Here is a 72,089-nt window from a genome sequence, read left to right as displayed (position 1 = left end):
CAAAAATATTTCTTCCATTGAAATATATTTCTAAGCAAAGTTTGTAAAACTCTGATACAATACTATGTATCACAATTACACTATAATATATTAATTTGCTCTTAGTAGCAACACATAAGTTTTATATGGTGTAATGTTAACAAATTATTATATTTCATTCATGATACATAGACATGATGTTTTGACTCACAATGTTTTAACTTTACAGTGGTGTGGAAGTAATATGCAGTCTTGGACAAACCATATTTTACGTGCCATTCTGTGTTTTACTTTGAGTATAGTATTCAATAAACAAATTATATATAGTTAACACTGTATTATAAAATGGGCTGGACAGATAATTTTGCCCAACTGTAGGCTAGTGTAAGTATTCCATGCATGTATAAGGTAAGCTAGGCTAAACCATAGGTTAGGTATATTAAATGCAATATCTCCTTAATAATATTTTCAGTGTACAATGTGTATACTGGGACACAATCCCATAGTAAGTGAGAAGCATCTGTACTTGCTATAACATTTTTGAAGTGTAGTTCATAAAAAATTTTCTGATTTTTTTGTGTGTGGCCTGACATACCTCTCAATTCATGGAAGCCATAATTTACCATTTGAAAGAAAATTAGTAACCATGACATGAGTTTTTATGTTTCAGTATTATAAAATGGAAGTGAAATTCAAATCCTATAAACACATATGCTTAAAAGATATGAAAAGTTTTATTCAAAGAACCAGTTTTCTAAGAGATGTACATCTCATAGGCCAATAGTTTATACCCAGAACCTAAATTCTAGGTCTGGTTTTGGAATCAAGTAGAAAAAATGAAAACTACTACTTCTGTAAACCACATCAAGTCCTTTTTGAACAAAAAGAAGTGTACATTTTCAAACGTACATGTTGCCCACTGACACACAAGGAACACACTAGATATTTAGTGCTTTGCAAACACAGGACACAGATTTCTTCCTGTAAGGAAGTTAAAACCTGGACAAATCAGCTGGTAGCACATTGTCTTTTGACTTTGAACCATCCACTTTGTGTGCTAAGGTTAAAAAAGTATGCTTGCCATTCTATAACCTTTACCAAAGGCTTTGTTTTCTAGTGGATTTTTTTATTGTGGTAAGAACACTTGAGATCTAACTGCTTAAAATGTTTAGGTGTTGAATACGATATTAAATATAGGCACAATGTTGTACCGAAGGTCTACGGAACTGACTTATCTTTCAGAATTGAAAGTTTGTGCCCATTTGAGCCGCAACTGCCCCTATTTCCCTTTTTCCTTTCCCTTGGCAACTACCGTTTTACTCTCTATTTTCACAACTTTGAATATTTTAGATGCTTCATATAAGTGGAATCATCTGCCTCTGTGCTCTTATGCTGGCTTATATCACTAGAGGAGGTTTTAAGAGTGACCTCATCAAAAGGAAAACTACTTTTTAGAAATTTCTCTAAGTAGAACTTTATAGAAATTTCTCTGAGCAGGAATTTATCACTCAAAGGTTTTATCTTGGCTAGAAAAGTGACAGCCAATTATGTTTTATTGGTCCATTTATATACTATGCATGGGAACAGATATAGCATAATTGCAATGGAGATTATATATATTGTCTGTATATGAAGAACATTTTTCAATCATAATTCCATTTTCCATTTTCTTCTGTATTATGCCATTGTCTTTGCTGTGCAGTTCAGTACCACATTATTTTTCATTTCAACCACAGCTGCATCATCACTGCTGCCAGAATCTCTGTTTTTTGGAGAAAATATACAATTTAAAATTGTTTTTTTTTCTTTTTTTTATCAGAAAGGAAAGTCATCAAGAATTAGATTTTATTTTAGGAACAAAGTAAGGTTTCATGGGAGAAAAAAACAAAGCCTTGGTGTAGAGAAGGTTTGTTCATTTTCTATAGCATTACTGAAGTGTCCGTATGCCTTGATAATCCTATCAATGTTTGGATCATCTCAGTGGGGGAAATGACTTAATTTAATTCTATGTTGGTGTCTCCGCAAAGGTAAGTTATCTATTTTGAGAGCCCCGATTTTTCTTTAACTGGGGAGTTTTATACTATTGTATTTGTGAATGAAATCCCAAAGTCTGTCTAACTAACTTGTACCTCAGTTTCCCCAAATAGAAAAGTTGGGTGGCCAGCGGGTGGAGGAGGAGGTGATGGGAACTGGCCAATTGTGACAGAGCTTCCTTCAGGTCAATATCTTGTGTTCATAAAAACCTAGGCAAGAGGCAGGTCAACCCACATGAGATGGGTTTGATTAAGCTGATGGTCTGTATCTCATGTTTCTTAGTGTCTCTCTTTCAACGCCATCATGGAAGAACTGGGAATCTCACTGAAGAATCAGAAAAAAATAAAGAAAAAGTCAAGAACTAAGGGGAAATCTTCCTTCACGAGTATCCTTACTTGTCATCAAAGACGAACTCAGAGAAAAGAGACTGTGGCGTGATCCAAGGAAACACCTGTAGGAAGGAAAAGGAAACACTCCCTATGGATTTTTGGAGAAAGGATTTCTGATGAGTGTGTGATGTGTTTCCATATATCTATATCCATAACTCTGATTATGTATACAGATATAAGAAATACAAAAGTTTAAAAAGCTCACATAGATATGACTTGGGAAGTGACACCAGTTCTTTTAAAATGAATTTGTGTGCTCACTTATTTTGCATTTTTTTTCTTTTGCCCCAAAAAATCGCTGCGTGTGCTTTCTAAATAATAATAAAACAACAGGGTTTTTTCCAAAACAAGTTGAGCTTGGTTTGTTCCCCATTTGTTGCTCCCATTGGCAAATGTATGTTTGCCATGTGTTGGCAGTTCTGCAGTTTGTATTTTGAAAACTCTTCTTACCAGTTTAGATAGACAGTCATTTTGGGTTGAGTTTTAAAAATTACTTTTAGTTCATACCAAGTTACCTAGTTACTATGGTAAAGTGAACCCATTTATCTTTGTGTTCTAAAGTCTAATTTTATAAATAGTTTAAATGATACTCAGAATATTAGTGAGGTGTGCCAGAAAAGGATACTAAAAAGTAAAAATACAAAAAGTAAAAGTGTTCACCACATGATGGGGATCATTCTGGGTTCTTGGGATCCCATGGTGAAGAAAACAGATATGGTCCCTGTATGTATACATACCTGAGACTGGGTAATTTATAAAGAAAAAGAGGTTTAATGGACTCACTGTTCCACATGGCTGGGAAGGCCTCACAATCATGACAGAAGGCGAAAGGCACATCTTATATGGCAGCAGCCAGGAGAGAATGAGAGCCAAGCAAAAGGGGAAACCCCTTATAAAACCATTAGATCTCATGATAATTATTCACTACCACAAGAGCAGTATGGGGGAAACCACCCCTGTGATTCACTTATCTCCCACCAGTCCCTCCCACAACACATGGGAATTATGGGAGCAAAAATTAAAGATGAGATTTAGGTGGGGACACAGCCAGACCATATCAGTCCCTGTTCTCACATGATTAATTAGAAAATGAAGGGGAAAAAAAAAACAGTATATTACTCAAAGCAGAATTAGAATCTCCTCAGAGGAAGTCCAAAGCTGAAGAAGCCCTCAGAAGTATTTAACTGGGGCTGGGTCAAGAAGGGCTTCCTGGAGAAGAGAATAGCTCAATAAGATTTGAGGGATGACTCAGACATTATCAGGTAAAGGGAGCCAGGCTGAAGAAGCAGCATATTAGAAGACATGGAAAAAGAAAGAATAGGGCTATAATGTTAGAGGGAAAATGAGTTTGGGGTTGCTAAAATATAAGATGCAAGAAGGTGCAATAGGCCTGATAGGTATCAGTCACTCTGGTATAGAGTAGAGAAAGAATTGAAGAAAAGAAGACCAGAAGGGAGAAGAGGGGGAAGTCACCCCAAAGATTCTTTCAGCAACTGCCCCAGAGCAGAAGAAGAGAGACCAGATGAAGGAGGTAATTTTGAAACACAATCCAAACAGCCAGGGATTCAGAAAGTGGTCTCAAAAAAGACCAGGGTCAAGGAAAACTCCAGGATTCAGGGAGGTGGGAGGAGGGCTTGACTGGAAAATTGAGGTGGCATTCATCGTGTTGTTAAATAATGGAAAGAACTAGGTATTAATCAATATTTCATATAACTGGTTGGTTTCTTCAGGATTATTCTAAATTCCAGAAAACTTTTAATCTAGTCCTTCGGAGTACAAAAATACTTTGAGGCATCCAAGGGAAAAAGAATAACCTTTAAAGTGGCAACAACAATAACAGATATCAGACAAAGCTTTTGCTTGATTATAATCAATATTCAGATTTCAAATCAGTCAGAATTGAAATTGACAACAAACAGAAGAAAACTGTTCATAAAAATGCATTAGGAGGCTTAAATTAAACATTTACAAACTGGAGCATGATGATGCTGACTAGCTAAAGATGGTTTAGAATGGTAACATATTAGAAGGAGGAAATACAAAGTTTATTCATTTCACTAAAAATTACATCTGAGGCATTCGGTTCTACATTTTCTAATATTTTTCCCATTTTTACACTTTTCTCTTAATTTAGAAAATATTACTGTATCTTTCCACATACTATTACAGAAATGTGTGAGAAAAGAAGTATATCAACCTCTAATGCCTAAAATATATGGTGTATCAATCTGGTTTCTGGATATTTTAAGATCCATCAGCCACTTTCCTCCTCACTTATATATAACTAAATTTTTATTCAATATATATAATACCTGAATAAACAACTCTGTTAAAATTATATTGAAAAACTGTAGAACAGGACTTTTTTATGGCAACTATTAAATGCAGTATATAATCGCCTTCCTTTTTCCCTGATATTTTCATTCTGAAAGTACATATGGCACATATAAATGTGCCCACATTTGTGTGTGCATTTTTGTGTTTTAGGGTGAAGAATAGAGTAAGCTAATCGGTTCAGAGTGAAGAAAGTGTAGAGTATCTGGAATCCCGTCCAGAAAAATTCCTGGTAACAACAATTAATCTTGGAGGTTTTCATCCCATTCACTAAAGAACAGTGACTCACGCAGAGTTATGTAGAAATCAATGGCGAAGTTAATTAAAAACTAGATCTAACGTTTCTTCCTTCAGCAATTTCTTGGTGCTAAAAGAAAAAGATCACACGGGTGAGATATTAAGGGAAACAAATGGAGGTCAGTGTTTTGAAAGATTATGTTCACAGTTAAGATTTAGTTTCCTTTCAGATTTCAAATTTGGACTTCATCTTTATTGTAGGAGAAAAGGGAAGACCCCACAGAGTTGGAGATCTATTGTGGTGCTCAAAGTTTTTTATTCTTAGCCTAAAAGAAGCTGCAAGAAGACAGATATAAGGAGAAAGCAGCTTAAAGAAAACTAGATGAAGATAAAATAGGACTAGCTTTTCTTTCCCCTCTATCTCAGCAGCTATGGCTTTACTTTAACCCTTTGTTTTAAACAAAAGGACTACATGGGTTCTCAGTCAAGAATCTCCGAAAATTGTTGTTTCATAGAAGGAATAATGTAAAAGGTAACAATGTTGGCTCAGGGAAAGGTATCTCTAGGAGCTATCCTTGTAGCATGATTTTTAAAGAAACATAAAATCTACCCTTTCTAAAATGTATGGCCCACCAGATGCCCTCCAACATCAGAGTCTCATGGCTGCATAAAAACTGGAGCACTGGCTGAAGGAAGTCGAAGTAACAATTGACTTAGTTGATGCCTTCAGCCTAGAAGAATGAGAAGAAGACAAGCATTAACTGGTCAAGCATGTCCAAAGGAAAAAGAAACAAATGTACGCAGGCCTAGAGCAAGCAAAGTAATGGAATGTCCACCTAAAGGGACCTAGGGGCATGGGGAAGAGGCAATGAAAGGAGAGGCTGGGACCTCAAAGGTACACTAAGTTCTCAGTTTTATTCAGCTCTAGTTCTGTATAGGAAGGGAAACTTTTTCTGGTTAGACTGTATTTTTTAAATAATAGCAATGTGGAAGAAAGAAACAGGGGGAAACAGGAACAGTAAATCCACCAGAGTGGAGGCAGACCTCCTATGTTTACGAGTAATAACTCAAAGTCCCATAAGCCTTGGGAGTAAAATGACGAGCATTAAACCATCCTGACGTGTGAGCATCTAGAAGTCCAGAAACAAGCAGGCTGGCTTTGTTGGTGAATACACTCCTAGTCATATAACAGGTACACTGGAGAGACTCGTGTTTAAGCTTTACCCATAAAATATCCAATTAGAGAAGCTTCTTCCAGTTCAGACAGCCTGCTTTGTGAATGGAGACTTTAAAAAAGAATCTGTGAGCAGGTGTTGTCTGGTATGTTTGTTTGTTTACATTTAGATCCTCTTCCTCCCTTTCCCTCACCATTTACCATTTTTTTTCTTTATTGGGAGAGTGAGCAGACATTCTAGGTTGCCCTAAACAGTTCTGCATTAAGCCTAAAATCAAGACGTTCTATAGGTTAAACATTATTGTCTCTCTCAAAAGTGTCCCGATTTGGACAATAAATCATAAGACATTTTATTCATTAGTCCTCTAGCTTTCTCTTCCTGGCAGCCACAGTCTGGTTCTACTAATAAAGTTGAAACCTTCACTAATGAAGATTTCCAGAGGAGTCAACAGAAAACAAGGAAAACCCACACTACATCGCAGTCATCCAGGAGACCCTGAGGAGTCAGGCCAACCTTGACATTTCATCTGCACTTTATGAGAAATACACACATATATAAAAATGCATATGTACCTTCTACATAAAAAAAAGAAAATACATTGTGTTAGTCTCATTTGGTATATGCTCTCAACAGATTATCAAGGTCACATCATCAAGTAATACTAACTGTAATTTCAGCTATCATTTAACAAAGATGTACTAAATCCGAGTGCTTTGCATGTCCTTCACATTTTCCCACGTAATGCTCATAGAAACCCTAAGGTAAATATTATATTTTTTAAAACTGAGATTCCAAGAGGTTAGACAGCTTGCCCAAGATCACTTTACTATAAAGTGGCAAAGGGTACAACACTACCCTCCACCTCCCCACAAACCAGCATCAAAACCAGACCCCACTCCCTACTAAGCCTTAGAGACCAAGTACTATTGACCAAACCTGTATAGACCCTGGTCATACGTGATCTCAAGTGTCCTCTCAGCCTCAGTTTATGAAGCTGGAACTCTGCATCATCATTTGCGCTAAACAAAAATAAACTGCAAGAAAAGACATTAGTAGCTGATCCAAGGATGGACTGCCTGTTCATTAAAGAACCAAAATATGACTTCAATCTGTCAGAGTCCAGAGCACAGGCTCTTAACCAAGCATGTTACAATATTACTATTTTTGTTTTAATGTAAATTTTGACTCAATTTTGAAAGAACTATCCATGGCAAAATTAGTTGCCTACCACCATCACTTAATAAAATAGATGGAGAGATAGCTATCAGTGTTTCCTGGATATAATATTTAAGCATACCAGTGCATTGCCAAGGCACTTAGGTAGGAAAATGTCATTTCTAACCTTAATATTTAATAAAACAAAGTGTCCACCATTTAGTCTGCAGACTAGATGTGTTACTGATTCACTGCTTCTCATTCCTAAGGCAAGTCATTCAAATCATACTAAAAACATATGGAAGTCATGTTGTGATATTTCCTGTGAGCGTCTCAAATTTCATTGTGTTTCCAACAGTCTCATAGGAGACCATTATATTGTAAACTTCCAGCTGATTATAAACTTCTAGAGAGATTAATCTGCGTATTTCTTTTAAATTCCAATCACTCTATATAAATTGCTCCTCCTCTTGCATACAGTAGGTAATAAACAAAGACTTACTGAATAAAGAATGGACAATCTCTTGAGCACACGCCACATAGACACCTGCCATCGATTTTGAACAAGATATAGTCCCTGCCTTTGATAATATTAGAATTACTCAATTATAATTATTAATAATTATTCAATTATTCAGGTCACATTTCAAATCTGAAGGTTTGTGGAGAAACTTGATTTTTATAAATCATGATTGTGGATGCCACTGAGTTTTCCTCATATTTGCATCTCCATCTGCCCACAAGAAATACATACTGGTAAATTCTCCAGTCAGAGACCAGGAAAGTCTAGCAATTTCAGGAAAAGAAAGCACATATGTACAAGATAAAGATTTTCAGGTAACCAACATTAGAGAGAATTTTGAATGCATTCATAATGTCTTCAGTACTTGTGGATTTCTCATTAAGCTACCTCCAGAACATCTCTGAGGGGGCAGCTGTTTTTCTTGTCTTCATGATGAATTCTGTACCTAGAGCAGCAAATTAAAATGAGGCCATTTTTAATAAAGCCATGCCAAGATTTAAAAGCAATTTGGTAGTATTAAGCCTAATAAAGCAAATTACAATGATAAAAGAAACATTTTCATTGAAGTTCTAAAAAAAATGACACTCAAAACTCCAGTGTAGAAACAGAACTATGTCTACATTGTCTCAAGGGAACCAAAATAACAAATGACAGCTAGAATGTTCAGCTAATCATAACAAATATATAATTAGTTTTGACCTTTCCATAATATCCCAACAAATATAGTGATTCATAAGCATGCATGTTGCAAATGAAATTAATTGCAAGGGTATTTTTCACTGAAATGTTTAACAGTCTCATCATACAGATTTCCTGGATGATTTCCTTCTAACTTCTTCTGAAAATTAGAAGCCATGCAACAGGTTGATTTTAGTGAACCAGAACAATCTAACATCTCCATGGGTACCTGGCTCATGTTTTCCCATGTTAACCTTTATCCTTCCTCCTCTCCCTTCCCGGCTCCATCTCTCCAGATCCAAACTTCACTTAAAGACCCAATGTCAAATGCCACTGACTGCATGAAACTTTCCCTGGTTTTTTTTTCCCCATGTCTCTTCAATGATCTTTATCTGACTTTAGATGGTTTGATATTAAAGTTATTTGGTTCACGTTGGCAACTGGTATAAGCATTTTGTTTCACATCCTAATCAGCCTTTCTACCACCACTCCCAAGTGGCTGGCTAACACAATGCAAGACGAATCCAACCAAGGTCATTAAATTACCTCCCAAATTCTCCTGAAGACAACTTGGATTTATATTTTCCCTCTCTATCTCCCTTTTTATATTTTGCAAATCTTATTTTCTTCCAAAACAAATAACAAACTTTGCAAGTTCTCGGAAACTCACAAACACATAAGATCTTCCAATCAAGCATCTATGTCTGAGGAGATTCTGTTAACATGGAAGTGTCTGCATTTGCCTTGGAAATCTCAGAAGTTATTTGCAAAATAAAAGATAGAAGCCTAACCCATACCCTAAGATCATACAATATGTTAGCAGAGATACCTATGCGCCCACAAAATGCATTTCCTCAAACATTCAGGACTAACAAACTAAAAAAAAAGAAAAGAAAAGAAAGGAAGAAGGAATGGAGAGAAGGGAAGAAGAGTAGGATCCTAGGATCAGTTAAGGAGCAAATAGCTCCATATTTATAAGCGTGATAGACTGGCATATAGACATGGGTAGATCCATTTCTCCACTGAGAAGGAAAAAGGAGGGGCTTTTGCTGTATCCTGAAGGAAATAGATGGGCACTGTGTTGGATCCTCCTTATAGTAATGATAAAATGCTAACATCAGTTATCAAAGGTTGCTAATGCTGCCTCCATGAAAGAGTTACAGGGGTTCTAATTTGTCTGAGATGGTTTAAATATTGTGCCTCTTTAATACAGAAAGATGAGCTGTGAGATCCACCAAGCACCTAGCCATCTTTATTGTAAGGTAGCTTCGAGTAAGGTAGCTTTCTAAACAATGCACAAAACACACAGCCAGGTCCAGCTTTCAGGTCTACATCACTGCAACCATTCTCTTGCTGCCTTTTCCTGCTCCACAACCCGTAAAAGCAGAGATTTACCAAGGGCCAAGAATGAGAGTCCTTCTACATTATCCACCTATCAGAGAGTGGTGCCTTTTCTCTATAGAAGAGGGAAGGATGTGTCCCAACCACTATCACCAATCACATTAAGGTAGCTCCGAGCAAATTTGTCTGAGAGAATAGGAGACTTTCAAGCAGGAAAGATGAAGATTTTACTTCCCCATCAGATGCTTCTGTCACAAACTAGCTGAGATGACCCCATGCCCATGCTGAGCATGAGGACACATGGGAACAGTTTTGTTATGTGCATAGAATGAACAGCTTAATCAGAAGAAAGAGCTAGAGTTTGTCATGAATATCTTCTTTCAAACTACCATTTTTACAAATGCATTATTCTTCACTTCAGATCTTCCAAATGACACATTATTACCCTTAATCACAGGATTGATAGAAGCCACAGTGGCATTTTCCACCTCACATGTATTCTGAAGATGAGATTATGGCCCTAAGGCAATGGGTTTTCCACTCCTGAGCTGTGCTCTAAAAATCTTCAATCCAAATCACATTGCCTTTATGGTTAAAAATTATTTATGCAGCTATGAATCATGAAAGGGTGGTCATTTTGCTAAGCTAAGAATAAATAGATTCTTTCTTTTACTGAGAGTATAACTAGAATGTTGAAGAGTTTTAGTGAGAACAGGGGAAATCGATTTGTGATCAAAGTAGTATTAAAGCTCTGTTTTTCTATGTGTACGATTTGCTGTCAACTCTATAGATGACTGTCTAAAAGAGGTCCAAGATCATCAGCTCAGCTTACTTCAGTGGTTTTCTGAGACTTTTAAAGGAACTCAACAGGAGATACTTCAGAAGCTGGCTGGAGTGCTGTACAATGTTTATTGGTCTCCAGGGGAGATTTTTGCCTTTATTTCTCCCAATGAGATCCTTTCATTAAGCTTGGATAGACTACTTCAGTCTTTCTTTCAAAAGCCAAAAGTAATTCTGAAATCTGGATTTTATTCTTTCATTAACACATTTTTTACATTTAGCCAAATCATACAATTTTCTCACCTGAGCATCATGTCAAGAACCCAGTATCACAGTCAATGGGACAATGGAGACAGTGTTATGAAGACCTGTTCCCTGAGTGGGGGGTAGGCCCAAGGGTAGCAACAATGGGAATCTGTCACTAGCCCTAAGCTTGAAAAAGCAAGGGGAAGGGGCAAATACCAGAATCTTCCGGCTCCCTTAAAAGAGGACCACCCAACAGGAGCTATGGCCTGAAGTAGAGAAATGCATCCATTGGAAACATGAGGTCTTGATGAGATGAAGCTCATAAAAACATGAATTTCACTTGATATAGCTTGGCTCTGTGTCCTCACCCAAATCTCATGTCAAATTGTAATCACCAGTATTGGGGAAGAAACCTGGGGGAGGTTATTGGATCATTGGGGCAGAGTTCCCTTTTGCTGTTCTCATGATAGTGAGTCAATTTTCACAAAATCTGTTTGTTTAAAAGTGTTTAAGCCTGGGTGTGGTGGCTCACACCTGTAACCCCAGCATTTTGGGGGGCCAAGGTGGGCAAATCACCTAACGTCAGGAGTGTGAGACCAGCCTGGCCAACATGGCAAAATCCTGTCTCTACTAAAAATACAAAAATTAGCCAAGTGTGGTGGTGTGTGCCTGTAGTGTCAGCTACTCGGGGGGAGCTGAGGCACAAGAATCGCTTGAACCCGGGAGGCAGAAGCTGTAGTGAGCCAAGATTCTGCCACTCCACTCTAGCCTGGGCAACAGAGTGAGACTCTGTCTCATAAAACAAAAACAAAAACAAAAAAACAAAAAAAAGTGTGTAGCACTTACTCTTTCACTGTCTCTCTCCTGCTCCCTCATGTGAAGAAGGTTCTTGCTTCCCCTCCACCTTTCCACCATGATTGTAAGTTTCCTGAAGCTTCCCCAACCATGCGTTCTGTACTACTTCTGGAACTGTGAGTCAATGGGACCTCTTTTCTTCATGGATTACCCAGTCTTGGGTGGTTCCTTGCAGTAATGTGAGAATAAACTAATATAGAAAATTGGTACCAGAGAAGTGGGGCATTGCTAAAAGATATCTGAATACATAGAACCAACTTTAGAACTGGGTAATGGGCAGAGATTGGTACAGTTTGCAAGGATCAGAAGAAGACAGGAAAATGAGGGAAAGTTTGGAACTTCCTAGAGGCTTGTTGAATGGTTTTGATCAAAGTACTGATAGTGATATGAACAATGAAGTACAGGCTGAGGAGTTCTCAGAGGAAGAAGAGGAACTTATTGGGAATTGGAGTAAAGGTCAGTCTTGCTGTGCTTTAAGAAAGAGATGTGGCATTGTGCCCCTGCTCTAGGGATCTGTTAAACTTTGAGCTTGAGAGAGATGATTTAGGGTAACTGGCAGAAAAAATTTCTAAGCAGCAGTGTTCAGGATGTGGCCTGGCTACCTCTAAAAGCCTAGCTCATCTGTATAAAAAAAGAAAACGTATATTTAAAAGGGAAGCACAGTATAAAAAATTTGAAATATTAGCAGCCTAGCTATGTGGTAGACAAGAAAAGCTTATTTTCTAGGAAGGAGTTCAAGCTGGCTGCAGAAATTTGCATAATTAAAAGGGAGCTGAATGTTAATAGCCAAGAAAATGGGGGAAATACCTTCAGGACATTTCAGAGACATTTGCTACAGCCCCTCCCATCACAGGCCTGGAGACCCAGAAGGGAAAAATAATTATGTGGGCCAGGCCTAGGGGCCCCCTGCTCTGTGCAGCCTCAAGATATGGTGTCCTGCATCTCAGCTACTCCAGTTACAGCTATGGCTAAAAGGTGCCAAGGTCCATCTCAGGCTATGTACTTCAGAGGGTGCAAGCCTCAAGCCTTTATGACTTCCATGTGGTGTTGGGCCTGCAGGTGCACAGAAGGCAAGAGATGAAGTTTGAGAGCCTCTGCCTAGATTTCAGAGGATGTATGGAAATGCTTGGATGTCAAGGCAGAAGTCTACTACAAGGGTTGAGCCTTCACAGAGAACCTATACTAGGGTAGTGTAGAGGGAAAATGTGGGTTTGGATCCTTCACACAGAGTCTCCACTGGGGCACTGCCTAGTGGAGCTGTGACAAGAGGGCCACCATCCTCCAGACTCCAGAATGGTAGATTCATCAACGGCTTGCACTTGTGCCTGGAAAAGCCACAGACACTCAACACCAGCCTGTGAAAGCAGCCATGGGGGCTGTACACTGCAGAACAACAGGGGTGGAGCTTCCCAAGGTCTTGGGAGCCCACCCCTTTCACAAGTCTGACTTGGAGGTCAGACATGGAGTCAAATGAGATTATTTTGGAGCCTTAACGACTGCTCTACTGGACTTCAGACTTGCATGGGGCCTGTTTTGTTTTGGCCAATTTTTCCCTTTTGGAATGGAAGCATTTACCCAATATCTGTACCCCCATTTTACCTTGAAATTAACTAATTTGCTCTTATTTTACAGGCTCATAGGCAGAAAGAACTTGCCTTGTCTCAGATGAGATTTTGGACTTGGACTTTGGAGTTAATGCTGGAATGAGTTAAGACTTTGGGAGACTGTTGGAAAGGCAAGATTGATTTTGAAATGTGAGAAAGACATGAGATTTGGGAGGGGGAAGGGGCAAAATGACATAGATTTGGCTCTGTGTCCCCACCCAAATTTCATGGTGATTTGTAATCCTCAGTGTTGAGGGAGGGACCTGGTGGGAGGTGATTGGATCATGGGGGTGGATTTCTCCTTTGCTCTCTCATGATAGTGAGTTCTCATGAGATCTGACTTCTTAAAAGTATGTTGCATTTACCCCTTCACACTCTCCTGCTTTGCCATGTGAAAAAGGTGCCTGCTTCCCCTCTGCCCTTCTGCCATGATTGTATGTTTCCTGAGACTTTTTAAGTCATGCTTCCTGAACAGGCGGTAGTAATATGAGTCAATTAAACCTCTCTTGTTTATAAATTACCCAGTCTTAAGTAGTTCTTTATAGCAGTGTGAAAATGAACTAACACATCACTCTTTTCCAAGGCTCTGACCCCAGTACAGGGTCATGCCTCGTATTGGCTCAACCTAACCAGAACCCATATTTGGTTCACTAGTCAAGGGAGTCCAGTGATTCTAACCCTAACTGTCAACCTCCTAGAACAAACTGTAAAACTGATATGGTGGTGCAAACAGAGAACTAAAATTCTTCTTTTCTATTAGGATTTATGTGGTTCCATCAGTATTAAGTACTATTTAAAGCTACAATATCATCAAAGTAAAATTCAATATGTCTTCTGAAATCTACTTTAATGCATATAGAGTCCCTGATGTTATAATTTGCTTCTGGGAGAGAAAAGTGGAGTAAAATAAAATCAAGAGGGAATTCTAGAAGTGGAAGGAGAAGGAACTATGTTCAAGGTTCAGAATTTGAAGCTAGGTAGAACTGGGATATTTATTAAATAAATAAAGAAATGTATTCAAGCTCACATGTGTAGTGAGCTGCTGAACTTACTACACATGTGAGCTTGAATACATGCCTTTACTTCTCTCTGGACCTCAGTTTTCTCATATCATCAGTGAGACTACTAAGGGAACATATGTCATGCCTGACATGTTTTTAATTATTACTATTATTTTTAAGTTAGAAGTTAACACAAAGTGAAAGAAACACCTTCATGGAATCTCTATCTTGTTTCAAAATAAAATCATAGAGGAACAATGAGCATCCATGAGGTTCCCTTGTGTTACTCACTGTTAAAATACAGTATTCAGTGGCCAAAAGACCTGCACGCTACAGAATCATATAAAATGATGTTTCTCCAAGCTCTCATAAAGACATCTCACGTTCAGTGTCATCCTCAAATTGCAACACCCCTTTTTGGAGGACATCAAAGCCAAATAAGCTGTGATCTGGCTCCAAAGAGCAAGAAGTTCTTATCCTATAAATATACCAATATATGGAGCATATCTGGTCCTTTCAGCAAATTTCTCATCTAGGGTTTGGCCATAAAACAGATGACATACTAAGGAATTAATAAAGAGGGTTTATTAAAGTAACTATTGACAGAAGTAAAAGCAAGATTTAGGAAAACCAGTAAGGGCTGGCATTAACATCCATAAGCCAGAATGGGTAGCTAGAATGAATGATGTTTCCATAAAAGAGACCAAATAGGAGTTGTGTCTATCACTAGAGGAACATAGCTTCTGTTGACACCACTTTAATATGGGAAGGAGAAGTGGTATATAATATTATACAATTGGGCTTCCCATTGGACAAACCTAACTAGAAGCCACAGAGCCAGAGAATGTGAGTGAATTGGAACAGTCTGAGAGGTCAGGTTTCTTCCAATATGCAAGGAGCAGGGCAAGAAAAAAACACAAAATAAATCTGAAGGGATTATAAAGAATCACTAGCACGAGCTCTGCAATATCCAATTAAAACTAAGACCACATGCAAAATTATTCATAAGAAGATTTTAGCCACATTCAGACCCAGAGGATTATTACCATTCTTGAGAGAACACCAATGAATAAAAGATGCCCATCACGTTTTAATAGGACTTGTTGAATCACTTGGTCAAAATGCAGAAAGGACTTTATAATGTTCTGCCTCTTTAGCAAATATTCCAAAATATTCTGGCCTGGGTTTCAATGCCATTCCAGAGCCCAAGCTCACACCAGGTCTTAGGTCTTACAGCTGATCCATGTCTTTTTTATTCTCTACTGAAGTATTTGAGAGATATATGACTTGAAACTGAGCCCAAACTTTCTTCAGCCAGTTGGCACCATAACTGGAAAAACTACTCTTTTGTGGAACTTCAGCAAATAGTCCCTGAAAGTGCTGACAGTGGAGAGTCCATCACCGTAGTATTGGTCTCTGGCTTATTTTTCCTATTCAGCCCACCTGGCATCCAAATACAGTTTTTCTGGAAAAGCATCTCATTGTTGTAGCTATCTGAACTAAAATGTTAGTAAGCCTTTCTTTTCATAACAGTAATTTGGGTGATTTCTTCTCCTCTTCTTACTTCTCTGAATGTTTCAACGTTTTCATTATTTAAAAATGAAACAATAACTTCAATAAAAAACTGAGGCTCAATGTTTCAAAATCTTGCAAAAGTAATTTATGTAAGTACCTAGAAACTTTTTATGGAGAGAGATGGAGGATAAAACAGAAGATTTAAATTAGTCATGGGCCTTTTTCTGTAGGCCTAATTTTCAGTGGTCCTGCATTCAGTGGCAAGAACACTTGCATTATCTTTGAGGGTCATAATACATTATACACAATCAGAGTTTATCCCAGGAATGCAAGGAGTTTTCACATGTAAAGTAGGCTAGTGTAACAACACACATGCAGACTTAAGAAAAAAAGATATATTGTTATCTCAAGCAAAATAAAAGCACTGAATAAAGTCCTGTTTCTATTATAATATTTTGAAAGTCTCTGATATGAGAAAAATCAGAAGAAATTCCCTTAACATAATTCTATAATCTAAAGACACCAAACATTATGTATATGAAAATTTTAATTGTATTTTCATAGGAAGGAGAACAAAACAAGGATGTTCATTAGTAAAGCTAATGCTTAGTCTAGTATCAGAGAGAAGAAATTATAAGAAAAAAGAGAGCATGCATAAGGATTATGAAAAGAGATTAAATGCTATGCTTTGCCTGTGTTGTGATAATCTACCCAGATAAAACAACAGTCTTAATAGACTATTAAAACTAGTAATAGTTTATCATGGCTTCCAGATATGCAGCCAACCAAACTACAAAAATCAATAGCATTGTTCTATACCAGCAATAACTACTTATAATGTATAATATAAACAGGACCTTATTCATCATAACGATAAAAACTATGAATGGTCTTAAAACTAAATTAACCAAAAACTCACAAGAACGTAATTAATCCTATTTTAAAATGCTAATAAAGAACATAGAAGGTGAGTTGACTAAATGGAAACATAGTCCAAGCTCCTGGGTGAAATGTCTCTATTATAAAGATCCAGTGGTCTCCAAATTAGTCTACAAATCTGACAGCAACCAAATCAAAATTATAGTGGTATTTCTTTTAACACTGGATCAACATGCTCCAATATTTACCTAAAAGAACAAAGACCACATGTAGCTAAACCAGCCATCTCAGTCATTTTAGTGTTGCTATAACAGAATACCCGAGGCTGGGTAATTTATTTAAAAAAAATAAAAAGGAGGTTTATTTGGCACATGATTCTGGTGGCTGGAAGGCCCAAAGGCATGGGACTGGCACCCAGTATCTGGATGAAGCTTCAGGTGAAGGCCTTGTACTGAACCAAGTGGAAAGGTGAGCAGGCATGGGCAAAAAGGTCAAATACAAGGAGCAGCCTTGCTTTATAACAACCTGTTCTTGTGGAACGAATCCATTCCTGCAAGAACAAGAACTCGTTGACTCCTGAGAGATGACAATAATCTATTCATGAGGGTTCCACCCCCGTTACACAAACAGCTCACACTAGGCCCCACTTCCCAACACTGCTGCACTGAGGACTAAGCCTCAATGTGAGTTTTGGTGAGAACAACCATATTCAAACCATAGCACCAGCCTTTCAAAAGAAGAAGAAAGAGGAAACCTCATGCACCTGATATTGACATACCTCATAGCCACAAAAAGATAAATCAGAATAGTATTGGTTAAAAAAAAGAAAAAGACAGACAAATTAACCAATAGGAAAGAACAGAGCTCAGAGACAGATGTACAAATATGTGGGAAGTTAATATTTGAAAAGGCTAGAACCATAAGTTGGTGAATGAATAAAGGACATATTGCTCAACAGATGATGCACTCATAAATGTTCTAACCACAAAAATGATAACTTTGTGAGGTAATGCATATGTTAATTAGCTAAATTTAGCCATTCCACAATGTACATGTTTTAAAACACCATTTTGTATATGATAAATATTTCTTTATCTGTTACCTTTTTAAAAATATTTTAAAACACACAAAAATAGATGGTGTGGTCGAAAATGACTTTTTATATGGAGAAAATAAAATTGACTCCCTTCTCAACAATACTGCAAGAACAGACTCACCTGAACCCAACAGTTTGAGGCCAGCCTGGGTAACATAATGAGATTCTGTCTATAAACAAACAAATAAACAAAAGAAGTAGACTCTCAATGTCAAAGGTGTGACCTATGGGGCTGGAAGTGGTTTTAATAAGCATTTAGAATGAGCATAAATAGATCAGTTCAATTTTACCAGTATTCTTCAAATCAAGGAAAGGACAAGAACTACAATGAAAAAGTGAGCAAAGAATATTGCTAGGCAATTTACAGAAGTGAAAACCCAAGGGTATATAAGAAAATGTGAAAAGATGTTCAAAATCAATAGCCATTAAAAAAAATGTAAATTACAATAGCAATGATCTATTTCTTTACACACCTTAGTTTTCCAAAAACAGAAACTGAAGCATGAAGTATAGACAAAGATGTGAGGATACAGGCATCTTCATACAGACAGTTTTACCAATCCAGAGCACAACTAGGTTTGCTTAGTCTGTGCTTGTCCTGTGGCACAGAAATTCCACCCCTGGGTTTAGAAACTAAAGACATTGTCACACAGATCCACAGAGTATAAAAAAGGGGATGTTCCCTGAAGCATTATTTTTGATGGAGCGAGCTAGAGGCAATATGGCTATCAATTTTTGACACAGGACATACATATGGAAGAAACTGCTGGCTTCTCATCAAGCCGTTTTCCTCTTCCTCCAGGATATACACACCAAAAGCATATTTCTCAGCATCCCCTTGAGATTAGGTGTAAATCCATGACTACATTCCAAAAAAAAAAGAATATTTGGCTGGAAGGCAATAAACCATTTACAGTCTTTGCCAAAAAAAAAAAAAAAAAAAAAGCCTCTCCAGTGCAAATGTCCCTGCTCTTTCCTCCTGCTCACTGGCTTGAAAGGAGATAGCGCTGGAGCAGCCTTGGGATGCATGTGATGAAACTGCAGTACCACAGATGGAAGGAGCCTGGGTCCCTAAATTACAGGGTGGAGGGGAACTCCATGTTCTGAACTACAAATTTTGTTTCAACTTTATTAACTGATTAGATGGTTTGGTAAGCCCCTAAAATTCATAAGGTTTAGCAATTACGTATTTAGCCTTAACTAACATAAGAGATACAATATGGTGGATAAAAACCATAAAATATTATGAAGCAATTACAGGCAATAAATTTTATATAAAATATGTAAATTTTACTTTATACATATATATAAATCATGTATGGATCTTAAATATAAAGTACTTAGTGGAAAAAAGTGATATATATTAATTTAAAAATATACACATACCACCCTGTTCTTTCCCGTTTCTCCTTCATATGGTTTGGAATGCAAACGTGAAGACTAGGGTATGAGCTGCTCTCTTGGACTTTGGGAATGAAAACCAAGACTGGAGATGGTAGTGTATATCCTGATCATAAGTTCCTCACGACATGATGGAATCATCAGACCAACTGGAAATTATTTTACAAGAAAAAAGAACTACGTTGTTTGGTAAATTATCTTCTCATAAAAAAATACACATTTTTCAGGAAGGCACACAAGAAAAGGTTACACATTAAACATGGTATAGTGCTGGCCTATAGAGGGATAAAGAGGAGGAGAATGATGGTGAGTTTAGGATAGAAGGAAATCAATAAATGTGCTATGGAATGACGGACTAGATCTATAAAGTGGCATGCATAGACCAATAGTGATAGTGTAATATCAAGTGAGACTATGATCAATTGTATACCCAGTTCCCAAAAGGATGAAAAAGGCTAAAGAAATGCACAAACAATGTTGACAACAACAACCATCACTCTAATTTTTCATCTCTAAGGCTGGCGGAGGTCTCATAAAAAGAATCTGATGCATTTACCATTGCCCCAAAACTAATTCTTCTCAAATGCTGCTCAACCCCACAGAATTTAGGTCAGTGTAAAGAATTCTGTGTAGGGTCACAGTAGGAAGGCCACTCAGGGGTCAAGATGGAGCAAGAATCAAAGGGTGAGAAGGAGATCACTTCTGCTGCCTGAAGAAATTCCCCTGAAACTCTTACAAAGAAAATGCTAAGCAGCCCACAATCACACCTTGAAATGAGCTGACATACCAGTTCCAAATTGCTGGCAAGGAGCATAGCAGTTCTTTGCCAAGGAGCCTAAGACTCTTGTTTTGTGAATTAAAATAGGTACTGGGGCACCAGTGAACAGTTACAAAGTTGTGTGAATTGATCCTGCACTCCATAATGTAGAAGGAAACAAAACAAATCAGAGAGGTCAGAAGCATACACATTCACACACACCTAGTCCCAAGCAGCATTAGATTACCTAAAAGTGTCTCAATTAAGGAGAATTACCATCCCCTTTAAAACTGTAATCATAGCCATTATGTATCATCGGGCTGAAATCAGTTCCCTGGGAGATGTTCTGATTAAGTGAATTTCCCAATTAAGCCCGTCCCAGTTGAGTGGAGCATACCATTCTGATTAGATTCCTAATTTACATGGGAGGCTTCATATTATGTAGAAAGAGAAAAGGGGAGTTGAGGAAAATCCTCAGCCTCTGAAATGTCTCCCTTGCAATTTATCCCTCCAACAACAAACCTCCCATCTCTGAGGAATGGAAAGCAGTTACTAGCCAAAGTCGTTCTAAACCGCTTAAATAAAATATGAATTGTCTCTTGTGGAGCCACATCTGCCCTTCAAGAACCATCAGAAACATCACAATTGTCATCTTGTGGGATAATCCCTTTCACGGGTCAGCAACAGACAGAGAAACATAGAGGGAAAGCGTGGTCCAGTGTCCAGAATGGGGTCCATGCAGTCTTTCGTACCTTTTAAAAATCTTTTGCAGTGTACTTTGCAGCAAACTCAAATGAGTAAATAAATGCATGAGAAATGAGTTGATAGATGAATAAATGGTTCCATTACTGACCATCAGAGCCACATATAAAGTTAAAGCATATCACCGTTACACTCATTGACAGCACAAAACCACAAAATCAGGAGTAATGTTGGTCTCAAAACTTCACGGAGGCCAGGTGTGGTGATGTATGCCTGTAATCACTTTGAGAGGCTAAAGCAGGTGAATTGCTTGAGTTTAGGAGTCTGAGACCACCCTGGGCAACATGAGGAAACCCCATCTCTACAAAAAAATAAAAAAATTAGCCAGGCATAGTGACACATGCCTGTAGCCCCAGCTACTTAGGAGGATGGATTGAGGCTAGGAGGTCAAGGCTGTAGTGAGCCATGATCACGCTGCTGCACTACAGAATGGGCAACAGAGTTAGACTGTGTTTCAAAAAAAAAAAAAAATTCACCAAAAAACTTGAAATTTGAAAATATATTTGACTTGTTAGCCAAATCACTTGAACACAGCATCAAATGAAATTACAAACCTCATAAATGATCCTTCAAAATAGTACAGAACTTGCTGGACAGACTTAACTATGGTCCTATGAGGAGATAGCAACTACTATGGCTTTGAAACTGGCACCTGGTCTTTTCAATCTTCACTTCCCTCATCTGCAAAATGTATTACTGCATTTAAGTCAGTTCCCAGGGAAATGTTCTGAACAAATAATTTCAGAGGTGAAGTGCAATCTCTACATCCTGTAGGTCAGAAGAAGTTAACCACAGAGGGAAAAGCAAAGTCTAAGGAGTTGAAATTCTCAGTCTCCCATGCTCTAGTTACAGGATGTGAACAAGTCACTGGACCCTTCCAAGGTTTACTTTTTTTCTCTAAAATCCAACTCTTAGGGCTGGGATGACTTTTTGAAGGAACACACATAAAGAGCAAGGCCCATTTCAGAGGCTACCCAAATCTGATTGTTCGTCTAGAAGATGAGGATAATTACAACGAATCCATAAAGTTTTGTGGAGATTTAGCTCAGTAAAATAAGTAGAACCTCCCTTTGACTGTACCGTATTCAACAGCGTGGAAGCAAAAACTAACTCTATTTCTTTCCTACACCTAAATGGAAAAGTGCCCATCACTGTATTAGAACAATACATTTTGCATCCAGTCCAATCTAAAGTGACATTTGTCTCTTGTCCAATTAGAACTTTTCCCTTCCCCAGCTTGGGCTCCAAATTCTGCTCTGCAACAGTCCTTTCCCGTGACTCTACTTTGCTCTCCTGCTCCTTCCCCATCACTGTGCTATTTCTGGAGACATCAAGTGGGATGCAGAAGGAGGAGGCAGCAGAAGACAGCAAAGAGGACAAAGTTCTATCTTGCTTTCATCAGGTGTGGTGTGCTCACTTGTAAGCAGATGCCCAAAGGCAGACTTTCTCTAACAGAAAATATTAATGAATTCTTCAGAGTTCCCTCTGTAGGAAGCTTCTGTACTCTGCTGAACTCTGATCCGGGAGATACCTTATCTAGTGACTGCTTTTGACTCCTTTTTTAGGCCTTATTCCAAGGTACATCCAGGAAAGTTTGTCACCTGGGGTTGCCTCTACTTGGAAGAAGCTTCTCCTCACCCAGCTACCATCCAATGCATCTGTAGTAGATGCTGCAATGTGTCACCTACACCCTCCTTTCAAGACTGAATGATTTATTTCCGCAAATGGTGGGGCTACTGCTGGCACTCAGCTCTCAGGAATTCTTCAATAACTGCCTTAACTAAGGATAGATGCCTTGTCTCAGGTCACCCTGGGCAACCTGCCTCCAATGACGAGCAAAAGTGAATACAAAAGACCAGTTCCTCCATCTTTGTTCTTTTTGCTTAGGATTGTCCTGGCTATGCAGCCTCTCTTTTGGTTCCATATGAAGCTTAAAGTGGTTTTTTTCCAGTTCTATGAAGAAGGTCAATGGTGCCTGATGGGGATAACATTGAATCTATAAATTACTTTGGGCAGTATGGCTTTTTCACGATACTGATTCTCCTAACCAGGAGCATGGAATGTTTTTCTATCTGTTTGTGTCCTCTCTTACTTCCTTGAGCAGTGGTTTGTAGTTCTCTTTGAAGAGGTCCTTCACATCCTTTGTTAGTTGTATTCCTGGGTATTTTATTCTCTTTGTAGCAATTGTAAATGGGAGTTCACTCATGATTTGGCTCTCTGTTAGCCTATTACTGGTGTATAGGAATGCTTGTGATTTCTGCACATTGATTTTGTATGCTGAGACTTTGCTGAATTGCTTGTCAGTTTAAGGAGGTAGTGGGATGAGATGATGGGGTCTTCTAAATATAGAATCATGTCATCTGCAAATAGAGACAATTCGACTTCCTTTTTTCCTAATTGAATATTATTTATTTCTTTTTCTTACCTGATTTCTCTGGCTATAACTTCCAATACTATATTGAATAGGAGTGGTGAGAGAGGGCATCCTTGCCGAGTGCCAGTTTTCAAAGGGAATGTTTCCAGTTTTGCCCATTCAGTATGATACTGGCTGTGGGTTTGTCATAAATAGCTTTTATTATTTTGAGATACATTCCATCGACACCTACTTTATTAAGAGTTTTTAGCATAAAGAGCTGTTGAATTTTGTCAAAGGCCTTCTCTGCATCTATTGAGATGATCATGTGGTTTTTGTCTTTGGTTCTGTTTATGTGATAGATTATGTTTATAGATTTGTGTATGTTGAACCAGCCTTGTATTCCCAGGATGAAGCCTACTTGATCATAATGGATAAGATTTTGATGTGCTGTTGCAATCAGTTTGCCAGTATTTTGTTGAAGATTTTAGTATCAATGTTCATCATGGATATTGGCCTGAAGTTTTCTTTTCTTGCTGTGTCTCTGCTGGGTTTTGGTATCAGGATGATGTTGGTCTCACAAAATGAGTTAGGGAGGATTCCCTCTTTTTGTATTGTTTGGAATAGTTTCAGAAGGAATGGTACCAGCTTCTCTTTGTACATCTGGTAGAATTTGGCTATAAACCTGTCTGGACCTGAACTTTTCTTGGTTGGTAGGCTATTAACATGCTACCTGACTTCAAACTTCAAGGCTACAGTAATCAAAACAGCATGGTACTGGTACCAAAACAGAGACATAGACCAATAGAAAAGAACAGAGGCCTTGGAAGTAACACCACACATCTATAACCATCTGATCTTTGACAAACCTGACAAAAACAAGCAATGGGGAAAGGATTCCCTGTTAAATAAATGCTGTTGGGAGAACTGGCCAGCCATGTGCAGAAAGGTAAAAGTGGACCCCTTTTTGATACCTTACACTAAAATTAACTACAGATGGATTAAAGATTTAAACAAAATACTTAACACCATAAAAACCCTAGAAGAAAACCTAGGAAAAACCATTCAACCATCATTCTCAGTAAACTGACACAAGAACTGAAAACCAAACACCACATGTTCTCTCACTCATAAGTGGGTGTTGAAGAATGAGAACACATGGGCACAGGGAGGGGAATGCCATGCACTGGGGTCTGTTGGGAGATGGGGGCTAGGGGAGGTACAGCAGGGGTGGTGAGGTTGGGGAGGGATAACATTGGGAGAAATGCCTGATGTAGGTGACGGGGAGATAGAGACAGCAAACCACCATAGCATGTGTGTACCTATGCAACAACCATGAAAGATCTGCACATGTACCCCAGGACTTAAAGTACAATAATAAAGAAAAAAGACCAGTTCCTTTGTCCCAGCTTGGGACAACTCTAAAGGGCCATTTCAGCTTCAGAGCTCCTGATGGCATCAGTTGAGGACTTCACTCAGACTATATCACAGCTACTTTCTCTCTCTGCCCAGTTCTGCCTTCTTCTCTTCCCTTCTATAAGAGTTGATCACAGGAATGCTTCCTGATAAACTGCCCACTACTCTTCATTTTATAGCGTGCTTCCCAGAGAAACTGACCTACAACAGGACCCACTTAAACAGTTGGAAGTAGGAGTAGGAGATGTGTGACTGACCTGGATGCCACTAAGTGCGGCTGATTGCACACCTTGTTGGGATTGTGGCTGAAAGTCATAATAAACACTGCATCTGCAACTTAGGATTATTTTTTTCTTACCCAAGAAAAAGAGAAGAATTATCTATTGGTTCCCTCCCCTCAGTGGCCAAAGTTCTCTTCTATAGAACAATAGCTGCCCTTTCAATAACTTCCAATTTGAAATGTGTGACCACCAAATTTAATGTTAGAATTCTTTGCCATCTGGAAGGGATAAGAAACAGGTTTATTTTTAAATTCATAAGCCTGAGTATTTTGTCTTCCAAATTTTGGTTGAAAATAAACATCACTTATAACTAATTTATATTTATCTTTATCTTGATACACAGCTAAAATAAACAAGTTGATTTATATTCTTCTCATGTGAAAAATACACTCATGTCCTTTTAAGACCACTAAGATATTTTCAGAGTGTCACCTATTATGGTGTGCAGCTCAAGCTAAGGTTCAAGATCCCAGAATTTTAGACAGGTCCAGGGGTAAGTGAGTCTCTTCAGGTATATTCTCTCAGAAGCAGCACACTGAATACTATTTCTCTCCATATACATATCTGTGAACTAAAGAGACAAATTCTCAACTTCTTCATCCATATTCAATAACAAAATGGTGATAAATGTATAGGCTATTCCAACAGACACATTCAAAAGAGGGAAAATGGGATATCTAGAGCAAACACTGATCCATAGCAATTCTGAAATCTAGCTGGGAATGCATTGCCAATTTACTGGTTAGAATTCAGCTTATTGCCTTGAGCTGATTCTCACTGCTCTTTGCTGTGCCTTTTTTGTTCTTGGTTCTTTCTTCCAGCTCACTCATCCTTTCCCATAAGAAAGTACTGGCATTTCCAATTAAGGAGATTCCTCAATCTTCTTTCTGCTCACAATAATTTGGGAGTGTAAAGCCCTTTCTATATTTTGTACTGTTTCTGCCACTTTTAGTCCAAGCTGCTATTTCTACCATTAAAACCCTCTTTACATTCTATGGGCAGTCTATGATTGTGTTACCCACTCATACCATTAGACAAAAGCCACAAACACAAATCTGTGGAAGATGAGCCCCTTTAGACCTCAGGTTACTGTATGATTATTGTGGGAAATACCCTTAAGATTTTTGATAAGCTCTGTTTTTGAATAGAGAAGATCTAATAGGCACTGCTTTAAGATCTTGGAAGTCTTTTGCATGTCTGAGAAATTCTCTGATGCATTACCTTAGAAGGAATTTAAAGTCTCACCCTGGAAATAATATTTGGTCTGAAGCTGTGTCTTAGCTTTAGAAGTCTTTGCCATCTGGGGAGGATTAAAAAACAACTTTATTTTTAAATCTGTAAGTCCCACCTCTTTTATTTATCTTCTAATTTGTTATTGAAAATTAAACATGTCCAATTGTAACTCATTTCTTTTTATCCTCAATTTATCATACACAGCCAAAAGAAACAAGTTGGCACTTTTAATGTTCCACCTGAAAATCTGCTTGGCCAAATCTACCAGTTCATTAGATTTATTAGGCAAAACTGTTTCCAAACCTCTCACCTCTAGGTAACAAGGGTCTCTTTTCCTCCAGCTTCCAGCAACATTTTTGTCAATATCCCTTAATCCAATTACTGAAAGATTCTTTGAGGGCCATCAAACTTCTGCTATTAGTCTCTTCACAGACACTATCACAGCCTCCCAATCACAGTACCAAAACCTATTCTGTTATCTATTGCTCAGTAACAATAATTAACCAAAACAATGGCCAAAAATAGTAACACTCATCTATTTTGTTTACAAATATGGAAATTGACTGGACTCAGCTGGCAATTCTCACTCAGATCTCTCTGTGGTTTAAATCAGACAGTGGCCGGGGCTGACCTCATCTCAAAAACTTCTTCACACATGCCTGAAACCAGTACTGGGAAGACTCAAATATCTGGGACAGGAACTTCTGGTCATACTTCAGGAGAAAGTACTCTCTCTCTCTCTCTCTTTCTCTCTCTCTCTCTCTCTCTCCCCCCATCCCTCATGTTCAATACTTTGCTACAATGACTCACAGAATTCACCAAAGCTGTTATACACACAGTTATGGTATATGTCAGCAAAAAGACACAGATTAAAATCGGCAATGGAAAAAGGTGTTTATGGAAGAGTCTAGAAACACCAAGTGAAAGCTTCTAGTTGCCCTCTCCCAGTGGAGACATGGAGATAGCACATAATTCTTCCAGCAATGATGTGTGGCAGTATTCACAAAGTATTGCCAACAAAGGAAGTTCACTTAAACCTTGCTGGCCAAAGTTTTGCCAAGTGAGTTCACTGGGACTTACACTGGCTTGATGGACCATCCACATGGCTGACCTCAGCTCTCCAGCCCCTCCAGAGATCAAACTGATAATACAGCCCGAGGACTCTTAGCATAATTCACATTGTTATTAACTATGGCATGGCCCAAAGCTTCAGGTAAACAGAAACACTCCAGAGGCTGAACAAGGGCCAAACTTTCTTTGAAATGTAAAGAGTTTGAACAACTACACCTGTGGAGTTAATTCTTTATGACACAATGTCTTTTCACATTATCTAAGAGTAGCCAGACTACAAATATGGGCTGAAGACTCCCAGAACTAGAGTCACAAGAGAAACCAACAGCAGCCATGCAGCACCATCTAGCCAAGGCCTAGAAGTCAGTTACACCACATAACTCTGCTTCATTCTATTCATCAACCCAATCACGAAGGCAGCCCATGTTCAGGGGATTGGTTCTTAGACTCCACTTCATGATATGAGAACTATCAAAGCATTTCTATCCAAAGTTTTTTAACCACCACAGATGGAGACCAATACTCACCCACAAAGTAACAGGAAAAGTTCTTCCTGTCTCTCCTTACTACTGATAAGAATTATTTTCCTTTTTGCCTCAACCTAAAGAGAATGCACCTTCAAGTAAAACAGAAATAAACAGAGAATTCTTTAATCAGGACAAAAATATAAAGCCTAGGCTCAAACATAGGAACTTCTCTTGGCCATAAGAAGAAGCTTTTTTGAGTGACTTTGAGCTGCTGCCTGCTGTGGAGGAGGCAACCAGGGGGCCCCAGAACCACCTAGGAGGGCCTGATGTCATGGTGGTCCCTTTCACCAGGTTTGCCTGGAGGAATTGCATCTGCTCTTAAAATCTACTCACTACACTCCCTTTCTTCTTTTTTCTGTTTTTTTTCCTCCTACTTCAAACCCTGTATATACAAGTCAGTGTGAACACTCTTCTAAATCCTCTTAAAGAAACGATACCTGGGGAATGATCCAAGATGGCCGATCGCTAACATCTCAGGATTGCAGCTCCCAGCAAAAGCTCAGACAACGAGAGGACGCCACACTTTCAGACAAATTTTGGTCCCTCACGGAGCAGAAGATTCCCAGTGGAGGAGCTCCACGGGTCGCCAGCGCAACTCTTGTGGCCGGTGCAGCGGTTTCCTCGGCACCTCGGTGCGGCAGCTCTCAGTGCAGAGTAAACGGGACTGGTTCCCCTCCTGACCGAGGTTTGGAGGAGCCACATGGGTCACCAGCGCAACTCTTGTGGCCGGCGCAGCGGTTGTGCCAGCACCTCGGCAGCTCTTGGTGCAGAGTAAACAGGACGGGTTCCCCTTCTGACTGAGGTTTGGAGCTCCGGGAAGGCAGAGTCGCCTATTACAGACTCAAGAAGGAAGCCAGACTGGAGATTCCTGAGCAGAAAAGCACCATCCATCTTAACGCCGCTGTTTTGGCCGGCACAGTGGGTTGCTCATATTTCGGCCCTGGGAATTATGACGTCCACTCAGAGACCTAATTTGAAAGTTGGTAATTACAAAGACCACAGGTGGATAAATTTACAATGATGGGAAGAAACCAGCATAAAAAGGCTGAGAATACTCAAAATCAGAACACCTCTCCCTCTAAAGAGGATCACAGTTCCTCATTAACAAGGGAACAAGACTTCATTGAGAACAAGCGCATCCCATTAACAGAATCAGGCTTCCAAAGATGGATAATAAGAAACTTCTGTGAGTTAAAAGAACATGTTGTAGCCCAATGTAAAGAAACTAAGAACTTTGAAAAAAGGTTTGACGAAATCCTAATGAGAATAGACAACTTAGAGGGGAGTATGAGTGAATTAATGGAACTGAAGAATACAATGCAGGAACGCCGAGAAGTATGCACAGGTTTAAACACTCGAATTGTTCAAGCAGAAGAAAGGATAACAGAGGTAGAAGTTCAACTTAATGAAATAAAACGAGAAGACAAGATTAGAGCAAAAAGGATAAAAAGGAATGAGCAAAGTCTCCAAGAAATGTGGGACTATGTGAAAAGACCAAATTTACATTTGATAGGTGTAGCTGAATGTGACGGAGAGAATGAAACCAAGCTGGAAAATATTCTTCAGGATATTATTCAGGAAAATTTTCCTAAACTAGCAAAGCAGGACAATATTCAACCCCAGGTAATACAGAGAACACCACAAAGATATTCCTCAAGAAGAGCAACCCCAAGGCACATAATCATTAGATTCACCAGGGTTGAAATGAAGAAGAAAATACTAAGGGCAGCCAGAGAGAAAGATCAGGTTACCCACAAAGGGAAGCCTATCAGACTTACAGCAGATCTCTCAGCAGAAACTCTACAAGCCAGAAGAGAGTGGGGGCCTATATTCAACATCCTTAAAGAACAGAACTTTCAGCCCAGAATTTCATATCCTGCCAAACTAAGCTTCTAAGCTTCACAACTGAAGGAAAAATAAAATCTTTTATGAGCAAGCAAGTACTCAGAGATTTTATTACCACCAGGACTGCTTTACAAGAGCTTCTGAAAGAAGCATTACACATAGAAAGAAACAACCAGTATTAGCCTTTCTAAAAATATACCAAAAAGTAAAGAGCATCAACATAAAGAAGAATTTACATCAACGATTGGATAAAACAGCCAGTTAACATCAAATGGCAGTAATCCTAAATTTAAATTGACTAAATCCCCCAATCAAAAGACACAGCCAAAACCCAATGGCATGTTACATCCAGACCCATTTCACTTGCAAGGATACACAAAGACTCAAAACAAAGGGATGGAGAAAGATTTACCAACCAAATGGAGAGCAAAAATAAATGAATAAATAAAAAGCAGGAGTTGCAATTCTCGTATCTGATAAAATAGATCTTAAAGCAACAAAGATATAGTGGTAAAAGGACCAATGCAACAAGAAGAGCTAATGATCCTAACACCCAGATACATAAGACCCATAAAGAGACTTAGACTCAACGAGACAGAAAATTAATAAGGATATCAAGGACTCGAACTCAGATCCAGAACAAGTAAACTTAATAAATATTTATAGAGCTCTCCAACTTTAAATATACAAAATATACATTCTGGTCAATACCACATCACACCAACTCATAGGTTTAAATGAAACATTGATTGGCCATTATTAATACCCATTTTTTTTTAGAATAAAGCAACATTTCCCTTCTCTCTCCCCTTTTTCTTCCTCTTTCTTCCTCTCCTTCACTCCTTTTTTTTCTTTCCTTCTCTCAAAAAAAGAAATCAACTTGTAGACCTCTAGATCCAGGTCGGCAATGTCTCTCTCATTGCTCAATTTCCTTCCTTCCCTTCCTTCCCTTCTCTCCCTCCCTCCCTCCCTCCCTCCCTTCCTTCCTCCCTCCCTTCCTCCTTTCCTCCCTTCCTCCCATCCAAAAAAAAAGAAACAATACCTATTCAGCAAGCATGATAGATGTCTTTGAAAATGTACTTGGTTCTGCATGTCACAGGCCAAGTCTTTTATGACCTTGTTGTTTCCTCTCATGAGAAATTGTTTTTTTCAGTTGAGACAGAGTCTCGCTCTGTTGCCCAGGCTAGAAGCAGGGCTGCAATCTTGGTTCACTGCAACCTCCACCTCCTGGGTTCAAGGTGTTCTCCTGCCTCAGCCTCCCATGTAGCTGGGACTACAGGCACATGCCACCATGCCTGGCTAATTTTTTTTATTTTTAATAGAGATGGGGTTTCACCATGTGGGCCAGGCTGGTCTCAAACTCCTGACCTCAGGTGCTCTGCCCACCTTGGCCTCCCAAAGGGCTGGGATTACAGGTGTGAGCCACTGTGCCCAGCCTCCTCACATGAGAAATTGATTTTTAACTTATTCCATTCAACATTTTTTCATTTGGCCTGCCACCTTAATAGCAGACTTTTAGAAATTAAATCTTCTTTTATAAATGAACTCAAATCTCTCAGAAGGCAGAAAAATTCTTGGCCTCAGAAAAAAAGCATGAAATTGCCAATCCACTGAGCCTGTTGCCTAGCTCCAGCATGGGTTCCAACCTCTTTCTGTAAGGGGGAATTTCTGCAGGTGGTCTGTAATTCAAAGAATAAAAGCGCAACTGTTCAGAGAAACATCCTGCTCATTCACATCCAGCTCCTGACTGGAGAGCAGTAGCACAAGTGTGCCAAGGAAAAACCAGTCTACAGAAATGCTTATCCAGCTCACAAAGCCAGAAAGTGGTGAATCGTTAGGAATCCCTTGCAGATGTCTCTCTCGCAAGGCATTTCCAAACGCAGCCACCTAACGATAAAAGGCACAACAATCTTGGCCTGACATCCTGCTGAAAATTAGATTATCATGGTGGAGAAGGGTGTTCTCAATGGTCATCATGGTTTAGAAACTCCTCCTAGGTAGTTACATCACATTCCTGGGGACGTGGTCAAAGTTTAATTCAAAGTGAACAGGTGCAGAGTATGTAAAGGGAGAATATAGAGCCAAGGGAGTTATTTTTCTAGGTTTCCAATAAATGTGGCCTTATTTGCAGCATAGAGAACGCTGTTGATGTTTAAAACACAAAATGATTTTGAAGTTTAATTTAAATTTCACCCTCCTGGCTATTTGTGTTTGTATTTCACTTCACTTGAACAATAAAGTAGCTTGGATGGTTTGGGGCATGTGGTTAAGCCTTTTAATTTCCTGGCTCTCATGCACTACAGCTCACACAGCAGGGTGACCGCCCTTAGCACAGAAGCAGAATTTTGAAACTGTTCATTGATATCTTTGGCCTAACATTAATACAATGTTTTGTGTGCACGTCCTGTTGTCATATCCATCTAAACCAAACTTTGATGACATCTAAGTCCCCAATACTGTAGCAACTGCTCTTACCTTCTGTTAACCGCCCCATGATAACCTGTAGATGGGAATTCCTCAACGATATGGCCCACATCTTAAACAGAATGAAAGGCAGCACTGGAGAAACTCTAGATCCTTCCACACTTCGGAATAAATGATCTCTTTGCTGATGATAGCAGTTAGCATCTCAGGAAAATATTTTCCAAATAATAAAATAGTTATTCTAAGTGTTCTAAGACTTCTTTTCCTTTTCCTTTTCAGTAGACTGGGAATCTTTTATCAACCAGAGTAGCTTCTTGGAAGTAGATCTCTGTAATCAGGAGGCAACTGTGCCATTAATTTACCAAGGTGTGAATCACCCTAACCATGTCCACCTTTTCTTTGCCATTTGACTGTATGTTCTTTCACACTGATTCATCTCCAGACCATGCTCCTTCGTTCTGCCTTATTTTTAAATGAGCAGAGCTTACGCCTGGATGATGGAGCCTTCCCATCCTGGATGGGGAAACCCATTTCCCAAGAGTAGTATCTTCAAATGTAGACATTCACACAACTGCTTTTTATCATTAATTGGGTCAAAAGTGCATGACATATGGAAAAACAACAGAGAACATACTACCTCTATTTTTTTTAGATGGTACCCAATTTCAACATGTCGTTATTGAGAATTTATAGGCAAAAAACTTTTATGGAGCTCTGGCCACCAATCTGGTAAATGCACTGCAGCAGCCAAGATTGATAAGTACTGGCTGTCACTCTTCAAGGAATTTACATTCTGGCAGGGAAAATGGAAGAGGCAGAAATGGAAACAAATAATAGAGTTGGTTGAAAATAATAAAGGGAGGAGCAAGAGGGAGGAATCTGGGAGCAAGTGGATGTTAGGGAGCCTAACCAGGATCTGGAGGCTGAGAATAAACTAGACTGAAGAGGAACTATTTTAAAACTGAATCTCAGCAGTTTATTTTAGCGTCATTCATGGATTTGAAGATAGAAGATGAGACAAGATCAGGGGAAAGACATTACATACCTCGCCCTCCAAATAGGAAAATGTCATACCAGCCTGCCTCGCATTGCCCTCAAGACATCATCTAGGAATAAGTTACAAAATTTAAGGATTCCAAGGTCAGAGAGCAGCAGACTACAGCCCACTACCAGTGTTTGCTAAGAATGGTTTATACATTTTACATTTAAACATTTATAAGTGGTTGAAAATTTCAAAAGAATATCTCATGACACACAAACTATAAGAGATTCAGTGTCCATAAATAAAGTTTCACTGGAGGACAGTCACATGGGCATCTTTGCATATTGTTCATATCTGTCCACGTATGTCAGCAGAGTGAAGTTGTGGCAATGCAGCTTGTATAGCCTGCAAAACCTAAAATATTTACCATGTCACTCTACAGAAGTTTGCACAACCCTGATGTAAATGGTACAGTCTGTAAATGTCCTTGCATAACTTACAAAGAGTTGCTGGCAGAAAATAAAGGTGATTCTTATTATATATGTTGAGACCCAACAGCAAATAAATCACAGTGTCTATTCCACACATTGACTCCTTTTTACTTCCTGTGCAATAAGACAAAATTGGCTAAAATGTCAGTAGTCTCTGAAATAATAAATGCTATCATTCAGATAATAGAAGGTGATTGCTTTCTATCTTCCCAACAAAAGAAGCCAGGAAAATGAGACTTAAGTCAGTAAGAATTTAAGATACATCAAAAGAAGAATGTCCTCACTGATAGGAAGGAAGTTATACATGGTGATAAAAGAAGGTTGCCATCCATTTTCTCTGCATTACTATAACTTCCTGCCTCTCCAACTCAGAGCATAATATAAGATCTCATTACCTAGAAAAGTCAAATAAATTTGGTTCCAAACACTAAGCATGAGGCTTTCCATTGCCTCTGACTTCTGAGCAGGGATCTGGATGCAGGAAAAAAGATGAGGAGGACCCCCTACTAATGTGGCCTGATGCTGCCCACAGAGCTTGTCAGGCCTTCTAAAGAGACTGAAATTGATGCTCCTTGAGGCAGCCTCCTTCGTGCCTGCCTCCTGGTATAAGTGCACGTGAGCGGACTCCAACAAAGGGATGCAGAAGCCAGTCCACCTCAATATGAAGTGAACATTGCCACTACCATACGGCTGATGGGAGGCTGATTAATGGCCCTCAAAGAGATCCAGGTCTTAATCAGCAGAACCTGCAAATGTCACATTAGAGACAAAAGGGACTTTCCAGATATAATTAAGAGGACATAAGCGGAGATGGGGGAGATTATCCTGGATTACCTTGGCAGGTCCTAAATGTAATCACAAGTGTCTTTACGAAAGGGAGGCAGAGGAAGATAGAATTATAACAGAAGAAGAAGGCAGTGTGACAACTGAACCAGGACACTTCAGGGCTGGCTTTGAAGCTGAAAGGGGGGGGGTCATGAGCCAAGCAACACAAAGAATGCAGCTCTAGAATGATGAGAACACATGGACACATGGTGGGGAACAACGCACACTGGGCCTGTCAGGGGTGGGAACAGGCAGAGGGAGAGCATCAGGAGGAATAGCTAATGGATGCTGGGCTTAATAGCTCATGGGTTGTTCTCTGCAGCAAACCTCCATGGCACACGTTTACCTGTGTAACAAATCTGCACATCCTACACATACACCCCTAAACTTAAAATATTTTTTAAAAGAATATTAAAAAACGGTTAATTTACAAAAAAAAAGAAAAAAATAATAATTCAGCTCCAGAAGATAGACAAACAGGAAAAGGTGTTCTATCCTGGAGGCTCTGGAAGGAACATGACCCTGCCAGACCCTCAATTTCAGCCCAGTGAAACTGACCTCAGCCATGAATCCAAGACCACTTCCCAAGGCTGGAGTAACAATGCTGAGAACACTCTGTGTTTGGATACTTTATTATTTCTACCAGAGGATGAACAGCTTTCTATCAGACTCATCACAATATACTGACCTATGCACAAATGATCAGACTTGGGGCCAGGAAGCTATTTTTATGCCCAAGGAATCTGGTCACATCAGGCTGTTGACTCCTCCTGCTCTAGAGCCCCAGATAAGGAGCTTTCCACATGGCGCCCTGTCCTAATATCTTAATAAAAATAATAGAGTCATTAAAAACTCTTGGGAAGTTGCATACATATTCTCTTACCTCCTCTACAGTAAATGAGCTCAATCACAACCACCAAATTCGACCATTAAAAAGAATATTCATTCTTTAACAATTTTTCTATACTTTATCTTGTTTTATTATTGTTTTTGCTTTGTTTTTGTTGTTTGTTTGTTTGTTTTAGATGGAGTTTTGCTCTTGTTGCCCAGGCTGGAGTGCAATGGTGTAATCTGGGCTCACTGCAACCTTCACCTCCCAGGTGTAGAGTTTCTCCTGCCTCAGCTTCCCTAGCTAATTTTTTTTTAGTAGAAACGGATTTCCACTATGTTGGCCATGTTGCTCTTGAACTCCTGACCTCAGGTGATCCACACAGCTCAGCCTCCCAAAGTGCTGGGATTATAGGCATGAGCCACCAAGCCAGGCTGGTTGCTTCTGTTTTGTTTTGTGTCCTTTTTTTTGAGCTTGTATTCTCCTAAGATTTCAAAAACATAATCTCAGGATATCTCTTCTTCCTTTCCTTGCATACTTGTTGCTATGTTTAGGCTGGGGATGGGGAGTGGCTTACTTGGTGCTGAACTGTTGGGATGACAAGGGCAGGGGAAGTCTTTGTGTCCCTAGTGGTCAGTCCATCCAAGAGCCTTCAAGATGGGTCCCACCTTTTTTTTTTCTTTTTTGAGACAGTCTCGTTTTGTTGCCTGGTGCCAGCCTGCAGTGCAGTGGTGTGATCTTGGCTCACTGCAACTTCCGCCTCCCGGGTTCAAGAAATTCTCCTGCCTCAGCCTTCCAAGTAGTTGGGAGCACAGGCACACACCACCATGCCCAGTTAATTTTTGTATTTTAGTAGAGACAGGGTTTCACCATGTTGGCCAAGATGGTCTCGATCTCTTGATCTAGTGATCCCCCGCCTTGGCGTCCCAAAGTGCTCGGATTACAGGTGTCAGCCACTGTGCCCGGCCTAGATTCTTACTCCCATTCTTATCAACAGGGCTTCATTCATGCTCCATGACTAGGGCTCTCCTCTCTGCTAGTTCCCTGCCATGCCTTAAGGCACAGAACTCATTCCATTGCTTGCTGTGGCTGGCTGGTATCTAGGAATTTCTATTACCTATCTATGGGCTGCCTGTCTGGCCTTACATTACAGCCATTCTGTCTCTGGGAACTTCTGCCTCCTCAGGGCACCTTTCTGTCTCTAGCCCAACAAATCATTGTAGGGTTTTGCAGATTTCCTACTGGGGACTGTACCCCGAAAGCATTGTTCTAAGCACTACCATCATTACTAACTGTCTGGGTTCTTCATTTTCCCAGAATGGGAACCATAAGGCCAATATTTTTTCACGTGAGCAGCTACAGAGGAGGCTGCCATCCTGCTCTCAGTTTTCTTATTCTCCATTCCTTTGTGATATGTGTGACAAATTGCAAAGATAGCTGCAATTCCTCACCCCTTCCTTCCCATTGCAACGTGTCTTCATAGCTCCTCCCATCAAAGCAAAAGGTTTTTCTCCACTAGGCTGTCCTTGCGACTTTCTTTTGTCAAAAGAATATGGCAGAACTAAAGCAGTGCCTGTTGGGATGCAGGCCTGAGGAAGGTTGCACATCTGCCCATTCTCGATGCAGGCCTGAGGAAGCTTGCACATCTGCCCATTCTCGATGCAGGACTGAGGAAGGTTGCACATCTGCCCATGTCCTTCACCATGTGAAGAAGCCAAGGTTAGCCCGCTGGATGATGTAGGCACAGGACATTTTTTCCTGGCCCCGGCCAACTCCCAGACAATCCCTAGACAGAGGAGGGAGGCCACGCACTGTAATGAAGACCCACAAGCTAGCGCTGCCACAGTCAGCTAAGGCTGTCTCAAATCAGCGGAACTTGGGCAACAGTAAATAACGTTGTGTCAGTCACTCTGTTTTGGAGTGGTTGGTCCTACAGCAAAGCTAACTCATAATATTTTTCATAACATTTTGTCTTTGCCTCAAATCCTCTGAATTTCCCTAAGGCATTACACTTTTGAAGCATTTACCTCTTCCTCTCTCCCCTTAGGCAGTAAGCCCGGAGCCAACGATTTGAATGAATTATAGTCAGTGGAAGGTAAAAGATGAAATAAATGGAGAAAAAATAAGCAAACCAAACTTATCACACCCCAAATATTTCTGCCAAATACACTCTACCTGCCAAGGACTTAGTGCCGCAGATTGTGAGAGCCCATCATTCTCAATCTCATTAGTTTTCTTCTCTAGCCCAAAGCATCTATAATTTGTTTAATTCCTACTCTTCTGTGTGCACAGTCATATAATCTGTCATAGACACAGCCTCAGATATCTGTTAGCTTTGATTCTGAGTTATCATTCAATGAAATTTGGAAAGTTGCTCCTCCCCTGATATTTCCAAGGAGCACTCACATTGGCTGACCTAATCCGGTAGGTCTCTTGGGGTTAATTTTGTCAGGAAATGTCAGTTTCCCAAATCCCTATTAATTCCTGCTGATTTTGACCCATAACTCTCCCCTCCAAACACACACACACACACACACACACACACACACACACACGCACGCACTACATACTTTCAGTGTTACCCAGAGTCTGTGCACTTTAGAGTCAATATCTTTTACTCTTTACTCTGGCGGTCAGTCACACCAGCTTCTAGCATCACCATATCTTGAGCCCATAACCAAATCTTCCCCACTAAAATTCTTCACGTCTGGACACAGTTCTCACTTAACTCTCCAGAAGAACAAGAAAAGATTTAAAAGGCAGCCTCAGGAAATAGGATATTCACTCCCTTGTAGGAAATAGCTCAATCTCAGCCCCTACATTCAACCATTGATGGAAGAGCTTTCTTTACTTTCAGTCTACAACTTAATTTTTTGAGCTACTCAAAAAACAAAAGAAAAATTGTGTAGACTGTTCAACAATTCTTAGTCCCACGTGGGAGACAACAAGTAAAATAAGTTAATGGAGGGAGGGACAACTTCTAAAAGTCCCCTTTACAACACAGACCAGCTAAAAAAATACTCAATTTACACAGGCAAACAGCAGGATCTGGATGGTGGCAGATGGAAATGTCAAGTTTTTCTCTTAAGAATCGCAGATGACTACAAGTCTTCCATTTACAGAGCTTAAGCAACCCCTCCAAAGAAGACATTCAACTTTGAAAGATTTGTAGGTTATTTTCTACAGGAACTTAAATTACCAGTAACTTCCACCCTTAAAAGGCAATTCTCTTTCTATATATCTGAAAATGATATTTCTTCTTCCCCAGGCACCCCACTGTGGAGTTTATTTTTTGTCAGTCTTTGAATGTGAGATGCAGTTGTTTTTGCCTGGGATGATTGAAGGGTTATTCTGCCTTTAAGCTATATATTAATCATTTTATTCTCTGGTTCCATAATTCCGTGCCACACATAAAATATTGTCAGTGTTGACTTGCCACTGAAGAGGACAGCCCTACCAATTATAGAGAAAAATAGTTCTCAGTCTCTTCACGTCTCCATTTCTTTTTTGAGAAGCAGAAAGTGAGAAATAATTGCAGAAAACGTCCCATCAAGGCAGTGTGAGACATACCTAGGACCTGCAAGTGGCACCATTATGATTTTTTTTTTTTTTTGAGGCAGAGTCTCACTCTGTCACCCAGGCTGGAGTGCAGTGGCAGGATCTTGGCTCACTGCAACCTCCACCTCCCAGTTTCAAGTGATTCCCCTGCTCAGCCTCCCTAGTAGCTGGGACTACAGGTGTGCACCACCACACCTGGCTAATTTTTTATTTTTAGCAGAGACAGCCTTTCACCATGTTGGCCAAGCTGGTTCTGAACTCCCAACATCAGGTAATCCACGTGCCTTGGCCTCCCAAAATGCTGGGATTACAGGCATGAGCCACCGCAGTGGTCACCATTATGATGCTTTATGTTTCTTACCCACTGAACAAAACTGCCTTCTTCCCTTGAACATGAAAGGGACAGAACCCCTTTGGAAAGGTTTATCATCTTCCAGTCTCTTCAGAAAAGGACACCTTACACTTCTCCTACTCCTAATCTTCAGTAAGTGATGATGAGCCATTGCCCCTGCTACAGCAGATTGCTACTTTAAAAAATTTACTTACGGCCAGGCACGGTGGCTCACGCCTGTAATCCCAGCACTTTGGGAGCCCGAGGTGGGCAAATCATGAGGTCAGGAGATCCAGACCATCTGGCCAATATGGTGAAACCCCATCTCTACTAAAAATACAAAAATTAGCTGGGTGTGGTGACATGCACCTGTAGTCCCACCTACTCGGGAGGCTGAGGCAGGAGAATCACTTGAACCCAGGAGGTGGAGGACACTGCACTCCAGCCTAATGACAGACTGAGACTCCATCTCAAATTAAAAAAAAAAAATTACTTTCAAATTTAGATCATTTCCACAAAGAATGAAAGAACAGTTTCATGCTGGATATATTATCTCCCAGAACTCTATGCCCTTTTAATGGAAAGGAAACCCAGCTGGTGTTCTGAAGAACAGAATCTTCAGTGGTCTGGTTGTTGAATTACAAATCAAAATAAAATAAAAGATCTATAAAAATAGATATTACAAATGACTAATGAACAGAGCCTAAAGGCAAGATACATCAATAGCTTGGGTAATGCCCGCGTTTCTGCTTTTCGGCGTTGTTGGAAATACTATTAAGGACGTTATGTTCAATTTTGCTTTCATCATTTGCTTAATAAAAATGCATGGTGTGACATTCCCATTTATTTTTCTATTCTGAGAACATTAAGTCAAGAGCATCTCCAGTTTCACCCATCACCTAAAGAGTTATTTATCTGTGACTTTTGAATATAGCGTTACATGTTTTTATCTAGTATAGGATCTTCCTTGCAAAATGTACCTAAAAATAGGACTGTAAGTTAAACAAATAATAACAGTCATCAGGAAAAATGAACTGGTGCTAGGCGAGGAAGGAGAAGATAATCTCCAGCTGAGTCCTCAAAAGAAATGTGAAGCTAATGAGGCAGACACATCCCAACGGGGTGGGGGAGGCAACAAACGACCAGTGTGACCGAAAATATTTCTGTGTCAATAGGACATTTTCCAAGAAAGAAAGGGAAATTAGAAAACTTTAAAACTGACAGCCACATCTTTTTATGCATAATGAAGAACCAAAGAACTTGTCTTCACAGGAGAAGTACTGATAATAAAATGAAAATTAAAAATGAATAATTTAGCAAAGATAGGACGCCAAGCAAAGGTTATCCTGGACACAGAACATTTTCAGCAGCCTCCTCCCATTCTCTTCAGCATGACTGTCAGTCTACATACAGTGACCTGAGAAGAGAACTCAATAGACGCCTGATGGCTTCTTGCAAGAGTCTTTCATCATCTTTGCCTGTGATCTCTCTTCATATGGTAAAATCTATAATGGGTCAATCTCATTCCATTCACCATGACAGCATCTTCCGTTCCTCTCCATAAGGAAAGAAGGGACTGGTGGCTTTGTGGCTGACCCTTTATTACAAGGATGTATCATGTGTCTCCTATGTAAAATGGAATTTTACCAATTATATGAATTATTATTACTGCAACCTCTCCCCATTTGCCCCATTAAACTCTTCTTGGCTTGGTAGTACATTAAGAGCCAGAATATGATAACCTCTGCCCAGCTCCCTTGCTGTGAAAGGGCACTAAAATACTCAGGTCTGACTCCACTCTTCCTCACGATATCTGGGTTGGTCATTTTTATTCCTTCCATCCTACTTAACCATGCCACATCCTGGATATTTGCAAGAACTTCTGATCGTGAATGATGGAGAGAGAGTATAGAACCTAAAATGGGCTGCCCATTTGTCCGCCCACTTTTTCATTTCACAGGTATTTACTGAGCACTTCTTTTGTGCCTGGAATTGTGTTTGGGGCTGGGGAATAAACCTGAGGACTAAGTCAGCACAGTCAGATGGAGGAGTATCCCGGCTATAAATTATTGTGATAATGTGTTGGGTGATGTGAACTGTAGGAACCACCTTCTCAGAGCTTCCAGAAAACAGCAGAGGCTGCTAAAAAGTTTGGACAGAGGGGTCACGGGTCTATCCAAACTTCCCTAGTCTGCTATAGTGACCCCTATTCTCTGTTCTTCATTGTTTTCTTTGAAGAGCGTCCAGGCTCCCACAATCTGGAGGAGGGATAAGCGTTGCCATGGCGCAGAGCTGCCCCTGCAACCTGGCCTTCGCCCTGCTCTCTGCTGCCCCCTGCAGGGCCCGCGGTAAATGGGCTCATTTATTCGCAGGGACATTTTCTGGAACCTTAAAAAACATCCTCCATCATTTAAGAAGCAATTCCTGAATTCCCAACTGCCACCGGAGGGAAGCAGAGACAGTAACCCTGTGCCAGAATCTCTACAGGGTCCCCGTGGCTCCCCACATCAGCCATGGGTGTATGCCGAGTTTTTTGTCTCGAGTATGAACGGGAAGTCATTGACAAGCGACCAAGCCAATTTCACAGCTCCCCATGAGAAAACGCTTTTCTGAACCCCACTACCATCCTGTCTCTGGGCCCACGGACCCTTTGTTTATCTCTTCTAAAAAGTGAAAGCATTAAAAGAGAGAGAGAGAGAGAGAGAGAGAGAGAGAGAGAATGCCGCCACAAGGGATATTCCTGTTTTTTTCAAGTAAACAAGCCAATCATTTACGTGTCTCTTTCCTGCTTAAAAAGGAACAAAGAATACACCAAGGGTGCAGATATGGTGGGGCTGGAGGAGGCCAGCTTTTGGGGAGAGCACTGAGCGCCTGTGGGGGAATGTGTCCCCCGTTCAGAAAGGTTTTCCCTCAGTCATTGCCAATTCATGGCAGCCCTTGAGAAGAGACCCCCCACAGACCAAGCTGGTTAGGCAGACACTACAGCTCTTTCTTCATTTTTTCCTGATTGGTACCAGCCCAAGAAACACAGACCTTAGTGTTTCCTTCGCAGTGTGCTCCCTATGTCCCCAGTCAATTCATTAGCATGTTGGTTTGCAGAAATTTTTGCTCAGTAGTACATTAGAAAAGACCATGGAATATTACTATTTCTAAAATTATTTTCTACTTTTATTTTTACTATTTTTTCTCTTCCTTCAGTCAATCCCTCAAATTCCCCCACCATCCATTCGCCCAGGACTCCTGACGTTCATATTTAGACCACCTCTCACCACAGGCTTCAGAGGCTGTTTGCTCCTGATTTTCCAAATGAGGCAAAATGAAACTTCAAGCTCACAACCAGCAGCAACTCAACACGCGCTTCTGCACACATTATGCAGATGTGCTTCTAATCTTGTATCTTTCCAAGCAGACCTTCCCAGGCTTCTGCAGTGTAAGAGAACAGATGTGGTTTTATTAAAATTAGTATCTCAATTTCAATAGCTCTAAGTTCCCACCTGCTTGATGGCAGCACCAAAGGGAGCCCCTCAGAGCCTCCTCTGCTATTCCAAGCATTTCAGGGTGGCCGTGAAGGACAGCAAGGAAGAAATCTGCTTCTGGACTTGGATTTCAGTCTCACCTGCTGTCCACTTCCTGTACTGAAGAAGGTGTCTTGATGAGGTATCGCTCCACAGCTTTTGGACCCTCTGAGAGAAAAGGGGTCATGGATCTTTCCATTGCAACTCTGGGTACCACATTTCTCACTTGGAAGCCATCCCCAAGGTCCCAAGCTGTCTTCATAACACTAGGATCATGGTCTTAGCCACCTTTTCCACTTAACTCCTGAAGTTGCTCTGCTCATGCCTGGATTCACAAGTCCTTAAGCTTCTGACTTAACCTACCCCTTTATTAGGGTTGAGAACTGGCTCTAGAAAGGGATTAGGACATAAGTGCCCCCACCCCTTGCATACCCTTATTTATTATTTTTTTCTTTTTTCTCCAGTTGCCTTTGTCCCTACAATAGGATGAATCATGTCTTCTCAAAAGACATATCCAAAGCAATGTAACTGGTCATCAGCAGATGAATGGATAAAGAAAATGTAGTATATAGACCAAATGGAGTACTATTCAGCCATAAAAAATGAGATCCTATTATTTGTAACAACATACACGGAACTGGAGGTCATTATGTTAAGTGAAATAAGCCAGGAGTAGAAAGACAAACTTTAAATGTTCTCACTTATTTGTGGGAGCTAAAAATTAAAACAATTGAGCTCATAGAGATGGAGAGTAGAACGATAGTTACCAGAGACTGGCAAGGGTAGTTGGGGTAAGGAGTGGGGGTGGTTAATGGGTATAAAAATATAATTAGATAGAACAAATACCATCTAGTGTTTGATAGTACCACAGGGTAACTACAGTCAACACATTTACTGTACATTTGAAAATAACTACGTATACTTGGATTGTCTGTAACACAAAGAAAGGACAAATGCTTCAGGCAATGGATACCCTATTTACCCAGATGGGATTATTACACATTGCATACCTGCTATCAAAATATCATGTACCCCATAAATATATGCACATACTATCTGCACACAAAAATTAAAAATTAATAATGTTTAAAGATATGTCTAATTCCTAACCTCTGGTACACGTGAATGTGCCCACATGAAAAGAGGTCTTTCGTAGGTCGTCACAGATATCGTTAAGAATCTTAGAATGAGATAATCCGGGATTTTGGTTGCACCCTAAATCCAATGCCTGGTGTCCTCACAAGAGAAAGGAGAAAGAGATTTGAGACACAGGAAGGGGGAAGACCATATGAAGATGAAGACAGAGATTGGAGGGATGCCACCACAAGCAAGAAACACCAGGAGCCATCAGAAACTGGAGGAGGCAAGAAAAGATTCTCCCTTAGAGCCCAGAGAAAGTGCAGCCCTGAAGACACCAGAACCATGAAAGGAAAGAATGCTCTTCTGTCATTTTGACCCATCAGGCTTGTGGTAGTATGTGGCAGTCCTGTTCTCTCAGAGGGTCCGAAAGCCGTGGAGCAATGCCTCATCAAGATCCCTTCTTCAGTACAGGAAGTGGACAGCAGGTGAGGATGAAATCATAGTCCAGGAGCAGATTTCCTCCTTGCTGTCCTGCATGGCCACCCTGCAATGCCCGGGATAGCAGAGGAGGCTTTGCGGGGCTCCCTTTGGTGCTGCCATCAAGCAGGTAGGAACTTAGAGCTATTGAAATTTACTTGCCAATTTTAATAAAACCTAATAAAAATATAGCTGCCATCCCACTACTGAAGCCCCAACCTGTCCTTCTATTTATTTTAGCGAAAACAAGATTAAAACTCAGGCAAATAGAAACTGGAGTAAAAGGTGCCACCTAACCCCTCCAGGGACAAAAACCTGAGTCCTAGCTGAGCATAGTCCTGGGTTCATTTGGTATCTTCTTCTTGAAGACCATATTGTTGACACTCCTTAAAATTAAACACTATATTTCTTAGGGTTATTCCTACTAATCTTATAGACACTAGTTAGACAACATGTGAATAGAATTAAAATGAATTTACTTTAACTCTACCACTCGCTCTGCAACTCAGCACACTGTCCCCTGCCCACCAACAAGCAAAACAAGCCATTCATAGGTTGGTGATTGAGTTTATGTCTAGCTTCCCAAGACAAGGATTATTAGGTCATTCCAGACTCCTCACTCGGCTTTGTAGTTGACAGTAGGCCTCTGTTCCCAGGCCACTCTCTGGAACAAAAACATATTTGAATTCCTTCCAACCAAAAATAATAATAAACTAACAAAAATAATAACCTTCTGTCTCTCCATCATGTTCCTCCCTTATATATTACTCTCTCTCCCTTGCCATATATAAGAGGCAATCTTCTTAAAAGATAAACAATCTTTGGGGCTCTGGTTAAAAGCGTTCATTGTGGCCTTAGACAGACCTGTGTCAAGTCCTGGCTGTGCAATTCAGCATGTTATTCTCTCCAGGTCTTGCTTCTTTCTCAATTAAAAGAGGAAGAGCCACAGAGTTATGCTACAAGAAGACAGTGAGACGAGGCGGTTGAGGAACTAAGTAAACAGAAAGGACTTTAGAGGATAAAGGGTAATGAGTCTCTGTACAGCCCAGGAAAATGATAAAGAGAAGGATTTGGAATTAAAGGAAACACATGAAGGACTCTTAGACCTCTAGCTGGGCCAGCAAGGGACTGTTGCTTAGGCATCAGGAATTGACAAGTTGACTAAGCAGCCACTGATACAGGCCCCACCCATGACGTCTACATTCCTCTTTCATCACAGCACTAGCACCCAGAACCCTAACTGGCAGTGCCAGAGACACAGCAGGTACTCAGAGATGACCTACTTCCTGCATCCAGGAAGCAGAGCACATGGTATCCAAGGGCAGGGGAGATGTATCCATGACCAGATGTCCAGAGGGTATTTGGGCAAGAACCCAACATGGCACATTCAGAGTATACTACAATAACAGAAAGACTGCTCCTTAAAGCAATCCACACCCTGATGTTTCCTGGGTGGTGATGAGTGGGTTTGTAAATGTGGGCTCCCTAGGAATTCCCAATGCCCATATACAGTCCACAGTCACCATATTGATATAATTATGTGCCCTATGTGAAATTATTCTTTTATTCTTTAGCAAAAGCAATTTTAGCATCCCTTTATGTGGACAGGGACAAAATGTCACCTTGGGTCAGATCTTAAGAGGCCCTTTGAGTTTCATAGATGAATGACAGGCAAGCCCAGAGCACATCATTTGCCCCCCAGTCTGCTATGCTTGATGCGCATAAAATATATTCTTTTATGTCAGCTACACTTTCAAATATAACACAGTGTTATTTTTAAAATGTGCAGTTTATATGTATTCTTGATATTTCTAGGCAGGCATAGAAAAGAGGAGATGGAATTCATGATACACAATGAAATAGATTGCCAAGGGTAAAAATTTTACAAATAGAATGGATTGCAGTTCCTGAAGATAGTAATTCTTTCCTACGTACTTCATGAGCTTGTTAAGAGGATTAAAATCAAAATGAGATCAGAGAAATAAAAACACAGTCAAGATTTCAGAAATTGAAAATAGCACTATCATTATTATTTTTAATTAAAGTAATTTATATGGGAACTACATACTTGAGCTGCAAACTCAGTGACCTGGCCCTCAGGTGCACAGAAAAGTTCTAATTAACATTTTAATAATCATCTTAAAACAGGTAGAAGGTTTCTTAACAGTGAAATAACCAATGGCCATGGTAGTTGGATTCAACTATTCCCAGATTTCCCCATTCTAGTCCCTGTTCCCCAAAAGCACTCTCAACACAAACACATTCACACACACACATACTCGTGCACTGTATAGGTTCCCTGGGCATTCGTCTGTCTTATGAGAGGAGACCTAAAGATAATGCCTTGGTGAGTTTAGAATCTCTTTTTGTTTGTTTGTTTGGTTGGTTGGTTGGTTGGTTTTGAGATGGAGTTTCTCTCTTGTTGCCCAGGCTGGAGTGCAATGGCTCAAACTTGGCTCATTGCAACCTCCATCTCCTGGGTTCAAGCAAAATTCTCCTGCCTCAGCCTCCCAAGTAACTGAGACTATAGGTGCCAGCCACCATGCCTGGCTAATTTTTTTGTATTTTTAGTAGAGATAGGGTTTTACCATGTTGGTCAGACTGGTCTTGAACTCCTGACCTCAGGTGATCCACCACCTTGGCCTCCCAAAGGAGTTTAGAATCTACAACAAGAAAAGAGAAAACTTTTTGTCTTATTATAATCTCTTTGAATAAATTTTTGAATGTATTCCTCTGTCTGTTTTTCAAACTAGCACAAATCCCATTTTACCTTTTCTATCGGTTAAAAAAAAAATCAAAGCATCTCCCCCCAAAAATCAATCATGATGGATGAACAAAGGCACCGTGCTGTGACTGTTGTACATGGAGCAGCCTGTCAACAATGACCACAGTTCACCTGAGAGTGAGAGTACACAATTCCAACCAGAAAATGACTTTTATAATCAGCCTGCAAAGCTAATGCCCAATATGTGGTATTTTCTGCTAAAACTCCTGGAAATCTGCCTACATGCTGGACATCTGCATTTGCAGACCCTCTACTAGGAGCTAATTCATCTGCTGTTTAGTGTTTCATAGGTTTAAAAGAGCTAAGCAGAGAGTTTTAATCTAAGGGAGGATATTTGATGAAATAAAAACTGGTAAAGAAAAAAAACAAGAACCACATCAGAGAGGAGAATGGAGAAGAAGGTTTTGCAGATCCTCCAGCTTCCTAAATGTCTATCCCTTCCAGACTTCTTCCCCGAGCTTTTGTGCCCCTAATCTGAACTCGACATGTGTCAGATACAGAGGGCATATGGAAATATGATAAACCAGATTTCCACACGTTAGGGAACTTGGAGTCTATTTGGAGAAGTAAGACTAGCACAGGAACAATTAGTTCTCAAAATATATAATTTAAATGCAGAATTTGGTGAATTTTAAGTGCCTTAAAATATCACCAAAAGGAAGTTCAATGTGAACTCCCAGAGTAATCTGGAAAAGCTTCAAGATGAAGTGAGGGACATCAGATGAGACTTCAAAACTGGGATGCCTCTAGATCCCTTGGGGACAAACATAGTAATTCCCAAGCAAGGAGAATAGCACAAGGGAGAGCAAACAGCCATTCTCCAATTTTAGTATGCCTAAGTGTTACCTTGGGAGCTTTTCCATAGAAGATGGATTCCATTAGATAGATAGAGACATAGAGTGATAGACAATATATAGATAAGGAGATGAAATGGGTGGACAGAAGACAGAGATACATGAAATGGATGGGTAAATAGATATATAGATAGAGAGAACTGAAATTAATACATAGATAGGGGAGAAAGAGATAGAGAGATGGGATGGACAGATAGATGATTCATAGATAGATAGATAGATAGATAGATAGATAGATAGATAGATAGACAGATTTCACTTTGACCCACTGCCAGCAATTCTAAATCAGAAAGCTTTCAGAGAAATTCCAAAAATCTTAATTTTTAACAAGTTATCTTCCACATACCCATGAAGAAGTGATCCATAAGCCATACTTTGGAAAATACTGACCTAAGTCTGGCAGCTTTACTTTCCTTTACAACAGGGAGTACAAAGAGACATGATTAGTTGAGATAAGCATGCCCCCAGGATAATTTTATTAATGCAGTACCTCCACGTTTTTAAAGTACTGTTATACGCCAGGCACGGTGGCTCAGGCCTGTAATCCCAGCACTTTGGGAGGCCAAGGCAGGTGGATCACCTGAGGTCAGGAGTTTGAGACCAGCCTGCTCAACATGGTAAAACCCCATCTCTACTAAAACTACAAAATTAGTCAGGTGTAATAGCAGTAGCCTGTGATCCTAGCTACTCAGGAGGCTGAGGCAGGGATAATTGCTTGAACCGAGGAGGCAGAAGTTACAGTGAGCCAAGATCGTGCCATTGCACTCCAGCCTGGGCAACAGAGCAAGACTCCGTCTAAATAAATAAATAAATAAAGTACTGTTATAAATAACTGTAAGTTTATTTCAAATACTAAAAAGATAACCATTTTATTTCCATTTTAAATTTCCGGTACCAAGCATTAAAAAAAAGTTTTGTGACTTAACCAAGATCATAGCTAGTTATTGGCAATGGGACCCAGGTCTCCTGACAACTAGATAAACTCATTCCACTAGCCTTACTGACTTGTAGTCATTGTTTTGTCCTAAAATGGAAATTCTTATTTTGGCATCCATTTAACTAAAGAAATATATAGTATAGGTGGCCTTATATTTAAATGCAGGATGCTCCACTGTATTTTCCAAAACTCAAGCCATATTTCTCATTCCCTATATATATATATATATTTATTTATTTATTTATTATTACATTCATTTCATAAATGTATTGAGCTACTGCTACATGCCTGATCTGGTTTTAATTTCTGGGGATAGAAATGGTCCTCTCTTAACAGAACTGGCCTTTAACAGATAATTATAATTTCTACCAAGTGGTAAAATACAGGGTCCTATAGGGAGTAAACAAAGGGAGTTCAGAAAAGTCCTATCAGGAGCGTCACCTTTAACATAAAAAGGATGGCCAGTAGTTAAGTAGTAAATAAGGGCATCTATGTCTCTGCAAGACAACACAGCATGTTCACGAAACTGAAGGAAGAGTTGATGGCTACAGCAAGTGAACAAAAAGAAGAGCATTTGACAAAGGTAGACAGTTTGGCGGGGCAGGACTACTGACTGTCCCACACTGCTAACTGATGTAGAGATCAGGAAATAAATAATCTGAATTGAGTTTTGGAAAAAAATTACGTCTGCATGGTCTCCTTTACAGAAGGGAGTGGGTTAAAATGGTCACTAGGAGTCTAATTATGAGGTCGTTGCTATATATATGTATATGTGTGTGTGTGTGTGTGTGTGTGTGTGTGTGTATGTGTGTGAATACACACACACACATATAATTGCACTTTAGGTTCTGGGGTACATGTGCAGAACATGCAGGATTGTTGCATAGGTACATACATGGCAGGAAACTGCTGCCTCCATCCCCGCCACCTATATCTAGCATTTCTCTCCATGTTATCCCTCCTCGACTCCCTACTCCTCTCTGTCCTTGCCCTAGTTCTCCCCACAGACCACAGTGTGTGATGCTCCCCTCCTGTGTCCATGTGTTCTCATTGTTCAACATCCACCTATGAGTGAGAACATGCCATGTTTGATTTTCTGTTCTTGTGTCAGTTTTCTGAGAATGGTGGCTTCTGGATTCATCCATGTCCCTACAAAGGACACAAACTCATCATTTTTTATGGCTGCATAGTATTCCGTGGTGTATATATGCCACATTTTCCTTGTCTAGTCTATCACCGATGGGCATCTGGGTTGATTCCAAGTCTTTGCTATTGTGAACAGTGCTGCAATGAACACACATGTGCATGCATATTGCAAGCCATCTGAGAGAAGCAGTGGTAGCATGGAGTAGGATTGTGGCAGTGGGGAGAAAAATAGTGGATGTATGACAGAGCTGTTTAGAAGGCAGAGCCAGTAGCAGTGGTGTTTGGCTGCAAGTTGAAAGAGAGGGAATAGTCAAGGGTGACACCAGATGATTGACAAGTGGGAGGATGGTGATTACCATTCCCTGAAACAAGAGTAAATGGAAAAAGAGCAGTTTTTGAAGGGGAAAGGAGAAGAGAAGGAAATGAATCAAGTTTGGGACGGGTTAAATTTGAGTTGCCTGGAAACATTCTAAAGGAAATGTTCAATAGGCAATTGGATATTCTAGCGCCGTGCTCCAGAGAGGCCTGGGTTAAGGACAAAGCTGTAGAAACCATAAGCATGGGAGTGCACGAGACCTTGGAGGAAAGAGTGTGGGGTGAGAAGACAAGAGTGCTTAGAAAAGGATCTTCAGGTGACCCAACAGCCAAGGGTTATGCAGAGATGAGTGACATCAAAGGACACTGAGAAGTCATCACAACAGGAGAAAATCAAGGCTAGGATGATACCATGGATGCTGGTAATAGCATGGGCATATTAATGACAAGCTTTCTTAAGTCATCATTAAAACATCTATATTGGTCCATTTTCACACTTCCCTGAGATAAAGAACTTTCCTGAGACTAGGTAATTTATAAAGGAAAGAAGTTTAATTGACCTACAATTCCACATGGCCTGGGGAGCCTCAGGAAACTTATAATCATAATGGAAGATGAAGCAGACACCTTCTTCACAGGGCGAAGAATCTCACCCAGCAGTGTAACTGTGACATTCTGATCTCTTAATTTTTTAGGTACTGGCAAAATGTACAAGATTCACTGAAAGAAAATATAACACTTTGTCTAAAAATACAATAGGGGATTGCAAGTAGCCCTCCATGACTCTGAAGTTGATCATTGAGTTTGATCATCATTGACATGCTTGGCTTCTTCACTTGCTAAATTTTGGCAATTAAATTCAACAAGGTAAACTGTCTTACTATGTGATTCCAATGAGATCCTTCTCCTCCTTGGAACCAGTTTTTTTTAATTTCAGCAAGAAAGAAGGATCAATTTGGCTAAACAGGTTGCCTAATTCTTGTTTCCCTTTCCTGTGTATTTTAATAGAACTGGTGGGCTTAAACGGACAATCTTTCCAGAAAAAGGAGGTCAGTTCTTCTGAAACAAGTAAATGAGAAAGTAAACCTCCAGACAATTCCTACATTTTGCACTTGTTGACATAGGAGGTTCTACCCTAAGATGGAGTATCATGGGAATCTTCTCCTTCTGTTCCATCTCAATCATGGGTTTGAATTCAGATATCAAAATCCTAGTATTTGTGTATAATATTTCTATTGTGTATTCAAGAGTGTTCCACTCCATATAGCCATAGAACTTTGTGGAGCAGTATTGGGTTCTTAACATGTTACTTCAAATGTTCTCTTACCCCGGGTCACTTCAATTTAGCAAGTATCAATTAAGGAGTTTCCACTGGATACAAAGGACAGGAAGGAATTCTGTAAATGATACGAAGATGTATGAAGACTGAAGGGTAGAGAAAGGCCCCAGAAAGATGTATAAACACTTAGAGCTCTTGAATCAAACCCTACGTCTTTTTGGACTTTCAAAAACTTCTGAACAATGGCAAGAATCCTTGCTAAGTTATGAAAAATCCAGGCCATAACCCCAAATCCACAGGAGGCTGTAACTTACCCCCAAGAAAAATGCAATGAGAACAGAGTGTGGAGGAGACACTGATGCCTAAAACTCAGAAACACACAGCAGTAAAAGTCATGCTCGCAGTCATTGTACGTTCACTGTGTGCCAGGGATCATGCTAAGTGTGCTATATACGTAACTGCATTTTAACCTTACAAACAGCCCTGCAAGTGTGTATCATTATTTTCACCCCACTTTGTAGATGAGGAAATTTAAAAGTTTAGATGTTAAATAAATTATCCAAAGTCACAAAAATCAGTTAGTGGTAGAGCCTGGAATTGAACCCAGACCCTAGATTCTAAGCTACTACATGCAATGACTGTCTTCCTGGTCTACCTCTTTCTCTCCAGCAACCTCAGTCCAGCCTTACCCCAGAGCCCTAGCCAGTTATAGTAGACACAGTGCCTGTGGCCCACAGAATATTAGGGATCCACAAAAACATTCTAATTTTATTTCTTCTAAGTCAGAATGTATTAATCTAATAACAATAAATATATGATAATAAATCCAGCCTGAATTGTGTTCATCTATATATCAACATAATCATAAAATATAACATTTATTAGTTTATTTATTTTTATGAAAAAAGGGGACCTCCAAGGTGAAAGTGCCCACTCGAGGCCCAGAAAAGACAGAATTTGGCAGATACCATCTTCCTGACAGAGGGATAGAAACTTCACACTCTCCCTTTCTAAGCCCCTTCACCGAAGCTAATTTTTCCTCTTAAATATAATAAAATAACAATAATCAACACTTCTATAGCTTCTACAATATGCCAGGAATGCATCTATGAGCTTTATACACATTCTTCACAAACCCCTATGAAGAAGCTGCTGCTACTGTCAGCCACCGACAGTATCTGAGTCGTAGGTACTAGAGCAGGTTAGCAGCGGCGAATGTCAGCCACTGACAGTATCTGAGTCATAGGTACTAGAGCAGGTTAGCAGCGGCGAATCCCTGAGGGTCTGCAGCAACTTCAGTTCTCGCCTCCTCAGAAGAAAGAATTTGAATGAAGGGCAGAAGGAGAGACAGAGGCAACTTTAGAGAAGGGGAGAAAGTTTACTAAAAAGTTTGGAGCAGGAACAAAAGAAAGTAAAGTATACTTGGAAGCGAAGCAGGCAACTTGAGAGATCAAACGCCCTGTTTAACCCTTGACGTGTTTTACATGTTGACAGACTTGCAGGGTTTCGCATCCCCTTCTCCCCTGATTCTTCCCGTGGGGTGGGCTGTCTGCATGCACCATAGGCTGCCAGCACTTGGGAGGGGCCGCATGTGCAGCGTTTACTGGAGTTGTACACATGCTCACTTGAGGCGTTCTTTCCTTACCAACTGAATGTTCTAGAAGGAGCATTCTAGGGATATTTTGCCTCTTAACGTGCATACTTAAGCCCACTTGCCCAACTCCTGAGATCTTACTGGGAAGCTGCTGATCACCAGATTTAGGTGTTTCTATCTACTGAGACATGCCCTTTCCCTGATGGCAGCTGTAACCAATTACTATTTTAGAGAGACAGGTAACAACCACGTGACCATCACCTGATAGTCACCTGACATTCCTGGTGGGCACAGAGGAGCCCTCGCCTGCCCTGCTTATGCCTGAGTAGCTACTGTAACCACACTAGCTACTGTAACATTATTATTTCCATTTTATTTTATCATTATTATTATTACTGGCTCCATTTTAGCAGAAGAATATTTAATATTCCTTTGAATCACATCCCACCCACATTAAAATACCAAGATTCCCTTCAAAATGGGTCTCTGGCCCCAGAATCCTCTCAGAAAGGTTTTGCTCATGCAGGCGTGCAATCATTCATATATTCATTCCCTTAACATGCCTATCTTAGGAAAGGAAAGGGAAAATTAAGTGCCTCTAACTTGCTAAGATTCTCACCCTCATATTATGATTTAAAATACATCTCCTGTAGAGTCAGCCATGTTATCTGTGCAATATCTGGAACTAGGTTTGCTAGACTTTGGCTGGTAGTCTTTCAGTGTTTGTGTGTTTGTCTGGAGAAGGGTGAGATTATGGTGTAGAAATTAACTTCACTTTTGCCAGTGCATAAAGTACAAATAACCCTCTCCCAGAAGTGTCTACACTATTTAATAGAGAGTTAACAGGAAAGTATGCCAGAGTATTCATTTAAACACAACTCTTCGCTAAACTTTTAAAATGAAACTGACATGAGCAATAATATGAACATAAAGCAGTATTTCAGCTTTCAGCACGACATGAAAACCACCTCATCTTTCTTCACAAAATAGTTCCCTCTGTCACTAATAGCATTCACGATTAGATCAGTTTGACAGTCGACTATTTTTACTTTTCAAGCACAGATCAACGGCACACCCTACCTGATATCATTAAGATAACCTGAGGATAACCAGCCGTCCATCAACAAAGGGAGAGATTCATTATTGTGATTAAAAAAGCAACCAAGCTGATTATTAAAATTCCAACCACTTCTCCCCCACCTCACAGCTCCCTGTTGCTAAAATGTTCCTTCCCAGATATAAACACATTGCCGTATATCTCATTTCCTTTTTTGACTTTTTTAATTTTGCTGTTGAAACGTCAACACTCTTCTTTGAGTAAATTAAGTAGTCCAATGAGTAGGCCCCTCATTATTACTTTTAATAATCAAGAGTTCCAACCTGATTTCCACTTGCATCTGCTTTTACAAGCATTTTTATTTTGTTTCTAGTGAGATACTACTTGACTGAATGATAGTGGACTCTTTTTCCGTAACAATGCATATTTTAAATGTTTCAATATTATTTGCAGGAAACTTTTACCTTCCCAGCTGACTAATTATCATCTTTAACAAAGCCTTTTTTGTGTGAGAGCAACAGCACAGCAATTGCCATCATTTGCATGCACACTAAAACTAGCACTGAGAATGTGACCTTCATTTAGGCATTGAATAATGTTCTCTAAGCTTCATCCATCCTGCCTGCTAATCACCGCAGCTACAACACAGTTCCGTGTTGGGCAACTGAATTGTTTTTGTAAACAAAAAGTAAATTGTCTATTAGCTCGTCTACACATATTCTTGTATCAGAGAACTAACATAAGGAAAGGTCATTGAAGGAGACAGACAGGGTTCCAATTGAATGTTATTGGTGGGTGGGGATAGAGTCCAGTGATAAAGAAAAGTATTAAGCTTTTTTTCTCCTATTTGTTTGTGCCCTTGTTTGGGAAATAAGGGCTATAAGAACAGAGTTAAAACTCCCCATCAAAAGCAAAGCAAGGGCCTGCTAAATCGATTTTTATATGTTAAAAAAAAAGGTAGATCTACATTGCTGATACGGAAAAATAAAGATATTGAGTTATAATGCATAAATATGGAGCTATTATCACAAATCCAGCAGGAGTATTTTAGACTTTAAAGGATCTCCTAAAAGGCACGAAAGAGATTTGAACGTTCTTATAATTGAAATAAATCCTTTTACATGATTACAAGGCAGATTTTAGGCTACTAACTAGAAAGGAATCTTAAAAGGGAGGGGATGGTAAGAGTGAGGAAATTCTAGTCCACTGAACTCAAAAACCATGTGTCCTACAGCAGCTGCCATTAAATAAATATTCTACATCTATAACAGTTCTATCCCTGGTGACTATTTGCATGGTAAATGGAAAAAAGCACAGATTTAGAATCTCTTATTTATGTAGATCAGAAGGGAAAGAATAATGCCCAGAGGTTTACATACTCCATTCCAAAAAAGAAAATTATATATCAGCAAATATACAACAAGGAACCACTTAAAATTCTGGTTTCATTAATCACCATATGCATTTGCTTTTCTATCCCAGTTCTTTGCAAACTTCAGTGCATACACACACATTAAAAACACATATACATATGTTTGTATGGTTTTTTATATAGAATATATGTTTGTCTTGTGTCTGGCTGGTAGGCTCAACTGATTAAAGTCCTGTTCTAACGAGGCTGATTAAAGTCCTGTCTTTCTGACTCTGCTTTTTGGCCAGGAATAGCAATCTAATTTCTGATTAGCCAAGTTCCAAAGACACACACTGAGTCCCATTGAATCATGGGAGTGGTTTCCCCCATACTATCCTTGTGGTAGTGAATAAGTCACACAAGATCTGTTGGTTTTATAAGGAGTTTCCCCTTTAGCTTGGCTCTCATTCTCTCTTGTCTGCTGCCATGTATGACGTGCCTTTCACCCTCCACTATGATTTTGAAGCCTCCCCAGCCATGTGGAACTGTGAGTCTGTTAAACCTCGTTTTCTTTTGAAGTTACCCAGTCTCAGGTATGTCTATCAGCAGCATGAAAATGAAATAGTACAACAGGGGACTGCATTATCTTCAGTGGGGTCCTTAAAGATAAAAGCCTGATAGTTGAGGATGGCGGGTCAAAGTAGGTAAGCCAAAGAAGTTTTTCCCAAAAGTCCACCAAATCAAGAAGGGCTTGGAGGATTTGAGGGACCTGAAGCCAAGGAAGCAGTTGGTATTCAAAGACCCAGTTGTGGCCAGGCACAGTGGCTCATACCAGTAAACCCAGCACTTTTGGAGGCCAAGGTGGGCGGATCACCTGAGGTCAGGAGTTCAAGAGCAACCTGACCAACACGGAGAAACCCTGTCTTAACTCAAAATACAATATTAGCCAGGTATGGTGGCACATGCCTCTAATCCCAGTTACTCAGGAGGCTGAGGCAGAAGAAATGCTTGAACCAGGAGGCAGAGATTGTGGTGAGTGGAGATTGCACCACTGCACTCCAACCTGGGTGAGAAGAGTGACTCTCCATCTCAAAAAAGAAAAGGAAAGAAAAAAATCCAGTTGTGACTTAAGATACCATGACTAATCTTAGCAATACTCCACTAAAGTCTACCCATAAAACTGATCCCTCAGTGTTTGCAGATCCCATGGTAATCTCTGGAGACAAAAAATTCTGCCAAGGATCTTGATAGCTAAAAGGAATAGCAATATGTCATTTAGGAACTTGCTATATCCAGAATAGCCTCTCACAATGAAGGTCAGCTGCTAAGAGGCATAGATAATTTAACTGCCCTGTTGTCTCGAACAAGGAACTGGTAACATCAATTACAAAGGCTCTTGTACCATCTGAGTGAACTCATTGATGCCAAGAAATTTGCCTTCATGTTTTTTCAGCTTGGTCTACACATAGGAAGGTCATTGACAGAGTGTTACCAGCTGCTGAGGAGTTCTTCAATGTCTTTCACAGGAGCCGCTTCATCCCCAAGCTATACGGAGGCAATGCCAAGGTGATAGGTTAAGTAAAACTCGAAGAGGTGATACTGATTGGTACAAAACCAGGAACATACCCGTATGTCATCCCAGCAGCCTCAGCATGCAGCCGCTTATGAGCTGTGAAGGAAAGAGTGAAAGAGGGTAAGTGGTGGCTGGGATTCCAGTGTGAAAGAACAGCACAGCAGAAGCAGCAGCATTGGAAATCTAACTCCACTTCCGATGCTAGAAGACCTAAACATAAAATGTAGGGAGCTGTTCTTCCATAATAAAAGAAAAATCCAAATAACTGAAGAAGGCAACTGAGTGAAGCAATTAAATGTGATGCTTCAGGATAGACATCAAGGCCATTAATAGCAATTAATGTCTTTTGTTTGTAGTATTATGCATGGGGTATTGCAATTTCCACATAGTAAAATGATCTATTTTTCACGTCATTAATCAGAAAACATGATCATCGCGATCAAAAAAGTGGCCTCTTTTTAATTCCCGACCAGGATTTAACTGCAAGGGCTTACAATGAGGTCTCATTTTCTCAAGATTTAATCGCAGTTAAAAGATGTACTACAGCCCATTAGTCGGTAGGCTATGGATTATTATAATAAATACTTAAAATCACTTATCAAAATAAAGAGCCAAAGCACACTCTGCCGTGCAGTGGGCCTGATTTTTTAATCAGAGTCTCTCACTTGCTAATTGGAAGTACTCAGAACTCCAAATGACTTGTCTTATCATTGGTGAGAATTAAAAAGGTTTATACACTGGAGATATTTTAGCACTTTTCCCAGCTAGGTCACCCTCATTACACTAGCTTTGAGGCTTCTCTTACATTTTCTTTCTTATGTGTCAGTTCAAGAAACGGGCTTTCAGAGACAAGTACACTGACCCTCTCAGCCAATGAGCCACCAAGCGACTATTCACATGTAGGCAGCTCTACACATAGTGCTTGCTAGGAGAAAGAAAATCAATTTATTCCAGTTTATTAAAGCTACTTTATTGTATTTATTTTAACAATGTACCAAACTTGGGCCTGAAAAACAAGTTGGCTTATTTTGTGTATTTACTTATAAGGTGAATTTATTTATATACTTATTTATAAGAGTGTATTGAACAGGTATCAGACTGATTAGAAGGAGTGAGGGCAAATATGTTTGCTGGCTTGTTTTTAAAATTGTTCTGGAATGGTAATGAGGTTGGGAAAATATCATTACATCCAGAGTACTGGACCGTGCACCTGCCCAGAATATTTCTCTGAGTTCCAAAAAATAATGGCAGCCAACAATGAATAGAGCAAGGACCACCTGAGAGAGGAGGAAATGAATAAGACACCTTATTACAGGGGATAGGAGCACAGAGCGAGCAGTGAGCAGCCATCCACTTGAGGAAAATATTTATTTCCTCTGAGGGCAAAAGGGGGAAATTGTGAATAAACCTTAGCAGCAACAAATGGTGAAGGGAATCTGTAAGCCAGGTCATCGGAGAGTGTGCCTACTCTCTCAACCACAGCACCTTCTCCTGCCTTGGGAGACCCCTGAAGGCCACTGGTTGGTAAGTGCAGGGATAAAGACACCAAAGGCTAACTCTTCACTTTCAACAAGCTTTCCGTTTGAAGTTCTAAAGAGCCGCAAACCTCACAGAACCCACCATCTGCCGGGTCTTTTGAATGAGGTCAAAGGTAACCCACTCTGTGGGCTGAGATAATTGCTTCTTCAGGCTTAGTTAATTAGGACAGTTGTTTCATTATCAGCCAAGTTCTTTTTATACATACAGCCCACATGAATTGAGTCTGAAGATGCATCTCAGAAACATGGCCAGGGCAGGAAAACCCAAATAATGCTCAGCAATATTCTAGTTTTTGAAAATGTTGAAAATGAAAGACAAAGCCTTGGTTTTATGTAGAAAACAGTAAAACATAAACTTACACATTTAAAGGAATACAGTAAATTGCATGAACCTGGGAGGTGGAGGCTGCAGTGAGCTGAGATCGCACCACTGCATTCCAGCCTGGGTAATACAGTGAGATTTTGTCTCAAAAATAATAATAATACTAATAATAGAAAAACATAGAGGGAAAGATGCATTAAAATAAAACTTTTAAATTACAGCAAATTACCAGCTGGTCCAGGTATCTTGTCTTTCAGAAAAGTTACTCAATTTTACCAAAGTAGTTATAAACCCTTTGTAAAAACTCTGGAAAATATCTAGAAATCCATTAGGTAGAAAAATTTGTGACTTTCTACAATTAAAGTTGAGCAAGCTTAGATAAAATTCTGTGAAGGAAGAAAGGAAAAATGTGGGAAGTAACGAAGTTCGTCTTTAAAGTTTCCTTGCTTTTTAAAAAATAAATCATAAGACTGCTAATAACTCTTTGTCAAATCCTATCCTATGTAGCTGTGTGACATGCCATGCTTACAGGCACGTAGTACTTTCTATGTCGTTATACTTTAACCAAAATAACTGTGCTGGACGTGCTCACATGTCCCAGCTCTCCAATGCTTTCACCTGTTTAGAAAAGTTTTAAGTTGTTAGCCCATCAGGTTTTAGTTTAAATTGTGCAGTCTGGTTTCAGCCAACGGATATCAGACACAGCAGTAAGGACAACTCCAAATGTGTAAAGAATAAATGTGCCTGCTTTCCTTGGCTTGTTTCACTCTCTGGCAAAATGGCTAGCAAGAGTACCCTTCCTGCAGTCCAGGAAGTAAAAGTTACATTGCTGAAACATCCTTTGTCTCAGTGCTAATTTTTCTTTGTGGCACCAAGCATCTGTTTCCAACAAAAAAGAAGGAAGGAAGAGAAAAAGAATAGAAGAAGCGGATCAGGGAAGGGACATAACCATAATTAAACTCCTAATGATGTGTAAGGCATCATTTCAGAAACATTTCGTTTGTACGACTTGCTAATACTGCAAACTCTTTTGTCTTTCTCTCTCTTTCCATTGTGCCCATCTGTGGATATCCCAACTTCTGTCCTTGAATTTAAGCAGCCAAGTCATGCTTTAACCTTGAATTTGTCTTCAATCTGTGTCCCTTCACTGGCTGAAGAGACCACTGAACATTGTTACCCCAGCCCGAATGACCCATGATGCTCTCTTCCCTCAACCACCCCTTCCTGTGCAATTCCTCCCAAAGTGCAGTCCATTTAGGTCCCACCTGTCTCTTGAATCTGGCCACTACTCTCCAGGCCCTTGTCCTCTCATCCAAGTTCCTCTGTCTCATGCCAGGATTTGCATGTCCACCTGCTTGCTCCTGTGGCATCCTGGACACCGCTTCACTTCCACGTGCTATTGCTACAGCAACAGGGCTGTTTTCTTTCTTTCTTTCTTTCTTTTTTTTTTTTTTGTTTTTTTTTTGAGACAGAGTCTCACTCTGTCACCCAGGCTGGAGGGCAGTGGCGAGATCTTGACTCACTATAACCTCTGCCTCCCGGATTCAAGTGATTCTCCTGCCTCAGCCTCCTGAGTAGCTAGGATTACAGGCACCCACCAGCATGCCCAGCTAACTTTTGTATTTTTAGTAGAGATGGGGTTTCATCGTGTTGGTCAGCCTGGTCTCGAACTTCTGACCTCATGATCCACCTGCCTCTGCCTCCCAAAGTGCTGGGATTACAGACATGAGCCACCGCATTTGGCAACAGGGCTATTTTCAATGTCTAAACCATTACAGTCTCCTGTATCAACAATAGCTCCTCAATTGTCACGGTTAATATTAAGTGTCAACTTGATTGGATTGAGGAATGCAAAGTATTGTTCCTGGGTGTGTCTGTGAGGGTGTTTCCCAGAGGAGATTAACGTTCGAGTCAGTGGACTGGAAAAGTCAGACTCACCCTCAATCTGGGAGGGCACCATCTAATCAGCTGTCAGCACAGCCAGAATAAAAGCAGGAAGAACGTGGGAAGACTAGAATGGCTAAGGAAGGCTTCTGGCCTTTATCTTTCTCCCATGCTGGATGCTTCCTGCCCTCGAACATCAGACTCTGGGTTCTTCAGCTTTTGGACTCTTCGACTTACATCAGTGGTTTGCCAGGGGCTCTTGGGCCTTTGCCACAGACTGAAGGCTGTACTGTCGGCTTCCCTACGTTTGAGGACTGGGGACTCAGACTTAGCCACTACTGGCTTCTTTGCTCCTTCGCTTGCAGGTGGCCTATCGTGGGACTTCACCTTGTGATCTTGTGAGCGAATTCTCCTTAATAAATGCCCTTTCCTATATACTTCTATCCCGTTAGTTCTGTCCTTCTGAAGAACCCTGACTAATACACCAGCCCTGCCGTAGCCCTCAGGGTCAGCCTGTCCTCCCCAGCCTCATTTCACACTCTCTCCCTCTAGCTGTCTGTGGTCCATCCTGCAGAATCTTCTTTGCATTCCTTGGACACAACATGCTCATTCCTACTTCTGTCCTTCGTGTGGGCTCATTCATTTCCATTAACACTCCCCTTCCTTTCCCTGGTCAATGTCAACTCATCTTTCAGATTTCACCTTCGGTCTAACATTTTAGAGAGGCCTGGCCTGACCATCTAGCTGAAGCAGGTCTGTGGTTGTTTGCTGTGTTTCTATAACGTGTTTTTCCCTCTGAGCCCTTCCCTTCAGTCTGTGATTATACATGCCCTCCTTTGGGTGTTTTGTTTGAAATCAAGATTGTTTTATCCACTTGACCATATGTGCCATGAGCTTGGGGACCACACCTGGTTGTTCTCATCATGTCACCCAGCTGGACCTGCAAAGAGTGCCACATGTGTAGTATCCGTTGCCTGAACAAACTATTCCCCCTAAAATTCACAACAAAGCTCACTGTTGTGCCTGAGGACATACAGCAAGTGCAGCCACAAACATCAGGTCCAGCATTAGAAAGTGGCTTTCTAAGTCCCTAGGCCACCAACCTTTCCAGACAATAGCTGACTTCCATTTCTAAAGAACCAGAAAAAGGTAATTGGTTTGCAAAATCAAAATTTGTTCTGGGTGCTACTGTGCTCTCATAAATGAAATTTTGTTATAAAAGAAATGAACCTATTAGAAAACAATTTTGGATGGAGTCTAATTAAGCAACTTTCTACTCCCCTTACTCCCCCCAAAAAATCACACCATCTGGTACAAATCAAGAGAAAACTCACCCTGCTAATGACATGTCCAAACATAAATAATGAGGGCTCAGTGGTTACAGGAAAACAGCATTCTCGGTCTGATGTGAGTCAGGATTTTTAGAAAGTCTGCATGAGAAAACTTTTCCAGGAAAAAGTAACAACAGCTCTTCATTCTCAATGTGTCAGTCAGTGTTTGAACTAATGGAGAAGACTAAGGAAAAAAATACCCCGAAACCAACAGAGATTCCAAACTGCTTCAACATAGATACAACTAGAATATCTGATATTCCGAAAGCACCACACGAGTTGACCTCACGGAGTCAAAGAGGGCTCTACTACAAAACCAACACTGTCAGGGAAAACCAAGTTTCCACCAAAAGCAGGAGCAGGCAATTTCCTAGGGGGCTGGACCAAAAAAAAAAAAAAAAAAAAAAAATGCTTGTCACACAAAACCAAGGGGCAGCAAGCCGAAAACTGCATTCATGGACGACTGCCACCAAGTGGCCACTTCAGGTATTACAGCTACTTAAACTTTTTGGTTTTGGTTTTTTTGTTGCTGTTTTTTTGAGACAGAGTTTTGCTCTTGTTACCCCCACTGAAGTGCAGTAGAGCGATCTCGGTTCACTGCAACCTCCATCTCACGGGTTCAAGCGATTCTTTTGCCTCAGCCTCCCAAGTAGCTGGGATTACAGCCGTGTGCCACCACGCCCAGGTAATTTTTTTATATTTTTGGTAGACAGGGTTTGACCGTGTTGGCCAGGCTGGTCTCTAACTCCTAACCTCGGGTGATCCACCCACCTCGGCTTTCCAAAGTGCTAGGATTACAGGCGGGAGCCACTGCGCCTGGCCAAAATGTTTTAATTCCCAAGATTCCCCCAGAGAAAACTACCTGAGAAAATACTCGAATCTAGAGAGCATGTCCTGGGATTTTTTATTACTCTGCCTATCACACAGTCATTTAATAAATTTTCCCCTTGAAAAGTAGGTAGGGAGGCAAAATACAGCTAATAGTTGAACATATATGTCTCATAAAATGTAAATTTATTTTTGTTCCCCCACTGTCCCTTAAAATGTATTCAGTTGGACTGGTTCTTCCTCTGCTCCAGGATGAAAATCCAGGCAGCTCAAGACTTTTCTGGATATGTAAAACATTGTCACAAATTAGTAACTAAAATGATCGGTCCCATGTACTTGTCTGAATTTCAATCTGTTGTTAAAAGGTGAGTCCACTCCAGCTTGGGCCAGAATCTAGCGGGCAGCTGGTGCCGGAAAAGGAGGGCATATAGTCTCTCTTCCTAGTTTATTAAGCATTTTACATTCGTTTTCCATTCTGCGAGTTTCAGTTTCTGATTCCTCTAAGATTGAGTATCCAAGCGAGAGGAGGAGACGGGAAAATTCTTTTTTTTTCTAATTTTTTATTGGATTATAGGTTTTGGGGTATATGAGCAGAGCATGCAAGACAGTTGCGTAGGTACACACATGGCAGTGTGCTTTGCTTTTCTTCTCCCCTTCACCCACATTTGGCATTTCTCCCCAGGCTATCCCTCCCCACCTCCCCCTCCCACTGGCCCTCCCCTTTTCCCCCCAATAGACCCCAGTGTTTAGTACTCCCCTCCCTGTGTCCATGTGTTCTCATTTTTCATCACCCACCTATGAGTGAGAATATGCGGTGTTTCGTTTTCTGTTCTTGTGTCAGTTTGCTGAGGATGATGTTCTCCAGATTCATCCATGTCCCTACAAACGACACAAACTCATCATTTCTGATTGCTGCATAATATTCCATGGTGTATATGTGCCACATTTTTCCAATCCAGTCTATTATCAATGGGCATTTGGGTTGATTCCAGGTCTTTGCTATTGTAAACAGTGCTGCAATGAACATTCGTGTACATGTGTCCTTATAGTAGAACGATTTATAGTCTTTTGGATATATACCCAGTAATGGGATTGCTGGGTCAAATGGAATTTCTATTTCTAAGGCCTTGAGGAATCGCCACACTGTCTTCCACAAGGGTTGAACTAATTCTAACTTCATAAGTAGCCTCTCTCCTTGGTGCTTTTGTGGATTCTTGAGAGACTCTGCCACCAGAAGTCTCTCCCCTGTATTTACTTAGACTGCAGGCTGTGGACTGAATTGCATCCTTCCAAAATTCATATTCTGAAGCCCTAACCCTCAATGTGATAGTATTTGAAGATGGAACCTTTGGGAGATGTGTAGGGCTAGGTGGGGTCATGAGGTGGGGCCCTCACAATGGGATTAGTGCCCTCATATGAAGACATCAAAAAGCTTGCTTATTCTCTCTCCACACATACACTGCATGTGGTTGCAATGAGAAGGCCACTGTCTTCAAGTGAACAAGAGGGCCCTCTCCAGGACCTAGTCATACTGGCATCAGATCCCAGACTCCTAGCCTCTAGAACCATAAGTAAATACATTTCAGTTGTTCTATCAAACAATATCCCCATTCTTTGGCATTTTGCTGGGGTAGCCCAAGCGCACTAAGACACTGGGTGAGCATGTCTTTATTCTGACTGTAGGTTTTGTGCACTCTCATCCCTCATGACCCCAGGAATGCATTGATACCAGCAGCTCCTCTCTGCTGAGATCTTTTTGCGGTTCCAGGCAGCCTTCCTGGACAGAACCTCAAGAGAATTGCATGTCAGCCTTTGCTGACATAGCCCATAGCTGGACCATGAGAATAACCCCTGCATTCTTTGTCTTAAGACAAAGGGACAGAGACCAGCCCTGAGGTAACTGCAATTTCTTTTTCCTTCTTCCCAAGAGTGACTGGCCAGCCTGATTCTCATCTTGTTAATTTGCCCTGTGAAAGTCAGATAATCCACTGAGTGCCCACCAAAATTCCAGAAGCATAGAGAAAGCGCTCCCAGTAAGCTCCCTAAAGCCCCATATCATGGTTAATTTCATGTGTCAACTTGGCTACACCGGAGTATCCAAATATTTGGTCAAAACAGTCTATATGTTGCTTTGAAGTCATTTTCAGATGAGATTAACATTTAAATCAGTAGACTTTTAAGAAAAGTAGATTAACTTTCCATAATGTGGGTGGGCCTCCTCTAAATAGTTCAAGGCATTAATAGAAAAAAGACTGACCTCCTCTAGAGAAGAGAGAATTCTGCCAGCAACCTTCAGACTCGAGCTGCAAAAATCAGCTCTTCCCTGGATCTTTGGCCTACCCTCTACCCTGCAGATTTTGACTTGCCAACCTCTACAATTGTGTGAGCCTGTGTGTGTGTGTGTGTGTGTGTCTATATATCCTGTTTCTCTGGACAACCCTATTTCAACCTCACTAGTGACTTGAGGACAGGGAGGAAGCATCCCCATGTTTATCCCCAACCAATAGTTGTCCCCAAAGATTCTCTTCCAAAGCCCTTCTCTAGAAATCTTAAGACATCTCTCACTAGGCTCCAGGTGAGAAGGAAACACCCCCACCGCTTCCCCTGGCTGAGAGTGAGATTTAAAGTCAACTCTCTCCAAGGGAGCATTTCTCCCAACAATTGGTAACCACCATGGGGGTGAGAGATCTCAGTGTCCCTCCTGGGTCTTGGCCTCAATTCTCTACAGTGTGGTCTGGCATCAGGACAGCATCTGTCCGTCCCGCATCCTCCTCATTGAGTGGACTCTCATCATTGTTTAGGGTGGCAGTGTGCCTAGTCCCAGAGAACAAACAATGTTTGGTGTCACAGTGCTGAAGTCACTCTGCAGAAGCAGAATGGACATCACCCAAAATTTGGTTCTGATGTTGAGACTGCTGACACCATACACACACCTAGTGGGTATGGAATTATTTATTAGTCACAAAAGGAGACTTTCTGGGGGGAATAGGGAAGGCTCCAAGCAGCTCTGAAATGGTTTGAGAGAGCTGGGAAAGGAGACTGGTGTGGGGTTTGGGGGCAGATGGGGCTGGCGTGAGGGCTACTGCTCACAGACAGAGGGAGCCCGGAGGCCTAAAGGATGTTAGCAACTGAACATCAGAAATGGAGTCTGAGTCTATTAAACACAGCCTGAGGCAAGGGCTTGTGTGCTACTATTTTGTTGGGGAGTCTAGTTCTGAAAAGCAGGAATTAAGTCACAGATCAAGCAGGAAAGGATGGAGAAGAAATGCAGAAAAGATAGGAGGTAGGTGCAGCTGGCTACTGCTTATAGGGATGCCATATCAACCACTGCTCCCAGGACAGTTCTGCCACAGACAGGAGGGCAAAGCTATTCATGAATTTTAATCTTCTGTTAGTCAAAATCTACCCCATGGGTAGTTCAAGGCATTAATAGAAAAAAGACTGACCTCCTCTAGAGAAGAAAGAATTCTGCCAGCAACCTTCAGACTCGAGCTGCAAAAATCAGCTCCCCCGGGAGGCCGAGGCAGGTGGATCACGAAGTCAAGAGATAGAGACCATCCTGGTCAACATGGTGAAACCCCGTCTCTACTAAAAATACAAAAAATTAGCTAGGCATGGTGGCACGTGTCTGTAATCCTAGCTATTCAGGAAGCTGAGGCAGGAGAATTGCCTGAACCCAGGAGGTGGAGGTTGCAGTGAGCTGAGATTGCGCCATTGCACTCCAGCCTGGGTAACAAGAGTGAAACTCCATCTCAAAAAAAAAAATCAGCTCCAAACCTCCAGATTGTATGCAGGGGGCCTGAAGTAAGGGTCTGGTTTTATCTCTTGCCCTGGTGGCATCAGGGAAGTCCCAAAACATGAGATGGGAAGGAGAGTGTGTCCAGGAAATGTTGTCAAGGTGGGTCTAGGACAGCACAATGGGATGGGGCAGCCACCATGGCAAGTCCCTGGGCAAATAGCCGCTATGGCAGTTCCATAAGTGTCCCAGCTGACATGGGCAGAGGCAGTGAAAGATGCTCTGACTGATGTGCTGGCAGGGTTCGAGATCTGGAGGGAAGTACACACAGAGCCCCGGGCAATTGGTTAGGCTGGTCATGGCTATCTTGTTGCCTTCGTTCACATGCTCCTTTTCCAGGCTCTTTTGTAGTTTACAGGAAGGGGTTGCCATGTCACAAAGTCCTAGCCATTAAAATGAAAATGGAAGTCTTTGGGAGTGATGTTTCTTCTGATGGAAGAAAAGAGCCAGTCAAGAATCTCTCCGTCTCTCTTCTCCTGCTTGTCTTTGAGTACCATCTTGATGCCAAGAATACTGTAGCAGTTCCACAGGTATCTTGCAACAATTAAGTAACTCAAGCCTGCAGACAGAGGATGATGAGCTAGAAGGATGAACACCATCTCTGTCGTTACTGACATGACTGAGCTGCTGCCCTCTACCTGGAAGCAGCTACGTCTGGATTCATTGTTATGGAAGATAATGATATACTCTTGTTAATCAGATTTTCAGTTGCGGGGAAATGTATTTTCACACGTTAGAAAGGACAAGCAATGGTGTGCATGCAACAAAAATAAACCCCAAGTACCTCCAAGCCCCATCTTGCATGAAGCTAGAGACACACATAGGCCCCAGGGTATGGCCACTCTTACTGGCGACCACCATTCTGCCTTGACTCCTGGGGAAGAGACAGAGTAAATAACTTGGTAAATATTTTACCTTCAAATAACCTTGAGTGTAGATGTTTCTACTTGACAGAAACAAGGTGCTATGACATCGTTTTCATCTCATACCATATTTGCTAGTATTTTTCTTAATACATTGGCAAATGAACCACATCACTCTCCTACTCATAATACATAAAGGGAAGGGGAAGATGTAGCAATAGGCGGAATTATAACACTAATAATAATAATGAGGAAAACACTACTAGTTCATGAGTTGCACAAAATTCCAGAGTTAAAAAAAAAAAGTACTTGGGTGCTTCTTTTTATCATCACACTGGATCATGGGTGATCTGGGGGTTTTGCCAGAGTGGAGGATTTGTGTATTGACAGTTCCTGACTTGTAGGTATTGTACTTTCTCTTAACCTTCACTTTCATGCACTCTGCACTGATCCCCTTAAATCCGCTTTTATGTAACAGACAGGGACTCTCCTGCCTCTACTGCTCAGTGATAAAGTGGCACTGCACCTGCCCCCAACAGACCAGCTCTACCAACAGCACCACCTCCATCAAAAGTTTGTCAGAGCATCTGTAACACTGTTATATTGCAGGTGTTACATTATGAGTTAAATAGGAAATATAAATCAAGAGTTCCAACACTGAAGACAAAAAGCAGAGGCCACCTCAATTCGAAGTATAATAAAATAAATATGAGACTCAGTTTACATGAAGAAAGCAGCATGTATTTAGCCTCAAACTGCCTCTTACTGGATACAAACCAGTTAACTGTATCTTTACTTTTGTATGAAAACAATTAAGTAGGCCAGGCGTGATGGTTCACACCTGTAATCCCAGTACTTCGGGAGGCTGAGGCGAGCGGATCACCTGAGGTCAGGAGTTCAAGATCAGCCTGACCAACATGGAGAAACCCCATCTCTACTAAAAATCCAAATTTAGCCAGATGTGATGGTGCATGCCTGTAATCCCAGTTGCTTGGGAGGATGAGGCAGGAGAATCACTTGAACCCGGGAGGTGGAGGTTGCAGTGAGCTGAGATCTTGCCATTGCACTGCAACTTGGCAGCCTGGGCAACAAGAGCAAAACTGTATCTCAAAAAAAAAAGATTAAAGAATATATACAAGATACTAGAAATATATTAAATGTTGAGGTTAAAAGACTAGAAGAATGTGTAATGTTATAATTTTTCTTAATACATTGGCAAATGAACCACATCACCATCCTATTCATAATATATAAATTTATTATTCTGTCTCTATACATAGATCTTAAACATATTTGTAAATATAATAGGAGATGCCTATACTATACATTGTACTCATCAAAACCTTTGATAAAAAAATAATGTACCATCTCATTATCTTCACCCAAATATTCACAGTTAAATTTGGTTCTATTCAGACACATGCTGTATTTAGAAACCACACAAGAGAAAGACACAGGTCTTTCACTCATTTCTTTCTGCTTCCCTAATAAGAACTTCTGCTTGTACAGAATAGGATATCTGCCCCTCATGAGCGACTAAGGGACCCCCAGTGAGTCAGTGTCTGGCCTTAGCTGTGTTTTCCTTCTAACAATGCCCCAGGAGAATTACACACAGAGACCAACCTCTGATTGATTATGGACCACTGATCAGGTCATTACCACACTATCTCTGTTACTTACTAATAACTGTCCTCAGCCTTGCACACCACCATAAATTCAGCTCATTAGGAGGATTCTTGGAGCACCCACTTGTGCCTTCCTGATCCCAGAGATGGGTCATTTATCCACAGGCTGCCTGCATTTTGCCTTCTGCCTCCAAATGCTCTCTTTTCTCAAAAGGGTCAAAATAGCTTTCATTCTCATACGAAGTCCACATCCCATACACTCCCCTTCCTGAATGACTCAGAACTTGAAACATGTTTGTTTAATTTAAGCCCCTTCAGTCCATTTACTTCTTTACTTATCTCTTCCCTGCACCTATTACGCACCTGCCTTTTAGTAGCAGCCATTAATGTTCTCCATTCATGTTCTCTTTCCTAAACCGAGTCCCTTGGAAATTTCTTCACCAAGACTCCCCTTTGAAAATACCTACTCCCAAAGTTCTACAGTCATTTCTTTGAACACTTGGAGGGGGAAAGGGAAACAACAATGAAAGCCTGCACAGAAAAGCAGAATTTTCTCCACTACAGTCTCCTCTTGCCTTCCCACTGCTATTAAAGGTGTGAATTGGCCAGGTGCGGTGGCTCACACCGGTAATCCCAGCACTTTGGGAGGCCGAGGCCGGTGGATCACAAGGTCAAGAGATCAAGAGCATCCTGGTCAACATGGTGAAACCCCGTCTCTACTAAAAATACAAAAAATTAGCTGGGCGTGGTGGCGTGTACCTGTAGTCCCAGCTACTCAGGAGGCTGAGGCAGGAGAATTGCCTGAACCCAGGAGGCAGAGGTTGCGGTGAGCCGAGATTGTGCCATTGCACTCCAGCCTGGGTAACGAGAGTGAAACTCCGTCTCAAAAAAAAAAAAAAGATGTAGATTTTAACACCTTGGTCTGGAAGAACAGATAAGCTCCAGCCAGCCTCAAACCCTAAGTTTAACTTTGATACCTCAGTCAAAAAGTGACAGAGAGAGCACCCCTTTCAGCTAACCTGTCTCCAACACACTCAGGCTAAGGATTCAAAGCCCACGTGCTCATGGGCCAGAGACATGGAAGGCCACTTTAGGTGAAAACTGTATCTCTAGTGACCATTTTCCAAACAAATCTTTAGGCTAGAACTGGGATAATATATTTACAGAAATAGAATATTTAAAATATAAGTTTGGTTGAACGATTGGACTACATGATCATTGTGGCTAAAGGACTTAAAACATTGGCCCTAAACTCAGAGCAAATTCAGTTCTGTTCTACTCAATATTGGGTGCCTTTATTTCCTGGGCATTGTGCTAGGCTCTGAGGACCCAGAGATAAATACGTTATAGGCCAAACTCTCAAAGACTCTAACTGGGTAACAAGATAGACTTAAATAATTATTCTATATGACTGAACATTCTTCGTTGTCTCCATAGCATTTTTTCAAATAGTAATTATACATTCGTTTGCTTACATGTTTACTATCTGCCTCCTTTGCTAGGCCATTTGCCCACTGTGGGGAAGGACCATGACTATTTTGTGACTGTGAACTCAGCACTAGTACAGAAGCCCATCATATGGCAGACACCCAACAAATGTTTTCTACGTGGAAATGTATGCATATATAAAATTAATAGAAAGCAAGAGTTTTCATGTTATACAAACAGCAACACTTAGAAGATGTAATGGAAAAGAATCATTTATAATGGCAAAAACAATAATTCTAAAAAGCACAAAATACCAAAGAATAAACCTATTAAGAAATATGTAACCATGTGCAGTGGCTCAAGCCTGTAATCTCAGCATTTTGGGAGACTGAAGCAGGTGGATCACCTGAGGGCAGAAGTTCAAGACTAGCCTGGCCAACATGGTGAAACCCTGTCTCTACCAAAAATACAAAAATTAGCCAGGCATGGTGCTGTGCACCTGTAATCCCACCTACTCGGGAGGCTGAGGTGGGAAAAATCACTTGAGCCTGGAAGGCGGTAGTTGCAGTGTGTCAAGCTCGCACCACTGCACTGCAGCCTGGGCGACAGAATGAGACTCTATCAAAGAAAGAGAGAGAGAGAGGGAGGGAAGGGAGGGAGGGAGGCAGGGGGGGAAGGAAGGAAGGAAGGAAGGAAGGAAGGAAGGAAGGAAGGAAGGAAGGAAGGAAGGAAGGAAGGAAAAACAATAGGAAGAAAAAAATGGATATATTTCCAAAAGACAAAGACATCAAGTTTGTAAACGCACCAAAACTTAATATGGTAATGATGCCAATTCTTTCTAAGCTAATTCATAAATTTAACAATCCTAAAAAGAATACTAAAAGAGAAATTTTGTTCTGGAATTAGATAAGCTAAATCTAAAGTTCATGTGGAAAATAAACTAGTAATAACCAGGAAATCTCTGGAATAGAAAAGTCCTAGAAGCTAATGAATACATTACAAAAATTCAGTAAGTGAAACAACATGATATTGAGACATATGTAAATATACTAAAGAGAAAATAAATTCCAGAAACAGATTCCACTTTATATGGGAATTAGTGTGTAATAAAAGTGGTATGCAATCGGTGTGGTGAAGAGAAACTTTAATGTATAATGTTGGAACAAACAGCCTTCACCATAATCATATTGTTGGATTCATATATTACACCATATTCGAATAAATATTCCTAAGAGGATTTAGGATTTAGATATAAAAAATTATAACATAGTTTAATTTCTTTATATATTTAGCATGGGAGACACCTCTACAGCTATGACTCAAAAATGAGAAATCAAAAGAAAAGATTGTAAGTTCAACCACATAAAATTCATAAACTTTGCATTCAAAAACATCACAAGGGCAAAATGGAAGAAAATATTTCCGATTAATGTCACATAGAAATGCAGAAGTAAAAACTTAATGGAAATATAGACAAAGAATATGAACAGACAGTTCACTAAGAAAAAAAACACAGATGGCAATTAAATATATAAAAATGCTCAATACATTTACAGACTTGCGTATGTTGAACCAGTCTTGCATCCCCGGGATGAAGCCTACTT

At 40.5% G+C, this 72,089-nt stretch overlaps 1 protein-coding gene and 1 long non-coding RNA gene across 12 annotated transcripts in view; one reads left to right on the top strand and one right to left on the bottom strand.

Annotated features, from left to right (window-relative positions):
• GRIK1 (glutamate ionotropic receptor kainate type subunit 1) overlaps positions 1–2,749 on the top strand; it is a 389,636-nt gene extending 386,887 nt beyond the window's left edge. For 6 of the 11 annotated variants that reach the window (XM_035283110.3, XM_054249096.2, XM_002761345.6 and 3 more), the window contains one exon: positions 2,296–2,749. In XM_035283110.3, coding sequence (XP_035139001.1) covers positions 2,296–2,451 — 156 coding nt within the window. In that variant the 3' untranslated portion in view covers positions 2,452–2,749. Of the gene's footprint in view, positions 1–1,798; positions 2,007–2,295 lie in introns of all 11 variants that reach the window. The other 5 variants (XM_035283108.3, XM_035283106.3, XM_008986552.5 and 2 more) reach the window with 2 other exon arrangements.
• A 38,103-nt stretch (positions 2,750–40,852) lies between these two features.
• On the bottom strand, positions 40,853–45,033 carry LOC118149876 (uncharacterized). Its single transcript, XR_004737606.3, has 2 exons — positions 44,844–45,033; positions 40,853–41,049 (listed from the first exon to the last, which is right to left on the bottom strand). It is a non-coding gene; the product is annotated as an uncharacterized LOC118149876 (long non-coding RNA).
• Between the last annotated feature and the right edge of the window lie 27,056 nt (positions 45,034–72,089).

Source organism: Callithrix jacchus, chromosome 21 (assembly GCF_049354715.1).
Source record: "Callithrix jacchus isolate 240 chromosome 21, calJac240_pri, whole genome shotgun sequence".
Lineage (NCBI taxonomy): Eukaryota > Metazoa > Chordata > Mammalia > Primates > Cebidae > Callithrix > Callithrix jacchus.
The sequence above is the reverse complement of the archived record's forward strand: the minus strand, read 5'-3'. Positions and strand labels throughout refer to the sequence as shown.